Source organism: Hypanus sabinus, unplaced genomic scaffold (assembly GCF_030144855.1).
Source record: "Hypanus sabinus isolate sHypSab1 unplaced genomic scaffold, sHypSab1.hap1 scaffold_276, whole genome shotgun sequence".
Classification (NCBI taxonomy): Eukaryota; Metazoa; Chordata; class Chondrichthyes; order Myliobatiformes; family Dasyatidae; genus Hypanus; species Hypanus sabinus.
Window position 1 is genome coordinate 589 of NW_026780896.1, and position 72,089 is coordinate 72,677.

The window sequence follows — 72,089 nt, forward strand, 5'->3', positions numbered from 1 at the left end:
CACGCATCCCACTCCCGCTATCTTCAGGAAGACGTGCCGAAGGTTCTTCAGTCCGATCGTATCCACCGTCTCCGCCAGGAGATGAGCATCATCAGTGTAACAAAGTCGTCAACATCCACACCACCCTTGACTGTCCGTGTAACTGATAAACCATCGGCGTTCTCGACAAATTCCATAAAAGCCGCTCCGAGTTCTGTCACGTACAGAATTCAAGCGTCCCGCTAACTAACAGGATCACATTCCCGTTGGAAATAATCTGAAAGGAGTCCTATTGGGAGGCCGATGGTGGGAGTGAATGGGAAGGGCCAGATCCCACTGGGAGACTCCGGACGACAGGAGTGAATGGGAAGCGGTGCAGACGGTGCCAGTAAATGGGAAGGGACGGGGCTCAGTGGGAGTGAAGAGGAAGGGGTTGGGCCCAATGGAAGTTTGGCAATACAAGCGAATGGGTAGGGGTGCGTCTCGTTAGGAATGCGGATGGGTGGAGTGAGTGGGAAAGGGTGGTGTCATTGGGAGTACGGATGGTGAGAATGAATGGGAAAGATTGGCATTTGATTGGGATCGCTGTCCGTGTGAGTGGACGGGAAGGGACGAGGTCCTGTGAAGAGTGCGGACCGTGGGAGAGGACCCGAAGTGGTGGAGTCCCGCTTTGAAAAATTATCCACAACTTAGATTTCATCCTGGGCTACTTTTCAACCCTACAAGTCAAATGTGATTGTTAAGTGCTATGGTTATGATTCCCGTCTGTACTCCCCTGCCTGTTTGTGCCACCTCCCACCCTCTCCTGGTCTGTGCAAACTGCATCCCTCCCCGTCTCTGTGACCACTTCTACATATATTCATCGTGTGTGTGTGTGTGTGTGTGTGTGTATGTGTGTGTGTGTGTGCGTGTGGTTCCTGGTTCCAAGGTGAACACAATGTGAGTCTCCACTCAGTTGATACACTACAGAGGCGTTTTTATTTTCCCCGTGTCTGACCCCGGGTGTGTGTGATGGGACAGTGTGGAGGGAGCATCACTCTGTGTCTGACCCCGGGTGTGTGTGATGGGACAGTGTGGAGGGAGCATCACTCTGTGTCTGACCCCAGGAGTGTGTGATGGGACGGTGTGGAGGGAGATTCACTCTGTGTCTGACCCCGGGAGTGTGTGATGGGACGTTGTGCAGGGAGCTTCACTCTGTGTCTGACCCCGGGAGTGTGTGATGGGTCGGTGTGGAGGGAGCTTCACTCTGTGTCTGACCCCGGGAATGTGTGATGGGTCGGTGTGGAGGGAGCTTCACTCTGTGTCTGACCCCGGGAGTGTGTGATGGGTCGGTGTGGAGGGAGCTTCACTCTGTGTCTGACCCCGGGAGTGTGTGATGGGATGCTGTGGAGGGAGATTCACCCCGTGCTAACGCCGGTCTTCCATCCACCATCCCTCTCATACTAGGAACCTCAGTAGACTTACGTCTGATATATCAGTCGATGTAACTGTCTGCGGGGGGCGGGAGGGGGACAGTTAGCCAGGAAGGGGGTTGGGTGGAGATGAGATCCTGGGCACCCAGACTCCGGCAGTCCGACCTCCCTCAGCCTGGAGCAGAGACGCTACTGTGTCAGTGTGAGGAGCTCCGACCCACTGTTGCAGTCCACAGGGTGCGGGGGGCAGCAGAAACCTCAAATAAAACTCGAGTCCGGCACCAGGACAGGAAGTTACAGCGGTTTATTGATTTCATCATGACAAATGTAAATTAAGCAATGTTGGCCATTTGAATTCTGTCCATCACTCTCTCCCTGCAGGCCATTATAGCAAAGGAATCTAGGACTATTTCAGGTCGGGCAGCCACTCTCTCTGACCTGTCACCTTCTGGCGTCCATTTTCTCACAGTGCAGCCCTCCCTTCCTCCCTGGTGACGATTTTCAACGTGCGCGTCAATCTCCCCGGGTGATAGTTTTATATTCTGGCTTTAATCCAGAAACCTATTTTTAATCAGCACATAACTCCCGATGTCTCCTCCCGGTATCACCCCTGGTGATAATTTTCAGTCCCCACCCTGTCGGTCATTTGAACTCTGCCTGTCACTCCCATTCTCTTGTCAGTGTATAACTCCCTCCCTGACAGCCCTGAGAAACGTGGTGACCACGGCCATCTTAATTCCGCCCATCGCCCCATCCCTGGCGCCCATTGTCACTCAGCCCATCACTTTCTCCCCGGAGACCATTTTCAGTCAACCTTTCACTCCCTGTCTAGTGAACATTCTAAATCCTTCTGTCGTTCCCTCCCTATTCACCATTTTCAATCAGGAGCCCCTCGCAAGACAAACACTCTCGACCACCCTCCACTCGATTGCGCAGACTGTTTATCACAAATAATAAATATATCGCAAACAATAGAGGCCGATCCGACTTCCTCATCTCCGGATCCTGTGCGTCATCACTTCGAGTGTCGTGGAGAGAGGAGGATACAGACACCAGGAAACGTGTGCGATAATATTCCCGGTGTCGATACAGAGACACGACACCGTGTGCGGTAAAACTCTCAGTGTGGAGACAGAGATCGGGAACTGTGCCTGGCAAAATTCCCAGCCACGTTATGAAGAGCGGGGACCGTGCCAAGTATAACTTCCTGTGTGCTATGTGGACACCGGGAACCGGGCGCGATGAATCACCCGGCCTTGGGACACGGAAACCATAAACCTCTCTCACATGCTCCACCAACCCCGGCCATCTTCAGGAAGACGTGCCAAAGGTCCTTCAGTCCGATCCTATCCGCCGTCTCCGCCAGGAGATGAGCATTGTCAATGTAACAAAGCCGTCAACATCCACAGCACCCTCGACGTTCCGTGTAACTAATAAATGTCAAATTTTGTAAACTCCGCACCCAGTTCGGTCAAATACTGAATTCTGGCGTTCTCGCCAATTTCCATAATCCCATTCCCGTTGGAAATAATCTGAATGGAGTCCCACTGGGAGGCAGATAGTGGGGGTGAATGGGAAGGGCCAGATCCCACTGGGAGATCGGATGACAGGACTGAATGGGAGTGATCAGACAGTGGGAGTAAATTGGAAGGGGCGAAGCCCACAGGCAGGCAAACAGTGGGACTGAATGAGAAGGGACGGGGCCCATTGGAAGTATGGACGATGAAAGCGAATGAGTAGGGATGCGTCCCATTAGGAATGCGGATGAGTGGAGTGAATGGGAAGGGGTGGTCTCATTGGGAGTGTCGATAGTGACAATGAATGAGAAAGAGTGAAATTTATTTGGGATCACGGTCCGTGTGAGTGGACGGGAACGGACGGCGTCCTGTGAGGACTGCGGACCGTGGGAGATGACGGAAAGGGGTGGAGTCCCGTTCTCCAAAATTATCCTCAACTTTGATTTCATCCTGGGCTACTTCTCGAGCCTAGAACTCAAATTTGATTGTTAACTGCTATGGTTGTGATTCCCATTTGTATCCCCCTGCCCGTTTTTGCCCACTCCCATCCTCTTCCGTGTCTATCCCCAGGAGTATGTGATGGGACGGTGTGGAGGGAGTTTCACTCTGAGTCTGTCCCCGGGAGTATGTGACAGGATGGTGTGAGGTTGCTTCACACTGTGCTTGACCCCGGGAATGTGTGATGGGACGGTGTGGAAGGAGCTTCACCCTGTGTCTGACCCTGTGATGTTAACACATTCTGATGTTCACAGATGCACGGTCAATCCAGGTCTGGGTTCCTGCAGAGCTCTCAGTTCGTTCCTCCCTTTCTCTCCAAACTGATTCCCCAGCAACCTGAAACAGATGGAGGAATAAAGATGAAATAAACAGTTTTCACAACAGTGTCATTAACAGGGGACCGGGGTTATTGTTTCAATAGCACTCACAGACAAATATCACCAGGAAATCCACGGATCCGCTGACATTTTATCAGATTGAATGTTAACACAAACACTCACTCTATCCGCTGCAGACTCGGGAGGGTAAGTATGAAGCGGCGGAGGGCAGGGACCCATCGGTCTGTGAGCGAGTTCCATCCCAGGCTCAACTCCCTCAGTGATGGTTTTGTACTGAGAGCAGAGATGAGATCCTCGGCACCAGAATCTGTGAGACCGACACGACTCAGCCTGGAGAAGAGAGAGAGTGAGGGTGAAGGACACAGAGAGACAGGAGACGGTACAAATCCACAGTGTTTATCAGTAACACAATTACTGATCACATTAATGTTCAGTGTCAGATAGCCAGTGACTGTAAACACAATCTCCCACAGTCTGGTACTTACCTCAGTTTCTGTATTTTACACTCCGGGTTCCTCAGAGCCGCAGACACCAGTTTCACTCCTGAATCTCCGAGTTTATTATCACTCAGGTTCAGCTCCGTCAGTGATGGGTTTGTACTGAGAGCGGAGGCGAGATCCTCGGCTCCAGAATCTGTGAGACTGACTCCCCCCAACCTGGAGATGAGAGAGAGAGAGAGTGAGGGTGAAGGACACAGAGAGACAGCAGACGGTACAAATCCCCAGTGTTTATCAGTAACACAATTACTGATCACATTAATGTTCAGTGTCAGACACCCAGTGACTGTAAACACAATCTCCCACAGTCTGTACTTACCTCAGTTTCTGTATTTTACACTCTGTGTTCCTCAGAGCTGCAGACACCAGTTTCACTTCTGAATCTCCCAGTTTATTCCAACCAAGGCTAAACAAAAATAAACAAGTTGATGAACAAAGTGATTCAAACCGTGGGTTTGGGGGAATTTCTCTCACTCGGATATTTCAGGAAACATTAAACCCTTCAGTAAATCACTGATCGGAGTTCACATCACTGTCAATGTCCCTCACTGTCCAGCTCCAGGGTATTCACCGAATGTCAATAATTTAGTGTGCCGGTGTGACCCTGTAAACTCAACATATTCTGTCCAATTTCCCGATGGTTAGAAAACTGTTCCTGATATGTTAGGGTTGAAGTGTGGGAGGAAGTGCCATAGTGAGGAAGATTCGTGAATGAGGATATGTCGATGGGAGTCGATAGAAGAGACTCCATCTCTGAATTCCCAGCTCCATAGAAGAGCTGGGAAGACAGAATCAGCAGGACGAAGGGGGATGAGGAGGAGGATGCTGATGGGAAAAGATAATCCCACAAGATGGGACGATGCAGAAATTGATTGCACAGGAGGGTTGAGTCTGAACGGAGGCCCACAATCGGGAGAGGGGATGCACGCATTGGGGACTGGGTATCTGGCAGTGAGCACAGTCGCACAGGTGGACTGATGGTGATAGTCGCACACGGGGATTGGCAGGGGAGTGCAATCTCACAATGGCATTTCTTTCCTTCTCCCTGGGACGGTCTGCTGACGGTCTCTTGTCCCTCACCGGGAAGGTTGTGTGAATCTCTGACCCACCTGTTGCAGTCAGTGTTGCTCTGGGTGTCAGTAACAGTGAGAAGGAACATTGTCAATGGACGTGTCACAGGCAGCGGGAAACACAGGCAGCCAGTCCTTTGATTTAATACAGTTAAACCAATGGCCACTGTTCACTAGGCATTTGTCAGAATTCTTCACAATCTGATTTATTACAGTTTTATCCCAGTTTCTTTACATTGAAACAACACAATGGAACAGTTTCACAGTTCAGAGTGAGAGATAAATCAAGTTACCTCAACTCCTGGCACTTGTGCAGCCCGGGTCCCAGCCGGTGGATTCCTTCGCAATGAATGAGGCAGTTCTCAAGGTCGAGGTGTTTTATTGTATCACAGAGTCTGATGACATGAGACAGGACTGCACAGTCAATCGGGGTCAGTGTCATTCCACTGAATGAAAGTGTTTCCACAGATCCCAGTGCGGCCTGAGCCAGTCCACTATTCTGAGACTCAAACAGGTAGTGCAATGTGTTCAGAAAGCTCCTTTTACCAGCATCACTCCATGTGTTTCCAATCTGACGTTTAACCTCCTCCTTCACCCAGTCAATCACCCGGCAGGTGGTTTCATTGGGAAATGGACCCAGAAACTCCTCCAGGCCCCGAGCTGTCATTGGGGAGGTGAGACCAGCAAGAAAACGGAGGAATACCTCAAATCGCCCATCTGTTGTGTTGTGGGCTTCAGTGAGGAATTTCAGGATATCCCCGGGATGTGGATTCAGGAATTGTGCGACTGAAGCTACAAACTCTTGGATGGTGAGGTGTGGGAATGTGTACACCACGCTCCGGGCAGAATCCTGTCTCTCCAAAAGCTCCATCAGGAACCCGGACAGGAACTGGGAAGGCTGCAGATTGTACTTGATCAAATCTACATCTGTAAACACAATTTTCCTTCCGGACACTCCTCTGAAGGCCAACTGACCAACCCTAAGTAACACATCACGGGGGTTCTCCATCTCACGGCCGTGGTTTTTCAGGATGTTGTAAATATAGTAGGAGTACAGTTGGGTGATAGTCTTGGGAACTTGCTGGGGGTCCCTGACTCTTTGTGTGAAGAAGGGGCCCAGTGCCAGAGCGAGGATCCAGCAGTAGGAGGGGTTGTAGCTCATGGTGTACAGGATCTCGTTCTCCTTCACATGTTTGACAACAGCTGCCGCCACCATTTTATCTTCAAAATGCCTGATGAAATATTTTTTCCGTTCCTCACCAGAAAATCCCAGGATTTCAGCCCAGACACTGATCTCAGCCTTTTCCAATAAATGTAACGCAGTGGGGCGGGTGGTCACCAGCACTGAACACCCTGGGAGCAGCTTGCCCTGGATTAAACTGTACACAATGTCAGACACCTTGCACTTGAATTCAGGATCTGTGCATGTGGGCTGAGGTTCTGTGTTTCTCCGGCTGTCAGCAAAATCAATTCTGTCATTGAATTCATCCAAACCATCAAATATAAACAGCAATCCCTCTGGGTTCTTCCAGACCTCTCTCAGAATATTCCCAAAGTAAGGATACTGATCCAGAATCAGTTCCTTCATGTTTATTCTGCAGTTAATGGTGTTTAAATCGCGGAATTTGAAACTGAAGACAAACTGGAATTGTTGATATATTTTCCCTGTGGCCCAGTCATAAACAATCTTTTGTACCATTGTTGTTTTTCCGATCCCTGGAACGCCGGCCACCGCTGTGGACATCCCAGATTTTTTTTCCATGTTAGGTCTTTTAAATTGTTTAAGAAAACTCCTCTTGAATAACTGATGTATCCGGATTTTTTCCAGCTCTCTGTGGAGATGTTTCTCTCTCAATTCTTCGTGGGCTCTGCCTCTTGCTAACAGCTCATGTTCCACCAGTCTCCGATCTCGAACAGTAGAAATGACCGTGAGCTCAACGTATCGATCAACCAGCTGGAAAACCTTCACCTTCTCCCTCATCAGGATCGTGTTCACTCTCAGTGTTTCAGTTTGTGCCCGCAGAGTCTCCTTGTGTTTCCTTCGAACATCTTAGGACGGAGAGAAATAGGTTGTCTGATGAACATAGACATTCAACGTATTTTCCCGAATAAAAAAAAAAGTTGGTACTTTGGTGCCAGGGTCCGAAATGCCTCTGGACAGACAATATGTTGAGCAGCCAGATGTCTTTTCACAAATTGGTACATATGACATTGGGAGAAAAAAAAAAGGGAGGAAGTCTGGAAGACAGAAAATAGGGAGATACGAATTAAGCTGAGAAGCTAGAACTCAAATGTGCTTGTCTCAGAATTCTTGCCTGTTTCACACGATAGTAAAGATAGGAATAGAATGAAGTGGCAGTAAATGCGTGGCTGAAGAATTGGGTCATGGGGCAGTGACTCAGATTTCTAGGATAACTGAGACCAATTCTGGGGCAGGTGGGACCTGTACAAAAGAGACATGTTGTACTTGAATCCGAGGGGGGCCAATATTCCTGCGGTAAGATTTACTGGAGCTGTTGGGAGTGTTTTAAACTAATATGGTAGGGGGTTATTTAAATGCTCGTAGCATTCAGAATAAAGTGGAAGAACTCTTGGTGTTGTGGGCATCACTGAGTCGTGGTTGAAAGAAAGCCATAGTTGGGAGCTTAACGTCAAAGAATATACTTTGTGTCAAAAGGGCAGGCAGGACGACATAGGTGGTAGTGTGGCTCTGCTGGTGGAAGATGTAATTGCATCTTTAAAAAGAGGTAACATGGCGTCAGCGAATGTTGAATCTTTGTGGGTGGAGATAAGAAATTGCAAGGGTAAAAAAACTGTGGGAATCATATATAAGCTTCCACATAGTAGCCAAAATGTTGAGATGAGATTGCAAAGGTAGCTTCAAAAGGCATGTAATAAGGATCATGCCACAGGTGTAATTGGGCACTTCAATATGCAAGGGAAGTAGGAAAATCAAGCATACTTAAGGTGTCGGATCGCATGAGAGGCAATTTATTGAATTCCCACGAGATAGCTTTGTAGAGCAGCTTGTGCTTGAGACTACTCGGGGAAAGTCTATATTAGACTGGGTGTTGTGTAATAACCCAGATCTTAACTGGGAGCTTGATGCAAAGGAACCTTAGGAGGCAATGATCATAAAATGATTGGATTCAAATTGCAATTTGAGAGGGAGAAATATAACATACATGTACCAGTATCGCAATGTAATAAAACGCATTACAGAAATGGCACATAAGGTAGCAAACGTGAGTGGAAAGTTGGAAGAATGGAAAACTTTTAAAATCCAACACCAGGCCACTAAGAAAGCTGTAAGAAGGGAAAACATGAAATATGAGGGCAATCAAGACCATAATATAAAACAGAATAACAAACTTTGTTTTCAGTTATATAAAGAGTAAAATGGAGGAAAGAGTTCATATTGGAAAATGACGTTGGCAAGATAGAAAAGTTACTGGCACGGATATCGGAATGACTGACAAGAGATATGGAATGATAGAGACAGCAAGTGAGAATAAAAGTGGCCTTTTCTGGTTGGCTGCCAGTGACTAGCGGTGTTCTGCAGGAGTCATTATTGCGACCACTGCTTTTCACATTGTACGTCAATGCATTAGATGATGAAATTTATAGCTTTGTGGCAAAGTTTGCGAATGATAGAAAGATAGGTGCAGGAGTAGGTAGTGCTGAGGAAGCTAGGCGATTGCAGCAGGGCGTAGACAAATTGGAAGAATGGGCATAAAGATTGCAGATGGAATACTGTTTTTGGAAATGTCCGATAATACATTTTGGTAAAAAGAACAATAGTGCGGACCATTATCTAAATGGGAAGAAGGTCGAAACATCAAAGTTACAGAGGGATTAGCAAGCTTCCAGAGGTTAATTTACGGTCCGAGTCTGCAGCAAAAAAGGCAAATGTAACGTTGTCATATATTTCAAGGGTAAACGAAGGTAATAGCAAGGAGATAATGCTGAGACTTTATAAGACTGTAGTCAGACTTTCAGCGTGAATTAAAAACATTGACATGTCCGTTCCATCACTTACCTTTCAGATGCTTGGGCACTTCAGATAAACCCCGCTCAGTGTCCATGTAGGCGACCTGGCCTTCACCTGTTCAAACAGATTAACCTGCATGAAGTCTGTTCTGTGTAATACTATAAATTCATCAGCATCTATATTGTAATACACAATGTATTGTTCACCGTACCACGTTCCCGTATTTCATTCAATATTCTGCTCAGCTTCGGTAAATGATGATGTAATTTCACAAAGGATTCCCACATCACCTTCCGGGCCCCGGAGCCCTTCTCCATCACCAAATCCAGGAGGAGTTTGGAAGCGTCTGCTCGGTTCCCCTTCTCGGCGAGCTCAGTCACGCTCTGTAATGAACAACGGGAAATATATTGAGGAGCGGAGGGATGGTTTCAAATCTACCCTGATCATAGACTGACCCAGCATATTCTGCTCTCCACAGATCACTAACAGACATTGAAGTGTTCAAAGCGGGGTAAAGATTTAAAAAGAAAAGCGAGGGGGTCGTTCGGGACATTCCGCGCCACAGATTGCGGGGTACTTATCCACTTGGCAAAGCTTAGGCGGAGCAGACGTAATGTGAGTGATTGAGAGATAGAGCGTGGAGTTGAGACTTTGTGTCAGAGAGGTTTCAGTGAGGAGAGGCAGAGGCTTTAGGTAGATTTTCTATAGTATTTTCGATTCCTTTTCACAGTTAGAACAGTGAGAATACCAGGCAGGATAGTGGAATGTTCTTCATACAGGGTGTGGCAAGGCAGGGAAACCTCCAATGTCCCCGATAACTACACCTTCAGGAATTAACCATATAACCATATAGTTGCATCCACCTGCAGCTTCTTACAGACTGTGTTCGGGAATTGGAGCTGGATGAACCCAGGTTATTTCAAAAAGCTGCGAGGTCGGCTGGCAGTCGATAAAGGGAGGGAGCTGTTACCAAGGCCAGGACACAGGAGGGGAAAAGAGGACAGGCAGCCACTTCAGGAAACCCCACTATAACGGGCATACGGCTTACAGTTGCGGGGTATGACCTAACAGAGGAATGCCACGGCGATTATGTCTCTGGCACTGAGTTTCGTTTTGTGACACAGTAAGGGTGAGAAGAGTGAACTGCACTGACAGGGGAACTCAAGGGTTAGAAGAACAGACAGGAGATTCTATTAACGAGTACAAGATTTCTGTATGGTGTGTTGCGAAGGTCAGGGAGTCCTCGCTTTGACTCTGAAACTTTCTTAAGGGCACGGTGAGCAGCCAGAGGTCGTAGGCCACGTTGGTACCACTGATGTACTAGTGAAGTGTGATGAGGTCCTGCAAAGTTAGCTCATGGAGTTAGATGCTAGGCTGACGGGCAGGAACTCCATGGCCGCGTTCTCAGGGTTGCTACCCATAAAACGTGCGAATGAGGCCTGAAATAGGACGGTGTACAGTCTAACGTGTAGCTGATGAAATGGTGCATGACGGCGTGCTTCAGATGCTTGGATGTATGGGCTCTCTTCCAAGGAAGTTGGGGCTTAGAGACACCTGATCGTTTTGCACCTGAACTGGAGGAGAACTGATACCCTTGCGGGAAGGGTTGTTAGAGTTACATGGGGAGGGGGGAGGTGTTAAACTTGAGTTGCAGGGGGATGAAGAACCAACGTGGATAGTGGAGTGGTTGAGTGGGAAAGATGTTGTTAAGCCGACATGCAAAGTCAGGAAACTAAAGGATAAGCATCGTGAAACTTCTTTTCTCCAAAATGCGTATTATTTCAATGCAAGGAGTATTGTAGGAAAGTCAGATCAACCTAGCGCATGGATCAGCTCATTGAATTACAGCATTGTAACCTTTAGCGTGATTTCGTTGGAGGAGGTTCAGGAGTGGCAGCTCAGCATTCCAGGGTTCCTTTGGGTTAGACATGATTCGATAGAGCGAGAGGGATTACAGATGGAGGGCTGGCATAACCAGTCAGAGAAAATGTCCCTGCATTGCTCAGACAGGACAAACTGGATAGCCGGTCCAATGAGACTGCATTGGTGAAACTACGGACTAAGAAAGGTATGACCACATAGTGGGATTATATTATAAAGCACCCAATAGTCAACGGGATTTACAAGAACAAATGTGCAGGGAGATCACAGAAACAAAAAAAAACAGAAGATACTGTGTTTTCATTTATTGACTGGCACTCCGTGTTAAAGCGCTGGATGGGATAGTGTAGGTCAAATGTGTCCAGGGAGTTTCCGTAATCAATATATTCATGTGACAACTGGACAGAGCACATTCTGGAATTCCGATCAGGGTACAAGACAGGGCAAGCGACAGAGGTGTGTTCAGGGGAACGCTTTGGATCTGGTTATCATAATGTCATTAGGTTAAAGATCATTGTGGAAAGGATTGGGTCTTGTCCTCAGGTTAAGATCCTAAATTGGAGAAAGGCAAATTTTAATGGTACCGGAAAAGATCTGACGAAAGCAGATTAGGACAGGTTCTTTAGTGGTACAGATGTGCTTGATAAGTGAGAGGCCTTCAAAACTGATATTTTGAGAGTACAGATTTTTAATCCATAAATGACCACAAGTGGAGAGTTTGTACGTTCCGATGTTTTTTTTTTTTGTTTTTTTTTGTGATATCACGGCCCTGAGCGCATCGCAAGTATAGGCTTGAAGAATCAAATGAGGTACTTGATGAGTACAAGAAATGCAAGAGCTACTAAAGGAGGAAATCAGGAGGGCCTGATTTATACCCAGGTATAAATTCAAAAATCAAATATGTTTTGAACAAAAATATACCAACGGACTAAATTTGTCCTCTTGAAGTTCAGAGTAGGCCTTTATGCATGAAGCTGGAAAAGGTGGGGGAGATTTTAAATAGATGTTTTTGCATTTACATTTACTTGAGAGACATACAGAGTCTTTAGATTGAGGTGAAACAGCGGTGAGTTCGTGGACTCTGTACAGATTACAGAGGAGGAGGTGTTTGCTGACTAATGCAGAATAGTGTGGATAAATCCCCAGGGTTTTCCTTCGTACCTTGTCTGAGGCTAGTGCAGAGATTGCAGGAGCTCTAGTAAAGATATTTAAAATGCTAGGTGCAGCAGTATTGGAGGGTAACAATGTTGTTCCGCTGTTTGAAAAGGATGCAAGAATAAGCCAGGGAATTATAGGCTGGTGAGCCTAACACAAGTGGTGGTATATTTATTGGCAGGTATTCTAAGGAACTGAATATGAGTACTTGGATGGAGAAGGATTCACTAGGATTCAACACTAATTTTCGCATGGTCAATCCTGTATAACCAATCTTATGGTTTCTCGAGGAAGTTAGCAAGCGAGTAATGAAGGCAAGTGAGTGGATGTTGTCAACATGGACTTCAGCAAGGCGATTGACAAGTCCCTCATGGGAACCTAGTCAATAAGATTAAGTCGCATGGCATTCATGACACGGTAGTAAGTTGGTTTAGATATTGTATTCATGAGAGAAGCTAAGAGAGGTAGTAGAGGTTTGCTTCTCTGACTGGAGGTCTATGACAGGTGGTGTCCTTCAGGGATCGGTACTGGGTCTGGTGTTTTATGTCACATATCTAAACGGTCTGGATGACATGTGATAAACTGGGTCAGTAAATCTGTGAATGACATCAATGTAGTAACAGCGAGGAAGTTTAACAGAGCTTGCAGCTGGACTTGGAAAAGCTGGAAAAACATAGAATGGAGATCAACAGATAGAATTTAATCAAGACAAGTGTGTGGTTTTGCACTATTTGAGGACAAACCACGATAGCACTAAGGCATTGAGTGGTAGAGCATTGAGCAGTGCGGTAAAACCAAGATATCAGGGAATACAGATCAAAAATTGCTTAAAAGTGTCAGGCGTAGATGTCCTGGTAAAACCTTTAGGATATGGGCATTCATAAATCAAAATATTATATACAGAAGTTGAGATAGTCTGTCGGAATTGATGTTACAGGGGCTAATTGGGAGCAATGTGTGCACCAACCGCTCGGAAGGATATCAATAAGATTGAACAAGTGCAGAAAAAGTTATATAAAGGTTTGTCAGGACTTGAGGGCCTGAGATATAGGGGAAGTGTGAATAGGTTAGGTCTGTCTTAGAGTTCAGGAGAACGAGGAGAGATGTGATAGAGGAATAAAAGTGCAGAAATGGTATAATGACTGTAGATGCGAACAGGCATGTATTAGTGAAGTTGGGTGAGACCGGAATTGGAGGTCTTGGATTAAGGGTGAAAGATGAAAGAAAATTTGAGGGAGAAAATCTTCACTCAGAGGCTGGTGAAAGTATGGAACGAGCTGTCACCAGAACTGGTATACGTGCATTCAATTTGAACATTTAAAATTATTTGGTTAAGTACATGAATGAGACGGGTATGGATGTCTCTAGTCGGTGTGCAGATCAATGTGACTAGGCGTATAATGTGGAGCTGATGGGCCGAAGAGCCTGTTGCTGTACTGTAGAGTTCAATGACTATGGCTATGTCAAGCTATGACAGGGCCACTGTTGATATTCCCTGTGGTAATCCCCGGCGAACCGCAGCAGAGAACTGGCAGTGAGGAGCAGACAACAATTGCAGTCCTTTTCTGCGTGTCAGAGAGACCAAAGTCAAATGGTGGTAATGCAGAGAAGGAAGTTTGGATTAAAATTGTCAGCTGTCTCGTGTGGAATGTTAGTGCTAGGGATCATGTTTGGCTCTTCACTAAAATTCAATCTGGTGAGCAATAGGTGAATGTGTCCCAGTAACACGAGGACCATTTGAAAGGAGTTTCTTGGTAATTCCGAGTTAACTGCAGATGCTTGGACTACTTTCAATTGTAAGATTTTGCAGTTCCCAGTGTTAACAGTATATGCTGTGATAATTACAAACTCCAAATGGAACAGTCACAAGGAACAGAATGTAACTGAACCGTGAGGCATGTTGGGAGATTTGATCAAATGAATTAGGGTTAGTAGTTGAAAAGTGAGACGATATTCAGTATTGCCTGTGCAATTGACGATGCGGTTGAAGGTAGACTGGAGAAATGAGCTGAAAAATAGTCACTATATATTTGATTAGTGGGAAAACCCGGGGATAATTAAAATAGTCGGGTGAATGGCCATTAAGTTCGAGTGTTGGGAACATGATGTAATGTCAGACTGAGTGGTGTAAAGTGGTTCTCTGCCCACTTGCAATGTCCGGCAACTGAACGTCACTAAATTCACCTCTCAATCATTGTCTGTATCCTAACCTGTCTAAAAGTGAATGTGTTGAGAAAAATGGACAGAGGCCTATATTGGTTAATAAAGTTTCAGAGTTTCTGCAAAGGAAAACTCTTTTCTTCATTTTGACCACAAGCATTACAGGATTTTCACAGCCCAGAGGCGCCGTTACACCGGTTCTGTCGGTCTGTGATAGATTCTGTAGAAGCTACACTCAGCCTATGTTCCAACCACTTACATGATACTCTAGCCCGGTGAGGTGATCCTCGCCCATTAACATGAAGCTGACTCCCTCCACACCCTCCTCAATCGCCTGCTCCAATCGCTCCATGTAGAATCGCGTCAACCGTAGCAGGTGGTGATCCTCACAATTTGACAGGAAGGCGGAGATTGCGGAGTTCAGATCTGTAATCATTCATAGAAGATAAAATTGTAGATGTACTATGCGGATGCAGACACGATGCCAATTTAAACCAATCCCATCTTCAGGAACATGATCAATATCCCTCCGTTCCCGGCCTACTCATGAGTTCAAAAGCCTCTCAGATGCTGCTGAGTATCTGTTTCCAGTCCCTCCCTCGGCAGCTCATTCCAGACATCGATCACTCTCTGTGGAAAATATGCATCCTAAATCCCCTTTAAACTTTACCCTCTAATCTTAAACCTATTCCCTCTGGGATTTGTGGTGAAACTCATCTGCACCCTCTCCAGACTCTTCACAACATTGTCGTGATGTGGTTACCAGATTTTTGCACAGCATCGAAATCGTCTCTTAACTAACGTTCATCAAGTTACAGCCCAACTTTAACAAACACCTCAGCTCATCGTTAGAACCCTACCAATTGTGTTTCCACTTTCAGATAGCTATGCATATCCATCACAAGGCTCGATCATACATCAATCTTACTAATGGTCCCAGCACTCACTGTGAACATCGCTCGCGACCTTGACCTCTCACAAGTGCAACCTCTCACATTTGCCTGAATTAACTGTACTTGTTGACTCTGTTCATATTTATAATTGGATGCTGAACACTCTGACAACAGTCCCAAATTTACGCAACTCCGCCAAGTCTGTAAGTCAACGAATCAGTCCACCCAGTATATCATTTTCAGTAACACATAGTGTATTATTAATTTATTTACATCACACACGACACATGGTGAAGCAGTGATCCTGGTGGACACCTCTGGTCACAGACCTTCAGCCAGAACACCGCTCCTCCAATCCAGACTCCATTTTATGTGCCCAAGACAACTTTGAAATCAATTTACAAATTCTGTAAGATTCCTCAACCCGAAATGTCGATAGTTAATTTCTCTCTACAGATGCTCCCTGACCTGCTGAGTAACTGCAGCATTTTGTGCGGTGCCCGCTCCACTTATCATTTTGTTTTACTTTAATCCTATTCGCCAAGGACATTTCATTGTTTCGGCAGCCCACCCCACCAACCCCCAGATACCCTGTGTAAAATTTCTCTTGTTTACTGTCTTCTGCACACAGCCCGTTCTCCCACAATATAATGATCTTTAAATTGGCCACAGAAAACAAGACACTGGGAAACTCCTCTCACCTCCATTGTTCAACAACCCAAAAATCGGGAGAGAATTCACCATTGCCGTTCCCAAATTGAAAACAACATCTGTTCCTCTCACTGGCTGTCAGAGGCATTTCCCACATCAGAGCGTACCAAATGCTGACAGAAATTCTATTTGTCCCCTCGACTGTTACATTGCCCGCTGTTGTATTCCTGTCTGAGTGTTACCCACTCCCACCTTATTCAGGAGCTCCTTCTCCTTTTACTCAGGTGAAGATCTGTGTGGTGAGGGGAGCGATTCGACTCGTTAGGTCCCTGTGCTGGAGCTGGTGAATTATTCAATGCTCATGGACGTTTTACCATTTGGAATAATGCTTTCTCTCTGCTCCTTTATCGCCCAAGTTTATCCCTCTGAACTATTGATAATTTGACTACACGTGTACCATAAGGACCGAATTTTAATGAGAAAGAGCCCAGTGAACATACCTGTGTCCATTCTGACTCTGACTGACGTTGGTTGATTGTCTTCTTCTTGTCTTCCGTCCGAGTGGAAGAAAGCCCCACCTGCTGGCAATGACCTGAATTACACAAATAAAGGGGTGAGTCAGTTCCTCTGTCCCTCATAATTTTAAACAAGTTCGTACCGTCACTGCTCAACCTCCTACATTACAGGGAGCAAAAGGAGATTGGAACAAAGACCTCCAACTGAACACAAAGTTCAAGAAGATAGCAAGGAAGAATAAGGAAACTTACTTAAAGGAGCGATGCACTGAAGCTGAAGAAGCCAGCAGAATTGGAAATAAAACAAAACAAGAGATCTGTTACACAAGATTAGAGAAATCAAAGGAACATTTCATGTAAAATGAGCATAGGAAAAGACAAAGAAGGGAAGGACCTCACAGAAGCAAAGGACATCAAAAGGAGTTGGCAGAAACACACAGAAGAATTGCAGAAAGACCCAACAGCGAAGACACCTGCAAAGACCCCCTCCGATGTAGAGCTGGACGTTCTGGAAAGTGAAGTCGACTGGGCGATAGAAAACATTGCCAATAATTAGGCTGCAGGATGTGCCAGGAGTCCAGTTGAATTGTTTAAAATTCTAAAAGATGGTGCTGTAAACGTGTTGCAATCAATTTTCCATCAGCTCTGGGAATCCAAAAAATAACAATGACCTGTAGGCTGGATTAAGATCCATTTTTATTTCAATATGCAAGAAGTGAAATGTAAAGGATTGTTCAAATTACCAAAACTTACTGACAATTTTCACATCCGAGAAAGGTAATGCTAAAGATCACGCAGGCACGACTCCAACAATATATGGAACACGAACAGCCAGATGTACAAGCTGCTTTTAGAAGAGGCAGAGGCACCAGAGTCCATATTGCTAACCTAGGCTGGATAATGGAGAAATCGCAAGAATTCCAGAAAAGTACTTATCAATGTTTTATTGACTACTCTAAAGCCTTCAGCCGTGTGGACCATAATAAACTATGGCAAATCTTTAAAGAAATGGGAATACTGGGACATCTGTTCTGCCTTATGAGAAACTTGTACAATGATCAAGAAGCAACACTTAGCACGACACAGAACAACAAACTGGTTCAAGTTTGAGAAAGCAGTATGACCAGGTTGCACACTGTCACCCTGCTTATTTAATCTATATGCTGAACACATCATGATGAATGCCGGTCTAGAGGACACGAGATGTTGGAATCAAATTTACCAGACAAAACTTTAACAATTTCAGATAGGCAGGTGATAATATTCTAATGGCTGAAAGTGAGGAGGATCTGAGGAAGCTTCTAATGAACGTGAAAGAAGAAAGTTGAAAGCTGGCTTCTTGCTCAATATTAACAAAACCAACCAGTCCTGTTAACTCCGTGGTGATAAATGGAAAGCAAGTGGAAGCAGTGACGAATTTTGTCTTCCTCAATACAAAAAATTATATAGATGGTACATGCAGCCACAGAAGTAAACGGCATTTATTTCTGGGGAGGACAGAAATGGGGATTTAGAGAAACTACTGAACAGCACAGACATAACATTGTCTACGATAGACCGTAGAGACGTCTATGGTATTTCCAGTTGAGATGTATGTCTGTGAGAGCTGGATTATTAGTCAGGCTGAATACAAAAAATCGACGCCTTTGACTTTGGATGCTGGAGGAAAGTGTTAAGAGTTCGTTGGACAGCAAGAAGATCCGAAAAATCAATACTTGGAGAAATACAGCCAGACTGCTCACTAGGAAGCTTGAAAAGCTGAAATATTTTGGCCACATCATGAGAAGACAGGATTCCTTGGAGAACACTCTGTTCGGTAAAACAGAAGGTAAAGGAGAAATTGACAGACTATGACGGATAGATAATATTATTCAGGAAATGCCTATGCCCTTGGGGTATCTTAGAGAGGCAGTTTCCAACAAGGAGGCTTAGTGTGCAGTAACGCTGTTGTATTTGGCTGTGTTCATGGGTTTTCATGTATGTTTTGAACGACAATTAAACAAACATAAGTTGGACAATAATTGCATCATAAATAAGATACTGAATCAATATAAATGTTGTCAGCCAATAACATACTTGTAAATGTTGCATTTTGTCCCTAATGTAGACAAGGAGCAACCATACTCCAAGCATCTGTCCCCACAACACCCACTGGGACAGACTGTTGGCCTAAGGTGCATCTGCTTACTCCGTTGTTTAAACCCAGACTCCTCAAACAAAATGAAGCCACCGGGTCCCTCCAGATAGTAAGATCGTGACTTGCTGTCAAAATCAATCCGACTCCGCACTTGCAGGCAACACTTTATCGGTGTGCACTAAAAATATGCTGAAGGCTTCTCCATCCTTTCTCATTCAGAGGAGATAAAACCCCTGAACTCCCACTTCAATCTGTCGCCCTTAACGCTCCGCCAACTCCTTGCTAAGGAAACCCCTTAATGACGAAGCCCATATCCCCATTGCTGTTATGCTAAATTGGTATTTGGTGTCACCAAGGAGAGCCAAGTAAATGTTACGTCACTTCACGAGAGATACCGGGCACGCGCAGCATGCTGAAATCGTCTCAACGTCAGCCCGGGACTGACGAAGCTCCGTGAGAGGGCGCGCTTGGGTGGTGAGCTGGTGCGCGCGGTAGATGGGGAGACTGTGGACCACAACCCAAATGCATAAGTGGACCACTCGGCCTACCGAACCTGCTGCTGATCTGATTTAAACTTTTTTTACGCATTCTCCCAAGTTCATTCCGATCGCACTTCAACCCCATTCTTTATAAACAAACAGAGCTTTGAATGGAATAAAAGGGTATAATTTCACTGGTCAGTGAGTAGAAAGAGTTCCTAACTCCCGCAATGAACACCGGCAAAAAATAGGAGGGTGAGAGGGTGAGTGGGAGTGGGGTGGGAAGAGGAGGGTAACCTGTTGCTTCTTATCACTACATGATGCTCTGTCCACAGGCAATCCTTCCAAAGTCTCTCTGAACATCGCATCTACCTTAATATCAACTGCTTCATAACCAGACCCAACACGCTGCTTCCCATCCGAAAAGAACTGAGTTTAAACCGACTCCGTCAGCGACAGCAGTCCTGGCTTCAAGGACATTCGTTCATCTCAAGAACAGGTATAACCCGTGCCTTTGGTACAGGGTCAAATGGGAACATTGCAAAACCTACTTCTTGTTAATCGCAGATTCATAAGTTCTGACAATTTCTTGGTAGAAAAATGCTTGTTGACTCCAGGCTATGTAAATGTAAATTATTGGTTGGCATTTGCTAGTTAGAACTGAAAGAAATGTGGTGCTGGGACATTTGGCTCCAAGAGGGTTTGCTCTTAGCAGAGGCTTGCATGACAACGAGGGCAAGTATATCATTGCAGCTTGTAATAGTCAGAGCAGTCAATGTCATGTTGCTGTAGTTCATGGTAATTCCGCATTTCTGCAATCACTATATCAGGTAGCAGTTGCGGCGTCTTATATTGGGAGGGAATTCTCAACGCTTTTTGAAATTATTATGACGTAATACAGACAAACAAGGAAACATGAGAAGTGAGAAGTTTGAAATGAGCAAACAGCATGAGGGAATATGCATGGCTTCAGAGAGATGGGATGCTGACAGCACAGTAGTACATCTGGAATGGCGCTTCTAGGTTTTTTCAGCCTCCCTCCAGCTATTTCCTATTTTCTTTGGTACAGAAATGTAATGTCTAAAGGACCAGTGTTTGAGTAAATGAGACTCACCAAACTTTCTCCTGACTGAGCCAGTGTTAACTCCGAGTCAGAAGGGTTCCCTCGAGTTGGTGCTTTCAGTCCTCCGGTTGGTTCCTTGTTACTGTTCCCTCGTCTTCAGTTGTGGTTTGCTTTCGGTCACGGGCTTTTCTTCCAATAAACCTCTCACCGCAGGTCCAACTTTAACCAGACAGATAATGATGTATGTAACTATTACAAACGAGATCAAAGCATTAACCTGAAATTTAAATCTTGAACGCATATATCAGGATCCGAGTGAAGAAATCTGGAATTGGAGGAACTCATCAGGCCAGGCAGCATCTGTACGTCGACTCTACTCTCTGCTATTGATGTTTTGTGGCCTGCTGAGTTCCTCCAGCTTTTTGTGAGTGTTGCTTGGAATTCCAGCATCTAAATGTTTTCTCTTGTTTGTTATGGGCTACAAAGAAGTCATTGTTCAGTCACGGTATAAAGTTTGTCATAATATATAGGAGTAGAATTGGGTGATTCGGTCATTCTAGTCTATTCCATAATCAATATTGGAGGATTTTCTCTCACCACCGTATTCTTGCTTTCCTGATATAATACTCAACCTATTTAGCAATCCAGAACATGAATATATCCCAATGATTGCCTCCAACACTGCATCTGGAGATTTTCACTTGATTGAGATGGGATAAAAAAAAAGTCATTGTTCAGTCATGGTATCAGATACAAGTCATAATATATAGGAGTAGAAATAGGTGACCATACTCAATCATGGAGCATGTTTTTTTTCCAGCACTGTATTCCTGCTTCCCTGCTATAATACTCAATCTATTTAGCAATCCAGAAGATGATATATACCCAACGATAGCCTCCACCACGCTTTGTAGTAACAAATTCCACTGATTAACCAATCTTTGGCTCTCATCTCAGTTTCAAAGTGAAGCTTCTTTATTCTGAGGCTATACACTCAGATCCTAGACCGTCTAATCAAGACACCTTCTCTATTCCCACTGCATCCAGACTTCTTGTCATTCAGTCGGTGTAAATCATCAAGCCCGCCCTAACTTCTCCTACTCCTCCAACCAACCCCCTAAACTCCACTGAACACAGGCCCAGGGCCATCAAATGCTCCTCATGCAAAATGCTTATCATTCCTCGGATTATTCTTTGAACCTTGTTAGCAAAAACTGTACTGAATACATTTCCGGGGAAAGAAAAAACAGGACATTTGGTATCAAGATAATGGGAAAAACTGTGGTTTCTTTACTCTTCCATCAATTCTTACTAAACGAGCGCAGGGGCACTGATCCATTCGCAGGAGATTTAAAGTGTTCCAGGGTGAATGTAGTAAAGAGAAACTGGAATTACTAGAAACGCTTAGCAGGTAAGGAACAGCCGTGGGGAGAGGAAAAAAGTTAACAATTCGGTTTCCTGACCTTTCGTCAGAATGAATTCAAACATCATCCAGTTTTTAGCGGAAAATCTTGGATTCTTCTGCACAGAGATGTGGGGACTGAGAGAAAATCTGATAGTGGTTTATAAGAGTATGAAAGACATAGATAGTATGGGAGTATGGGAGTAGACAGGGAGTATGGTTTCGCTGTTTTGAAATGTCCAATACCAGAAGACATGCAATGAACGTGTGAAAGAGTAGATGCAAAGGAAATGTGAGGGTAATTTGTTTTACTCAGAGAGGTGTGGATGCCCGGAATGCTCTGTCTGTTATGGTGGTGGAAGCATATACATTGGAGGCGTTTGAGAGTCGTTTAGACAGGCACATGGGTGTGAGGAACATTGAGAGGATATGGACATTGTGTAGGTAGGAATCATTAGTTTTGGGAATGGGGGGGTTGATTTGCTTCTCAGCTGGTTTGGCACACCATTGTGCCCGAAGGGCCTGTTCCTGTGATGTACTGTTCCGTGTTCTGTTCCATCTTCAGCATCTCGAGTTTCTGTTTGATTCTCACTGGCAGATAGACAGGTGGCAGTGAGGGGGGATTTCCAAATGTGAATTGAATTCTGAAACCCTGTGCTATTTCTACTGGTGTAAACACAAAACAGAGTATTTAATCACAGCCTCTCCCTGTGAGGGATAGAATGAGGACTCATTCTCTGCTTTACTTCAAATGGAAATTCAGAACCAAACATCTGAGCACAGAACAGGAATACTCGCTCAACAGCTCATAAACCCAGACAACTTAATCCCTGATGCATTTATCTGGGTCAAAACAAGTGCGGTATCCCGGGATCCAACCTCAGAGGGTCACAGCCCACACCGAGAGCCTCGCACATCTTTTCCAGATCTCACACTGAGAGATTCACGCTACCAATATCCAGCCCCCGGAGACGTCTGCTTCATTGCGGAAGGAGGAACACCCAGCTGCATCTATAAAAGCACCAACGTGGACCAAAGCCCAAACACCACAATTTCCATATTCCTGGAGACCCCATCCCTAGATTGTATCTCAGGCACCAACTCTCTCAGGGCTGTTTGCTGCCGGTTATATGCGGCAGTGTCTCAGCTAATCCCAGTTCAAAAACTTACACTCCAACACCAACCCATGACAGAACTGGAGCCTGATGATCCTTTGTCTGGACGGAGAAACATGGATATTGGGTCCTAAAGAGGGCGGTGATACATTTCAACTTGTCTCGACAGTTAGATTGAGCATATTTGTTCATTATTTTATTGTTGAGGGCGGTGTAGCCCAGGTCAATTAGCAGCCACTTTTCCCGGCGTATAACAGGAACTAATTGTTTTAAATATCAAATTGAAAATATAGCACTGGAAGCACAGTACAGGAGATTTATTTTTGTTCTTTTGATGCACAAAACACTGACTGACTGCAAGATGTTTGACACACAGAATAGAATTGCATAAATGCAATCCCTACAATCATTAGTTGTTTCTTCATTCCAGCACATACATCATCCATCCCGCACAGTGAATGCTCAAAGCCACTCTCTCTCCGCTGAGATTCAGAAACCAGACAGCGATAAACATGTTCAGCTCTTCTTGCAGCTCTGGTGAGCTGTTGCCCTGGCAAAGGAGGAAGTAGCTCGCAAAGATAACCGAAAAAGGAAATAACACATTCAATGCGACATGTTCTGAGTTTCATTATGGCAAAGATGAACAGAACATTCTGCCATTTTGTAACGGTGAAACTAAAATTTCAGCTGTTGTATTTACCTTGTCGAGGTGCATTCAGTAAATTTCCTGATAGTTCCAGCTCTATAGAGCTCTGAGCAGTGCAGACTCTCGTCCAAAATAAAAACACAATGTTGGATACCACCTGTCTGCAACAAATGTGGTTCATGTGTAGAAGTTTCAATTGAGATTCACAGAGCCCTTAGAGCACAGACACAGGACTGTTAGCCCATTCACCCCGTGCCATGTTCGGTGTGGTCCCATCCCCCTGCACCCAGACCACAGCCCTCTATACCTCCCTCTACCCAACCATCTCTCAAAAACCACAATTGAACCTTCATCTCTCCCTTCTGCTGGGAACTGCTTCCGCATTCGCACCGCCCTCTGAGTGAAGTAGTTTCCTCTCAGATTCCCCTTAAATGTGTCATTGTTTCCCCTAAATCCATGATCTTACCCAACCTGAGGGGAAAATGCCTACCTGCATTCACCCTATTTGTACCATCATAGATTTCTATATCGCTAGCAGGGGTTCCCAACCTAGGGTCCATGGTTCCTTCCTTTACTTGTAGCTGTATATACCCCATCATTCCCCTGCTCTAACCTGTTCAACCTACCACTATAATTATTTCCTTAAATACCAGCAATGTCCGTGTAATTTTCCTTGCACTCTTTCACGTTTATCGATATCTTTCCTCCAAGTAGCTGACCATAACTGCACACAATTCTGCATACTTTGGAATCACGGTGTCGTTTACAACTTTAGCATTAATATCCTAACCCTTCTTCTTAATAGGCTGCGTGAGATAGAAATGTCAATATATGCCCAAAACTCGCTTGAAGACTCTGGTGTTGCCTTAAAGGAATTGTGAATCTGTAACATCCATGCCAGGACAATCAGGCTTAAACCAGTTATTTTCCCCAAATAGAAAGCCTGATCAACACCTCTACTCACTAACCCACCCTCCACATCCCACCCACTAGTAGTTTAACATTTCCTGACAGTTCTAGACATTCCTGTGCCTAACGTCACTTTATGGACGTATAATCAATGCCAGTCTCAAATGTCTAGAAACTCCTGTGTCTATCGTCACTTCAGGGACATACGAACAATGTTTTTAAACTATTATACATTATATATTGTGTTTTGTTTATTGTTGTGATTGTCATTTTGTTTTTTGTTTTTTTTTTCTGTCTTGCTTTGGATCCAGAGAAACAATTATTTTGTTCTCTTTTACACTTGTGGACTGCAATGTCATTAAACAATTTTGAAGCCACGACCAACAGCCTCCGGAACAACTTCTTCCACCAGGCCATCAGACTGATTAATTCACGCTGCATTGAGTGTACTCTATATTATATGGACTGCTCAATACATTATAAATTATTATAAATTACTTTCATTGCGCATTGCACATTTAGACCGAGACATAACATAAAGATGTTTGCTTCTCATGTATGTGAAGGATTTAAGAAATCAATTCAATTTAATTCAATTCAATTCACACTTACTGATCGTACCTTGTATATTCAGATACAAATCAATGGCATGAATAATGAATTACAGAGGTGTCGACACTGACACACACATCCCACTCGTCACAGGCCTAAAACCATTTTCGATATTCTCCCTCTACTTCTTGTTCTCGATCCCTGTGTGAATCCACCTCCCCAGCTCCCCGTGAATCCCACGTGACCGAACCTTCCCGATCAGCTGCCATGCGGGATCTTATTACAGACTTTACCAAAGTTCAGATGCAACATCACTGCCCAATTTCACCCAACTCCCCAGTTAACTCTTAAATAATCTCCAAAATACTTGACAGGTATGATGTCCTATTGGGCAGTGTGGACGGTGATTTCCCCATAACCAATGTCCAACATCCCGGGATTTCAGCTTCACTGCGGACTGAGGAAATTCCGATCCCTGTTGTCGAGTTACCAACCTGGACCGAAGCCCGTATACTGTCAGTTCCATTTCCTCAGAGTCACCGGCCCGATATTATCACTCATACAAAGACGCTTTGGTGCCGGTAATTTGCCGTGACTAAGGTGGAATTGGAATTGGAAACTAATGACCCTCTGCCGGGGCCGGTGCTCAGGCTGGTTCCCCGGTCTGTATAGAGGATGCCGATACACTTCAGACTGTCCCCAGCAGCTAAACCGAGCACATTTGATCGCAATCTTTCTGCTGTGCGGGATCCTGCCCAGCACAGCAGGCTGCCATGTTCCCTGCAGTGCAGCAGGAACAAAACGTAAAATTATGAAGTAGAAAATGCTGGGAACTCAGTACATCAGACTACATCTCTGAAAGGAGAAATGGTGGAAGACCCAGTTCCAGACCTGAGACTGTCCAAGATGCTGCCGGTCTGCTGAGCGTTTCCAGTATTTTCACCTCCTTACTTTAAATTTCCTGCAACTGTAGCATTTTGTCCCTCTTCATTTTAATGCACAGATAGTAACCGATTGCCACCCTAAACTGTAAACGCCACCCCACACCAACTAATTTCTTAGTTCTGAATACATTCTGTTGTAGTACATCCCATACAGTCACTGCTCACAGCATCCTTTCCTCCCACTATGACTCTGTTACATTTGCTCCCGAGGCTACTGTCTCTACGCTGAGAGGTGGTGACCACAGAGCGATAAAAAACTGCAACACTTGCTGCAGCTCTGACGGGCTGTTACCATGGAAACAGAGGAAGTGGCTCACCTAAAATAAACAAAACATGAAACAACAATCTGAACTTCAGATGCTTTGAGTTCCATTATGGCAAAGATGAACACTTCAGCCATTTTGTAACGGTGAAACTAAAATTGAAATAGTTGCTTTTACCCTGCCACGTGCTGTTTTCAATTACACCTCTGGTAGTCCTAACTGTCATAAAAACTAATTCTGGAAAAGATGCAAACCAAAATTTCACAATGAAGACAAAGTTTGAAAGATATATATATATATATATATATATATATCACTGCGGCAATGGGATGCAGTCTGGACAGAGATTGAACAAGATGGTTGATATATATCTTTCAGATGGTGTGATACAGTCTGGACAGAGGTTGAACAAGATGGCTGATATATATCATTGAGGTGGTGGGATACAGACTGGACAGAGGCTGAACAAGATGGTTGATATATATCATTGAGTTGGTGGGATACAGACTGAACAGAGGTTGAACACGATGGTTGATATATCTCATTCAGGTGATGGGATACAGACTGGACAGAGGTTGAACAAGATGGTTGATATATATCATTGAGTTGGTGGGATACAGACTGGACAGAGGTTGAACAAGATGGTTGATATATATCATTGAGATGGTGGGATACAGACTGGACAGAGGTTGAACACGATGGTTGATATATCTCATTGAGGTGAAGGGATACAGACTGAACAGAGGTTGAACAAGATGGTTGATATATATATATATCACTGGGAGATGGGAGAATGGGATCCAGGGCAATATCTCATGGTCTTCCAGCAATACACAAACCATGAAATAATAGTACGCACTAGTTGACAACGGATACCAATATAACAAAGCCAGAACAAACAATAAGTATTTTGGTTTGTGTTATTTTCTATACTGTACACTTTATCAATGCACCACAGGAAGTATCCCATCCGGATACTTCACATCTTCATACGGCTACTGCTCTTCCTTTAACTGAACGAGAACTGTGGACACAGCGGAGTACATCATAGGAACTGATCTCCCCTCCATGGACTCTGTCTATAATTCCTCAGTAAAGCAGACAACATAATGAAAGATCCCCACAATCCTGGACATTTTCACTTCTCACCCTCCCATCGGTTTGAGGATTAAATGGAACAGAAACATGTCACCGGGCTCAAGGACGGTGTCCATTCTGCTGTTAGAAGCGAACAGCGTGATGAGTGGACTCCTGACCTCACAGTCTAAATCGATGTGACCTTGCACCACATATCTACCTGCACTGCACCACTGCACTTTCTCTGTAACCAGAATGATTTGTTTTACCTCAATGTACTGCTGCACTGTATTGATCTCTGTGGAGAATACCGGAGACTCGATTTTCACTCAAACTCTGTACATGGAAAAAAAATAAAGATTCCCCATTTCAATCGTGTGGGAATATTAGAGAGCCTGTGTTGCTTCTTTCGAAATTCCGGAGGGAGTGGACACATTTCCGAGAAACCTAGATAAATGAACAAGACTTATTTCTCGCATTAATAGGGCCAGATATCGGGAAACACTGTCAGCATGCCGGCAAGTCGCAGCAATGGAAAGAAGATGGAAATAAACTTCCCAGTCCCCCGAGAAAACGTGAGAGATCTGGATCTCACTGTCTTGTCTGAACAGGGAAAGATGAAACTACTCAAACACGTGGAGCAGTGTCCCGAGAATGCGATAACTCTGTTTAACCCTCTGATTGCAAGAACACAACAGGCCGAACGACCGCTTCCAGTATGCTGGAGATATGTACAAAAATTATCGACGCCAGGCGTCAATACAGGTGAAGTTTGGATCTGGAACCGGGCCTTGAGATGGAGCTAAAGTTCACCATGTACATCTTAATGGATGGGTTCAGTCTCGGCATCACCACCTCATCCCGCTCCTGGGACCAGAATACCAGGGGCTGAGCGGCGGCTTATCTCAGGCGGTTCGGTGAGAAGGTCCCATAACCCGGAGCGACCAAGACAGGTTGAGTCCAGGAAGCGGGACGACGCCATCAGAACGAGAATGTTAACGGGACTCTCTGCCCAACATCAGATTCCCCTCCCCCGGGATCGGCTTCAATACTCACCGATGAAAAATATTCTGTCGCGTTCACCCCTAGTGACCGGTAGCAAATCCTGACCCATGAGAACTTGATCAATTTGTCCCGCAGACAGCGATCAGTCCTCCGGCTCCCAGCAGACAATCCGCTTCAACAGAGAACGGAACGAAAGCCACCGCCCATCCGGAGACTGTGAGAGCGGGGGGCGGGGCCTCGGAAGCGAAAGCCCGTTGTTGCAGCAGATCTGCGTTTGGAATGGGAGTGAGAACCTGGATCAGGTGACGGGTGGAGGGTTTTCCACCTGAACCGGTGATTCAGCTCCTCGCTCTTCACACACTGCCCGACCTATCTGCCGCATTTTACACATTATTTCATATTTAGCCCAACTACATTTTTAATCTTTCCCTCTGCATCTTCCCCGTCCCCATCGCTCCACCACCCGGTTCTCAGAGTTACTGGATCAATTCCCATCCCGGTCCGACACTGAATTCCCACCCGAAGAAGAATTGTGCAGGTTTCATTGAAATCACTTCTCCGTTTATAAACACTAATTTCTAATCACATTCCTCTGGAGCCTCACTGGACAGGAACACTGAAACATCAAGTGAGAAACAGGAGGAGGTGGCCACTCAGCTCCACAAACCATCAACAAGTTGACGGCTGTTCTCCCATCTCATCCACGTGTTCCTGCCCGGTCCTCATTTCCTCGCTCCCTGCAGTCTCCACACATCTGCCAGCCTCTGTTTTATGTGAAGACTGAGTCTTCTTTGTCCTCCAGGAATCGGATTGGTGAATCTCTAACTTTTTGTAGTCCTCCATGGGATTAAATTCCATTTCTGCAGCCCCGTGTTGCCCCAACCACTCACCACACACCCCTGTCACTCTTTCCACCTTCCCATCTCCCCCTCACCTGGATCCACCTCTCACTCTCCATCTCTTGCCCCATACCCACCCTTCACCTCTTTTCTCTGACTATTTCCCGTCCACTCTCAGTCCAGAGAGAGGGTCTCGGCCCGAAATGTTGACAGTCCATTTCCCTCCACAGATGCTGCCCAACCCACTGAGTTCCTCCGGCAGTTTGTTCTTTGGTCTGTATAATCCGTGTTAGTATGGGGAGCGGGATTTTACACCATTTCCCAGGAGCAATCTCAACAAAGCCCCAATAATTTTTACGGTAATTGCCACACTTAAACACGAGAAAGCTTGCAAATGCTGGAAATCCAGAGCAACACACACAAAATGCTGGAGGAAGTCGGCACAGCAGGCAGTGACTATGGAAAAAAGTAAACTGTCCACATTTTGGACCACGAGCCTTTTTCATTCCTGAGGAGGAGGGGGAAGTGATCTGAATACAAAGGTCGGGGTGGGGATAAAGTGGGGAGCTGGAAGGTGATCGGTGAGGTCAAGTGATGGTCTGTTCAAGGGCTGGAGAGGAAAGAATCAGAGCGTTGTCAACAGGAGAAAGGGAACGAGGGGACCCAGGGAGAAATGAAAGTTCAGAATGGGGCGGAGCGGTGGGATTTGTTTACTGGAAGGAGAATTCATTATTCATACAATCAGGTTGGAGGGTACCCAGATGGAATATAAAATGTTGATCCGCCACCCTGTGGGCGGTTTCATCTTGGCACAAGAGGAGGCCATTGATACAAACGACGAAATAAAATGTTTGGCCACTGCAAAGTCTCCCTTGTGCCAGATGATACAGAGATGCTCGACAAAATGGTCTACTAATTTATGGCTGGTCTCACCCATGTAAACGCGGCCGCATTGGGAGCACACGACAAAATAGATGACACCAGCAGATTCGCAGGTGAAGTGTTGCCTCAGCTGGAAGGAATGTTTTGTGTCTGAATGGAGATGAGTGTAGAGTAGGTGTAGAACTTAGGCCACTTGCAGGGATAAGTGGCTGGAGGGAGATTAGTGAAAAGGGATAAATGAACAAGGGAATTATGAAGAGAGTGATCCCTGTTGAAAGAAGAGGGTGGGGTGGGCGAGGAAGATAAAAATATGTATAGTTGTAACATCTCTTTGGAGATGGTGGAAGTTGCAGAGGCTGAAGGGGTGGTAGGTAAGGACATGTGGAACTCTATCACTATTACGGTGATAGGAAGATGGAGTGATCACTGAGTACGGTAAATGTGAGTGAGGAGAATATCAATACCCGAGGGAGGACAGCCACATCCTGGAAACAGATGCAGCAGAAGCAATGAAACTGAGAAAAGGGTAGAGCATTTTACAGGTGATAGGCTGGGAAGAGGTATGGTCGAGATTACCATGGAAATCAGTAAGTTTATAAAAGATGTTGGTTGACAACCTGGCTCTAGAGATGAAGAGATCAGGAAAGGGTACGGATGAGTCAGAGATGGACCAGATTACACTAAATAGCTCTTGGCAGGCTAATGTAGAGACTGCAGGAGCCCTGGAAGACACGGATGTTGCTGGCGTTTAAGGAACCGAGTAACAGGGCTACATTGAACAAGTTAGAAATTGATTCCGTGCAGCAGAAGAGATTGTGATGCTTGCGGAGGTTCCCAAACTTTTTTTATGTCACAGACCCCTACCATTAACCGTGGTGTCCGTGGACCCCAGACTGCGAACCCCTGCCAAATGTATACAAAGGATACCCGGGCTAGAGGTCTGCAAACTATGAGGGTATAAATAGGGTGAATTCATGTAAGCTTTTGCCACACAGGTTGGGTGAGGTTATCTGTTTAGGGCAAAAAGTGAAATATTTAATGGGAATCTAAGGAGGCACACGGATAAAGGAGGTATTGAGGGCTATGGTCTGGGTGCACGTGGATGGGTCTAAGCAGAGAATGGCACAGACTAGATTGGCTAAAATCCCTGTTTCTGTAAGAGAATGAATTACATTGTGTGTCCTACACAATTCCATTTTCCAGGAGACATAATTCATTCCAACGTAATGTTCTAAAGAAACGCTGCAAGTACAAGAAACACTCAACAGGTAAAGAATATCTGTGGAGAGAGAAACAAAGTTAATGCTTCAGCTCCAACTCGCTGCGTCGGAATGGCTTCAAACATTTTCTGATTTGAATTCAGGTGTCCAACAACTTGAGTATTTCTTTCATTTCCAGTTGTCACCGACAGCTGAAAGTAAGTGGGAATTTCCAAACACGATGAGAATGCGGATCCCGAGGTAGATGAACAACGATGCAAATACTGAACAGGTACCTCTGCGGTGTCTCTGGTCTCTCTGCTCCATTGTATCTGCGACCTTTGACTTTAGACTCCCCAACCCTGGGGAACAATCTTTGGTATTTTTGACTGGACATCAATGGCTTTGCAGACTACGTTTGGAAAAATAGCGCTGACTACATCAGTCACGTCCCCATCCCTGGCGGATGTTTCCAGGCTCGCAGCTCGAGCAAGTCACGAAAGCTATCCTCTCCGAGGAGAGCAGTCACACATTGTAACAGCAGCAGATGGGAGGACTCTGCCGAGACTCAACCACTGTGAGGCTGACGGGCCAGAAATCATCCCAGGCCAAATATTCGGGCAGTGTGGACACCAGCTCACTGATGACTTCACGGCCATCGTCAACAATTCACTCATGTGTCTTCAAATCTACACCTTCAGAAGCAAATTACTACGGACTGGCCGCTTCTTCAACGTCAACGAGACAAAGGAGATGGTTATCCATTTCAGGAGAACTTGCACCACTCACATAACTTTACATCAGCAGCAGAGCTCTGGAAACTGCAAGCAGTTTTATACTCCTGGGCATACTCCTATACACACACACACACACACACACACACACACACACACACACACACACACACACACACACACACACACACACACACACACACACACACACACATATTATATACACTCTGGTGCCAGAAAATTGGCCAGTAACAACATAACACCATGAAGGCTCCCGCCGACCCTGTCCATGAACTATTTGTTCCACTCCTATCAGTGAAGAGGCTACATGGCATTCACACCAGGAACAGCAAACTCAAAAAATATTTAATTTCCGCAAGCAATCAGACTGATCAACGCCTCCACCCTCTAACCCACCCTACAGAACTCCCATCAGCACTAGATTAACATTTCCTTTCAGTCACGGCATGTCCAGACACTCCTCTGCTTAGCTTTATTTCTTGGACATACAATCAATGTATGTGTGTACAATCAGTGTGTGTGTGTGTGTGTGTGTGTGTGTGTGTGTGTGTGTGTGTGTGTGTGTGTGTGTGTGTGTGTGTGTGTTATTCTTTATGTTAAAGAATCCTGAATCTTGAAACCTGGTGAAAGTACCACGACCAACCACATAATCTATACTCACTCTTCATTTTATAAACTCCTACAACGTCACGCTCAATCCCCTGTGCTCCATGGAATAAAGATCCAGCTCCACTAACATGTTAGGAGGCCTGTTTCCGTGCTGTGATTGTTATATGGTTATATGGTTAACTTCTCCCCGAAACTCGGCCCTCTAGACCAGGCAGCATCGTCATCAAACTCTTCTGTGCTCTGTGAGTTTGATAATGTCAGTACTACGATAGCGTGAACAAAATTGTACATAATACTGAGTGTAGCGTCACCAGTAATTTACTTAACTAGAATATTATGTCCATAATCCAGAACACAATGCCCTAAATGAATAAGGCCAGAATAAGTAAAGACTACTATTCGACCCTTTATTCTTGCCCGTTAACCTGCAGTGAACTGTACACTTGGACTCGCTGGTCGCATTGTTAAACAACATTCTGTCCCCGCCCATTCACTATATCAGTCCCAGCCTTGTTTGACTCTCCAAAATGTACCATCTCTCATTTGTCCAATATGAAACCATTTGCCATTCCACAACCCATCTTCATAACTGGACAGGATCCCTTTGAAATTCATTGTAACATGTTGCAATATCAACCAGAGTCTCGACTTTGGCATCAAACTTGCTAACCGTGCATTGTATATTCATATAAGTAACAATAGTATGAACAATGAGTTACCGAGGTCTCGACAAAGTCAGGCACATACCTCTCGTCATTGGCCTCCATTCGCAAAATCACCCTCTGCTGCCTGTCCTCGATCCCGGTGTGAATCCACCTCATGTGACCTCACCTTCCAGATGAGCTGCCATGGAGGATCTTGTTTGACGCTTTATTGAAGTCCGTTTAGACAAAATCACTGTCCTACTTCATCTATCTCCACAGTGAACTCGTCAAAAATCTCCAGAATACTCGACAGGTGTGATGTCCCACTGGGTGGAGCGAATTGCGATGTCTCCATAACCCATGTATAACCACCCGAGACTTCAGCCTCACTGCAGACAAAAGAAATTCCAGTCCCAGCTGTAAAATTGACAACCTGGATTGAAGCCCGTATACTGCCAGTTCTGCATTCTGAGAGACTCCATTTATATTATAAGCGACACACAGACAATTTGTTGCCGGAGATTTGCCATTTTCGATTCACAAACTAAGGTGGGACGGGAAATTAAGAATCTTCTGCCTGCGCTGTTGCTCAGGCTGTTTTACCAGGCTGTAGATTGTGAGAGCATACGGATACACTTCAACTTGGCTCCAGTATCTGTCTTTGATCACTGACTTCTTGTTGTGTGGGGTCATGCCCTGCACAGTTTGCTGCGATGGTTCCCTCAGGGTATCAGAAACACAGTGTAAAATTATAAAATAGAAAATGCTGGGAACTCAGTACACCAGACTACATCTGGGAAAGGAGAAATGCTGGGAGACCCAGTTCCAGAACTGAGACTGTCCGAGGTGCTGCAGATCTGCTGAATGTTTCCAACATTCTCTCTTATCTACTTTAAATTTCCTGCAAGAGCAGTTTTTGATTATTTTTAATGCGCAGATATTAACTGACTTGAGGGTTACGGATATTTTTCCCTTATTCATGAAAGTGAGTAGGGATAGCCCAGGAAATCATACACCATTGAGACTTACTTCAGTGGTTGGGAAGCTGATCGGGAAGATCCTGAGAAGCAGGATTTATGAACATCTGGAGAGGCAAGATATGAATAGGAATAGTCGCCATGCCTCTGTCAAAGGCAGGTCGTGCCTTATGAACATGAATGATTTGTTTGAGTATGTGACTGAGCACATTGATGAAAGTAGAGCAGAAGATGTAGTGTGTATGGATTTCAGCAAGAGATTTGATAAGGTACCCCTATGCAAAGCTTATTGAGAAAGTAAGGAGGCATTGGACCCAATGAGACCTTGCTTTCTGGATCCAGAATTGACTTGTCCACAGAAGGCAAAGAGGATGTCTGTCACCAGTGGAATGCCTCAGGGATCTGTTATGGCAACACCTCTTTTCGTAATTTTCAGAAATGACCTGGATGACGAAGTGGAGGGATAGGTTAGTAAATTTGCTGACGGCCCCTAGGATGGGGGTACTGTGGATAGTGTGGAGGGCTGTCGAGTTTACAGTGGAACATCGACTGGGTGAAAAACTGGGCTGAGAATTGGCAGATGGAGTTCAACCCAGATGAGTCTGAGGTGGTTCATTTTGCTAGATGATCTATGATAGTAGAATATAGTATTAATTGTCAGACTCTTGGCAGTGTGGAGGATATGTGTGATCATGGGGCCCGAGTCTATAGGACACTCAAAGCTGCTGCGTATGCTAAGAGTGGTTCAGAATGCATGCGGTGCATTGGCCTTCATTAACCGTGAGACTGAGTTCAAGAGCCGAGAGTTAATGTTCCAGCTATATAGGACCCTGGTCAAACCCCACTTGAAGTACTGTGCTCTGGTTACCTCACTATTCGAAGGATGTGAAAGCTATAGAAAGTGTGTAGAAGAGATTTACAAGGATGTTTCCTGGATTGGGGAGCATGCCTTCTGAAAACAGGTTGAGTTAACCTGGCCGTTTCTCCTTGGAGCGATTGAGGATAAGAGGTGACCTGATAGAGGTATATAAGATGTTGGGAGGCAATGACCCTGTGGATAGGCAGAGGCTGTTCTCAGGGCTGAAATGGCTAATACGAGAGGGTACAGTTTTAAGGAGCTTGGAAGTAGGTACAGAGGCGATGTCAAGGTTAAGGTTATCTTTTATGCAGGCAGTGGAGTGTACGTTCCACGGGCTGCCGGCAACGGTGGTGGAGACGGATAGAGTAGGGTCTATTAAGAGAAACTTGGATACGTATGAGGGGTAATTGATATGTTCGCGGCCTAAAGTAGAAGTCATTTTTAGAAAACCGTGCAAATTTACTTTTCAACATCGTCCCATCCTACATGTAAACACTTAGTCCAGCGGTCGTGGAGCATACGGATCCTTTCATTGTAGAAGTCAGCATCTTGGACTTCCAGAGTGGTCGCCAGTACGAGTGATTGATAAGTTTGTGGCCGAAGGCAGAAGGAACATATCAATCACCTACATGTAGCTTAGAAAACAGAGGGCTACGAGTAACCCCAGGAAATTAATAAAGTAAGTAAATGTTTCGGACAGCACTTTTGGCCGAATTGCCTGTGTATTATGCTGCAGGTTTTCTATATTTCTATATTCCCAGCTCATTCCATACAGCCAGTGCTGTCAGCACCCTTTCCTCCCAATATCAACCTGTTGCATTTGCTCCCGAGGTTACTGTTCTACGCTGAGAGGAAGTGAACACAGAGCGATGAAATTGTGCAACACCTCTTACAGTTCTAGTGGTTTGTTACCATGGAAACAGGGGAAGTGGCTCAACAACGGTAACTGAAAAAAGAAATAATAAACACAACATCACATGCTATGAGTTACATTGTAACAAAGGTTAACACGACAGCTGTTTTGAAATTATTTATCTAAAATTGTAAATGCTGCTTTTAACCATGTCTCGTGCTGTATTGAATTAATCATACAGTAGTTCTGGCTAATAAAACATGATTCCTACGCTCGTGATCAATAATATATTGCCATAAATATACCAAATGACAGCCTCAACCACCATCGTTGCAACAAACTCCACAGTTCCACCACTCTTTGGCTGAGGAAGTTTCTCTCATCTCAGGTTTAAAGGGAAACTTCTTGATTCCGAGGCTGCCCTTTAGACTTTTACTTCCTTCAAGAAATTACTTAGAGTAACCAGTAGCTCTCTATTTTTCTAAGCTCTATGTCCCTATTCAAGAATCTTTTCAAAAGGCCTATCGTTTCCTGCTCCAACACTGTCGGCGACAGCCCATTCCATGCACTCACCACCCCTTAATTAAACGTATTACCCCTGACATCTCCTCTGTATCTACTTCCCTGCAACTTAAAACTATGCCCTCTCATGTTAGTGTCACACGGGGGCGATGTAAGCGGACCCAAATGCAAGACACAAGCACTGAAACACTAGGAACTAAACTATGTTTGGTGAGAATGCTGGGAATGCCAATCAGCGAGGTCAAAATGATAACAGGAAGGTAGACGAAGAGTGACAAACCGGAAGCCTGGACTTGGAGTTGGGACTAGAACTTGACAGGGAACTTAAGTCATGAATCGCTTCTCATGTCCTGGCAGGAACTTGACTCGGACATGGCCTGGACTTGACTCGGAGTTGACTCGGACTAGACTTTGACTTAGCTATCGCATTGGCTTGGAACTGAGCTCAGGACTTGGATTTGGAACTTGACTCTTCACTTGGACCAGACTTAGACCTGACTTCGACACAGGACATAGAACATTGATCCAGGGCTCCTCCTTGGACACAGGACATAGGGCCGTGACTCTTCGTAGACACAGGGCACAAAACACTGTGACCGTTTCCCATTCAGGGTAGCGGCAAACGGCCGGACCTACCCAGCGGAGGAGAGAACATGGGGAAGAAAACGACGCAACAATAGACTGTCCTTTTAACTTGACACGAAAAGGCTCCAAGTAACGGCAATCCTCCGACGTGGCCCAGGAAACACAGACAGCGGCTCCAGTCTCAATCTGGTGGGTTAACTTGACGGGAATTCAGAAGAGGTTACTGACGAGGACGGCCCAGCAAGGAATCACTGGAACACACAGCAATTTAAGTTGCCAGCCCGAAAAGAGAATCGGGTGCCTCAATTAAGGTGCCGAACGGAACAAGGGAGAAAAGGAATAGCCGGAATACGGAATCCACGGACCGGACTGTGAAGCGAAATGCGGTCTTCACGGACCGGACCGTCAGATTTAGCTAGCTATTTCAGCCTTGGGAAAAAGACTCTGACTATCCACATGATTAATGCCTCTCATCATCATTTACACCTCTATCAGGTCACCTCTCATCCTCCGGTGCTCAAAGGAGAAAAGAACGAATTCACTTAACAAATTCCCATAAGGCACGCTGCCGAACCCAAACAACTCTCTTTTTGGGCTGGCAACTTAAATTGCTGTGTGTTCCAGTGATTCCTTTCTGGGCCGTCCTCGTCAGTAACCTCTTCAGAATTCCCGTCAAGTTAACCCACCGGAGTGAGACTGGAGCCGCTGTCTGTGTTTAATAAGTACTTCAGATCTGTCTTCACTAAGGAAGACACAAGCAATATCCCAGATGTATGGATGGGCCAAGGACAGAGGGTAACAGAGGAAATGGAAGGGATTGACATTAGGAAGGAAACGCTGATGAGTAGACTGATGGGACTGAAGGCTGACAAATCCCCAGGTCCAGATGATCTGCATCCTAGGGTACTAAAGATGGTGGCCCTGGAAATTAACGGACGCATTGGCAATCATTTTCCAATGTTCCTTAGATTCAGGGTCAGTTCCTGAGGATTGGAGAATGGCTAATGTTTTCCCACTGTTTAAGAAAGGAGGGAGGGAGAAAACAGAGAACTATCGACCTGACAGCCTGACATTGGTGGTGGGAAAACGCTAGAGTCCATTATTAAAGATGGAATAGTAGCATATCTAGATAGCAGTGATAGGATTGGGCCGAGCCAGCATGGATTTACCAAGGGTAAATCATGCTTGACTAATCTGTTGGAGTTTTTCGAGGATGTAACCACGAAGTTAGACGGGGGAGATCTAGTGGATGTAGTGTACCTCGATTTTCAGAAGGCATTTGATAAGGTCCCACATAGGAGTTTGGTGGGTAAAATCAAAGCTCATGGCATTGGGGGGAAGACATTGACATGGATAGAAAACTGGTTGGCAGATAGAAAGCAAAGGGTAGCGGTGAATGGGTGTTTCTCGGAATGGCAGGAGGTGAATAGTGGGGTGACACAGGGCTCGGTTTTGGGACCCAAGCTGTTTACAATTTACGTCAACAATTTAGATGAAGGCATTGAGAATAACATAAGCAGATTTGCTGATGATACTAAGTTGGATGGCAGTGTGACATGTAATGAGGACGTTAGGAGAATTCAGGGTGACTTGGATAGGCTGGGTGAGTGGGCAGATACTTGGCAGATGAAGTTTAATGTGAATAAGTCTGAGGTTATCCACTTTGGGAGTAAGAACAGGAAGGCAGATTATTATCTGAACGGTGTAGAGTTAGATAAGGGAGAAATACAAAGAGATCTAGGAGTCCTTGTTCATCAGTCACTGAAGGTGAATGAGCAAGTGCAGCAGGCAGTGTAGAAGGCTAATTGAATGTTGGCCTGTATTACAAAGGGAATTGAGTACAAGAGCAAGGAAATCTTCATGCATTTGTACAGATCCCTGGTTAGACCACACCTGGAGTATTGTGTACAGTTTTGGTCTCCAGGGTTAAGGAAGGGCATCCTGGCTGTAGAGGAAGTGCAGCGTAGATTCACGAGGTTAATTCCTGGGACGTCTGGACTGTCTTACGAAGAGAGGTTAGAGAGACTGGTCTTGTACACGCTGGAATTAAGGAGATTGAGAGGAGATCTGATTGAAATATATAAGATTATTAAGGGATTGGACAAGATAGAGGCAGGAAATATGTTCCAGATGCTGGGAGAGTCCAGTACCAGAGGGCATGGTTTGAGAATGAGGGGTAGGTCATTTAGGACAGAGTTAAGGAAAAACTTCTTCTCCCAGAGAGTTGTGGGGGTGTAGAATGCACTGCCACGGAAGGCAGTGGAGGCCAATTCTCTGGATGCTTTCAAGAAGGAGCTAGATAGGTATCTTATGGATAAGGGAATCAAGGGATATGAGGACAAGGCAGGAACCGGGTATTGATAGTAGATGATAAGCCATGATCTCAAAATGGCGGTGCAGGCTCGAAGGGCCGAATGCTCTACTTCTGCAGCTATTGTCTATTAACATCTTTGCAAGTCTCCCATGCAGCCTTTCTATGGTTTCCACATCCTTCCTGCAGTGAGGTGATCGGATAGGGTAGGGTCTTTTAAGTGTTTTTTGATACGGACATGGATCTTTGGCAAATAGAGGGCTATGTGTATCCCCAGGAAATTTCTGAAGTGAGTACATGTTTCGGACAGCACTTTTGGCCGAAGGGCCTGTGTATTATGCTGCAGATTTTCAATATCTCTATATTCTCAGTTCATTCCATACAGCCCATGCTCACAGCATCATTTCCTCCCACTATCATACTGTTGCATTTGCTCCCGAGGTTACTGTCTCTACGCTGGGAGGAAGTGAACACAGAGTGATGAAATTGGGCAACAGATTTTGCAGTTATACTGGTTTGTTCCAAAGGAAACGGAGGAAGTGGCTCAACAAAGGTAACTGAAAAAGGAAATAACAAACTCAACATCACATGCTATGAGTTACATTGTGACAAAGGTTAACACGGAAGCCATTTTGAAATGATGAATCTAACATCGAAAAGACTGCTTTTAACCATGCCTCGTGCTGTATTGAATTAATCGTCTAGTAGTTTTGGCTAACAAAACATGATTCCTACTCTAGTGATCAATAATATATTGCCATAAATATACCAAATGACAGCCTCAAACACCATCTGTTGCAACAAACTCCACACGTCGACCACTCTTTGGCTGACGACGTTACTCTCATCTCAGGTTTAAAGGGAAACTTCTTGATTCTGAGGCTGTCCTCTCAGATCATATACTCTCCTTCTGATGCAAACATCCTTCCCTTGTCCAATGTCACCATGCTGTTCAGTATTCTCTGGGTTTAAATAAGATCCCGTCCACCTCCATACTTCTGAAATCCATAGAGTACAGGCCCAGAGTCATCAAACGTTTGTCAGACATAAACCCTCTCATTCCTGAGATTATTCTTGTGAACCATGAGAGCAACAGTTGTACTGAACACATTTCCATGAACAACAGGGAAAGTGGTACCAGGAAAATTCACAGGGGAAAACTGTGGTTTCTTCACTGTTCCACTGAGTATCACAAAACAAGCGCTTGTGCACAGGAGCTTTTCCAGAGGAACAAAGTTAGCGATTTCGGTTCACAACCGTACTTCAGAATAGCTTCAACTATTTCATGTTTTTAGTGAAGATTTCCGGCATCTTAAGTTTCTGCCTGTTTTCCACCGACGAGAGACAGATGACAGTGAGGGGGTATTTCCACACACAGTTTGAAGACCAAACTCACCGGTTTATTTCTACTGTTGTGAACACAGAACAGCCCATTTACTCACAGACTCTTTCTGTGATAGATGAAATGGAAACTCATCCTCTCCTCAATATAGCAGTCATTGCTCCCAAAGAAACCCCAGATATAAACATCTGAGCTTAGAAAATAGATACTCACTCAATACCACATATACCTGCGCAGCTTGATCCCCGGGTCCATTGTACTTGGATCTAAAACTGTGATATCCCAGGACTCTGTGATATCTCAGGCCAACAGTTCTGTGCAGAATCTCTACTTCCTTTAGAAATTAATGACGGTTACCCATAGACCTCTATTTATCTAAGCTCATCGTCTATCCACAAAGGCCCTATATTATCCGCCTCCACCACCGTCGCCGGCAGCCCATTCCATATACTCACCACTCTCTGCGTAAAAATATTACCCCTGACTACTCCTCTCAATCTACTTCCCAGCATTTAAAACTCTCTTGTTCGTGTCATACGGGGCCAATGGAAGCCGACCCAAATAGAAGACACAGACACTGAAATACTGGGAACTAAACTATATTTATTAAGAATGCTAGTGAAGCCAAGAAGCGTGGACAAAATGATAGCACGAAGGTAGACGAAGAGTGAGAAACTGGAAACATGGACTTCGACTTGGGACTAGAAGTTGACAGGGAACTCAGGTCGTAACTCGGGACTCAGGGCGGCAGACTCATAGTTTCAGCCTGCCACATCTTGACTGGGTCTTGGCTTGGACTTGACTCGGAATTGACTCGGATTAGACTCGGACTTGGCTGTCGAATTGGACTTGGAACTCAGCTCTCGTCTTCGATTTGGAACTTGATTCTCGACTTGGACCTAGACTTTTGACTTGGACTAGGCTGAGACGTGACTTAGACACAGGGCGCAGATCACTGAGCCGATGCTCCGCCTTGTACATAGAGCCGGGACTCCTCTTAGACACAGGGCACGAAACACTGATCCAGGGCTCCTCCTTGGACACAGGACATAGAGCCGGGACTCTTATTAGACACAGGACACGCAACACTCAGGGTAGCGGAAAATGGCCGGACCTACCCAGCGGAGGAGAGAACACGGAAAGACAAAACCACACAAAGATAGACTTTTCTTTAACTTAAAACAAAAAAGATGTTCAAAATAACTACAAGTCGCTGACGCCGCCCAGTTACCACAGACAGCGGCTCCAGTCTCACTTCGGCGGGTTATCTTGACTGGAATTCTGACGCGGTTACTGACGAGGACGGTGCAGCAAGGAATCACTGGACCACACAGCAATTTATGCTGCCAGCCCGAAACGAGAATCGGGTGCCTCAATTAAGGCGCCCTACGGAACAAGGGAGAAAAGGAATAGCCGGAATACGGAATCCACGGACCGGACTGTGAAGCGGAATGCGGTCTTCACTGATCGGACAGTGACAGTCAGCCATTTCAGCCCTGACAAAAAGCTTCTGAATATCCACGCGATCAATGACTCTCATTATTATATACACCTCTATCAGGTCACCTCTCATCCTCCGGTGCTCCAAGGAGAAAAGGCCGAGTTCACTCAATAAATTCCCATCAGGCATGCTCCCCAATCCAAACAACATCCTTGTAAGTCTCCCCTGCACCCTTTCTATGGTTTCCACGTCCTTCCTGCAGTGAGGTGACCAGAACTGAGCATAGTACTCCAAGTGGGGTCTGACCAGTGACCTATATAGCTGCAACGTTACCTCCTGGTTCCGAAACTCAGTCCCACGGTTGTTGAAGGCCAATGCACCATATGTCTGCTCAACCACAGAGTCAAGCTTTGAACAGCTGTGTAGCAGCTTTAAGTGTCCTATGGACTCGGACACCGAGATCCCTCTGATCATCCACACTGCCAAGGGTCTTAACATTAATTCCATATTCTCCCATCATATTTGTCCTACCAAAATGAACCACCTTACACTTATTTGGGTTGAACTCTATTTGGCACCTCTCAGCCCAGATTTGCATCCTATCGATGTCCCGCTGTAACGTTCGACATCCCTCCACAATATCCACAAAACACCAACAGATGTGTCATCAGCCAATTTAGTGACCCATCCCTCCACTTCTGCATCCAGGTCATTTATAAAAATCACGAAGAGTAAGGGTCCCAGAACAGATCCTTGAGACACACCACTGGTCACCGACCTCCATGCAGAATATGACCCGCCCATAACCACATTTTGCCTTCTGTAGGCAAACCAATTTTTGGATCTACAATGCAATATCCCCTTGGATCCCATGCCATCTTACTTTCTCATTAAGCCGTCCATGGGTTACCTTATCAAATGCCTTGTTGAAATCCATACACACTAAACCTATTGCTCTACCTTCATCAATGCATTTAGTCATATCGTCAAACAATGCAATTATGCAGGTCGCCTTTGACAAAGCAATGTTGACTATTCGTAATCATGTTCTGCCCCTCCAGTTGTTCATAGATTCTGCCTGTCAGGATGTCTTCCATCAACTTACCAACCACTGAGGTAAATCTCACTGGTTTATACTTTCCTGAGCTATCTCTACTCCCTTTCTTGAACAAGTGAACGACATCCGCAACCCTCCCATTCCCGGGAACTTCTCCCGTCCGCAGTGATAATGCAAAGATACTCGCCTAAGGCCCAGCAATCTCCTTCCTCGCCTCCCACAATAGCCTGCGGTACATCTCGTCTGGTCCCGGTTACTTATCCAACTTGATGCGTTCCAAAAGCTCCAGCACATCCTCTTTCTTAATAGCTACATGCTCAAGCTTTTCAGTCAGCTGTAAGTCATCCTTACAATCGCCCAGATCCTTTGCTGCAGTGAACACTGAAGGAAAGTATTCATTAAATACCTCTGCTATCTCCTCCGGATCCAGACACATTTTTTCCACTGTCACACTTGATTGTGCCTATTCTCTCATTTCTTATGCTTTTGCTGTTCACATACTTTATTAATGCCTTAATCCTGCCCTGCAGTCCTTCACGTGGCCCCTTTTGACTCTCCTAATTTCATTCATCAGGTCTTGCCTGCTAGCCTTATAATCTTCTGGATCTCCATCTTTACCAAGTTTCTGAACAATTCGTACGCTTTTCTTTTCTTCTTGACGAGTTTCTCAACAGAATTTGTACACCACGGTCCCTGTACCCTAACATTCTTTCCCTGTCTCATTGGAACGTACTTACGCAGAATCCCATGCAGATATCCCCTCAACGTTTGCCACATTTCGTCCGTTCATTTCCCTGAGAGCACCTGTTCCCTATTTATGCTTACATGTTTCCACCTGGTAGGCTTATTTTTCCCCTTACTCAAAATAAATGCTGTCCTAACCTGTCTCTTCCTATCCCTCTCCAATACTATGGTGAAGGAGATAGAATTGTGATCATTATCTCCAAAATGCACTACCACTGAGAGTTCTGACACCTGACCAGGTTCATTTCTCAATAACAGATCAAGCACAACCACTCCTCTTGTAGGTTTATCTACAAATTATGTCAAAAAACCTTCCTGAACACATCTAACAAACTCCACCCCATCTAATCCCCTTGCTCCAGGGCGCTGCCAATCAATACTTGGGAAATTAAAACCTCCCACCTCGACGACCCTACTATTAATACACATTTATAGAATCTGCCTCCATGTCTGCTCCTCGATATCCCTGTTACTATTAAGTGGCCGGTAAAAACACACAGAGTAGAGTTATTGACCCCTTCCTGTTCCTAACGTCCAAGCACAGAGACTCAGTAGGCAATACCTCCAAGGATATATGGTGTGTCGGAAAGATAGGTTAGTCAGTAGAGGGGATGGTGTGGCCTGTGTACAAGGATATACGGTGTGTCGGAAAGATAGGATAGTCAGTAGAGGGGATGGTGTGGCCTGTGTAGAAGGATATGCGGTGTGTCGGAAAGATAGGTTAGTCAGTAGAGGGGATGGTGTGGCCTGTGTATAAGGATATACGGTGTGTCGGAAAGATAGGTTAGTCAGTAGAGGGGATGGTGTGGCCTGTGTATAAGGATATACGGTGTGTCGGAAAGATAGGTTAGTCGGTAGAGGGGATGGTGTGGCCTGTGTACAAGGATATACGGTGTGTCGGAAAGATAGGTTAGTCAGTAGAGGGGATGGTGTGGCCTGTGTATAAGGATATACGGTGTGTCGGAAAGATAGGATAGTCAGTAGAGGGGATGGTGTGGCCTGTCTATAAGGATATACGGTGTGCCGGAAAGATAGGTTAGTCAGTAGCGGGGATGGTGTGTCCTGTGTATAAGGATATACGGTGTGTCGGAAAGATAGGTTAGTCAGTAGAGGGGATGGTGTGGCCTGTGTACAAGGATATACGGTGTGTCGGAAAGATAGGTTAGTCAGTAGAGGGGATGGTGTGGCCTGTGTATAAGGATATACGGTGTGTCGGAAAGATAGGTTAGACAGTAGAGGGGATGGTGTGGCCTGTGTACAAGGATATACGGTGTGTCGGAAAGATAGGTTAGTCAGTAGAGGGGATGGAGTGGCCTGTGTATAAGGATATACGGTGTGTCGGAAAGATAGGTTAGTCAGTAGCGGGGATGGTGTGGCCTGTGTATAAGGATATACGGTGTGTCGGAAAGATAGGTTAGTCAGTAGAGGGGATGGTGTGGCCTGTGTATAAGGATATACGGTGTGTCGGAAAGATAGGTTAGTCAGTAGAGGGGATGGTGTGGCCTGAGTATAAGGATATACGGTGTGTCGGAAAGATAGGTTAGTCAGTAGAGGGGATGGTGTGGCCTGTGTATAAGGATATACGGTGTGTCGGAAAGATAGGTTAGTCAGTAGAGGGGATGGTGTGGCCTGTGTATCAGGATATACGGTGTGTCGGAAAGATAGGTTTGTCAGTAGAGGGGATGGTGTGGCCTGTGTATAAGGATATACGGTGTGTCGGAAAGATAGGTTAGTCAGTAGAGAGGATGGTGTGGCCTGTCTAAAAAGATATACGGTGTGTCAGAAAGATAGGTTAGTCAGTAGAGGGGATGGTGTGGCCTGTGTATAAGGATATACGGTGTGTCGGAAAGATAGGATAGTCAGTAGAGGGGATGGTGTGGCCTGTCTATAAGGATATACGGTGTGTCGGAAAGATAGGTTAGTCAGTAGCGGGGATGGTGTGGCCTGTGTATAAGGATATACGGTGTGTCGGAAAGATAGGTTAGTCAGTAGAGGGGATGGTGTGGCCTGTGTACAAGGATATACGGTGTGTCGGAAAGATAGGTTAGTCAGTAGAGGGGATGGTGTGGCCTGTGTATAAGGATATACGGTGTGTTGGAAAGAAAGGTTAGACAGTAGAGGGGATGGTGTGGCCTGTGTACAAGGATATACGGTGTGTCGGAAAGATAGGTTAGTCAGTAGAGGGGATGGAGTGGCCTGTGTATAAGGATATACGGTGTGTCGGAAAGATAGGTTAGACAGTAGAGGGGATGGTGTGGCCTGTGTACAAGGATATACGGTGTGTCGGAAAGATAGGTTAGTCAGTAGAGGGGATGGAGTGGCCTGTGTATAAGGATATACGGTGTGTCGGAAAGATAGGTTAGTCAGTAGCGGGGATGGTGTGGCCTGTGTATAAGGATATACGGTGTGTCGGAAAGATAGGTTAGTCAGTAGAGGGGATGGTGTGGCCTGTGTAGAAGGATATGCGGTGTGTCGGAAAGATAGGTTAGTCAGTAGAGGGGATGGTGTGGCCTGTGTATAAGGATATACGGTGTGTCAGAAAGATAGGCTAGTCAGTAGAGGGGTTGGTGTGGCCTGTGTATAAGGATATACGGTGTGTCGGAAAGATAGGCTAGTCAGTAGAAGGGATGGTGTGGCCTGTGTAGAAGGATATGCGGTGTGTCGGAAAGATAGGTTAGTCAGTAGAGGGGATGGTGTGGCCTGTGTATAAGGATATACGGTGTGTCGGAAAGATAGGTTAGTCAGTAGAGGGGATGGTGTGGCCTGTGTATAAGGATATACGGTGTGTCGGAAAGATAGGTTAGTCGGTAGAGGGGATGGTGTGGCCTGTGTACAAGGATATACGGTGTGTCGGAAAGATAGGTTAGTCAGTAGAGGGGATGGTGTGGCCTGTGTATAAGGATATACGGTGTGTCGGAAAGATAGGATAGTCAGTAGAGGGGATGGTGTGGCCTGTCTATAAGGATATACGGTGTGCCGGAAAGATAGGTTAGTCAGTAGCGGGGATGGTGTGTCCTGTGTATAAGGATATACGGTGTGTCGGAAAGATAGGTTAGTCAGTAGAGGGGATGGTGTGGCCTGTGTACAAGGATATACGGTGTGTCGGAAAGATAGGTTAGTCAGTAGAGGGGATGGTGTGGCCTGTGTATAAGGATATACGGTGTGTCGGAAAGATAGGTTAGACAGTAGAGGGGATGGTGTGGCCTGTGTACAAGGATATACGGTGTGTCGGAAAGATAGGTTAGTCAGTAGAGGGGATGGAGTGGCCTGTGTATAAGGATATACGGTGTGTCGGAAAGATAGGTTAGTCAGTAGCGGGGATGGTGTGGCCTGTGTATAAGGATATACGGTGTGTCGGAAAGATAGGTTAGTCAGTAGAGGGGATGGTGTGGCCTGTGTATAAGGATATACGGTGTGTCGGAAAGATAGGTTAGTCAGTAGAGGGGATGGTGTGGCCTGAGTATAAGGATATACGGTGTGTCGGAAAGATAGGTTAGTCAGTAGAGGGGATGGTGTGGCCTGTGTATAAGGATATACGGTGTGTCGGAAAGATAGGTTAGTCAGTAGAGGGGATGGTGTGGCCTGTGTATCAGGATATACGGTGTGTCGGAAAGATAGGTTTGTCAGTAGAGGGGATGGTGTGGCCTGTGTATAAGGATATACGGTGTGTCGGAAAGATAGGTTAGTCAGTAGAGAGGATGGTGTGGCCTGTCTAAAAAGATATACGGTGTGTCAGAAAGATAGGTTAGTCAGTAGAGGGGATGGTGTGGCCTGTGTATAAGGATATACGGTGTGTCGGAAAGATAGGATAGTCAGTAGAGGGGATGGTGTGGCCTGTCTATAAGGATATACGGTGTGTCGGAAAGATAGGTTAGTCAGTAGCGGGGATGGTGTGGCCTGTGTATAAGGATATACGGTGTGTCGGAAAGATAGGTTAGTCAGTAGAGGGGATGGTGTGGCCTGTGTACAAGGATATACGGTGTGTCGGAAAGATAGGTTAGTCAGTAGAGGGGATGGTGTGGCCTGTGTATAAGGATATACGGTGTGTCGGAAAGAAAGGTTAGACAGTAGAGGGGATGGTGTGGCCTGTGTACAAGGATATACGGTGTGTCGGAAAGATAGGTTAGTCAGTAGAGGGGATGGAGTGGCCTGTGTATAAGGATATACGGTGTGTCGGAAAGATAGGTTAGACAGTAGAGGGGATGGTGTGGCCTGTGTACAAGGATATACGGTGTGTCGGAAAGATAGGTTAGTCAGTAGAGGGGATGGAGTGGCCTGTGTATAAGGATATACGGTGTGTCGGAAAGATAGGTTAGTCAGTAGCGGGGATGGTGTGGCCTGTGTATAAGGATATACGGTGTGTCGGAAAGATAGGTTAGTCAGTAGAGGGGATGGTGTGGCCTGAGTATAAGGATATACGGTGTGTCGGAAAGATAGGTTAGTCAGTAGAGGGGATGGTGTGGCCTGTGTATAAGGATATACGGTGTGTCGGAAAGATAGGTTAGTCAGTAGAGGGGATGGTGTGGCCTGTGTATCAGGATATACGGTGTGTCGGAAAGATAGGTTTGTCAGTAGAGGGGATGGTGTGGCCTGTGTATAAGGATATACGGTGTGTCGGAAAGATAGGTTAGTCAGTAGAGAGGATGGTGTGGCCTGTCTAAAAAGATATACGGTGTGTCAGAAAGATAGGTTAGTCAGTAGAGGGGATGGTGTGGCCTGTGTATAAGGATATACGGTGTGTCGGAAAGATAGGATAGTCAATAGAGGGGATGGTGTGGCCTGTCTATAAGGATATACGGTGTGTCGGAAAGATAGGTTAGTCAGTAGCGGGGATGGTGTGGCCTGTGTATAAGGATATACGGTGTGTCGGAAAGATAGGTTAGTCAGTAGAGGGGATGGTGTGGCCTGTGTACAAGGATATACGGTGTGTCGGAAAGATAGGTTAGTCAGTAGAGGGGATGGTGTGGCCTGTGTATAAGGATATACGGTGTGTCGGAAAGATAGGTTAGACAGTAGAGGGGATGGTGTGGCCTGTGTACAAGGATATACGGTGTGTCGGAAAGATAGGTTAGTCAGTAGAGGGGATGGAGTGGCCTGTGTATAAGGATATACGGTGTGTCGGAAAGATAGGTTAGACAGTAGAGGGGATGGTGTGGCCTGTGTACAAGGATATACGGTGTGTCGGAAAGATAGGTTAGTCAGTAGAGGGGATGGAGTGGCCTGTGTATAAGGATATACGGTGTGTCGGAAAGATAGGTTAGTCAGTAGCGGGGATGGTGTGGCCTGTGTATAAGGATATACGGTGTGTCGGAAAGATAGGTTAGTCAGTAGAGGGGATGGTGTGGCCTGTGTATAAGGATATACGGTGTGTCGGAAAGATAGGTTAGTCAGTAGAGGGGATGGTGTGGCCTGAGTATAAGGATATACGGTGTGTCGGAAAGATAGGTTAGTCAGTAGATCGGATGGTGTGGCCTGTGTATAAGGATATACGGTGTGTCGGAAAGATAGGTTAGTCAGTAGAGGGGATGGTGTGGCCTGTGTATCAGGATATACGGTCTGTCGGAAAGATAGGTTAGTCAGTAGAGGGGATGGTGTGGCCTGTGTATAAGGATATACGGTGTGTCGGAAAGATAGGTTAGACAGTAGAGAGGATGGTGTGGCCTGTCTATAAAGATATACGGTGTGTAAGAAAGATAGGTTAGTCAGTAGAGGGGATGGTGTGGCCTGTGTATAAGGATATACGGTGTGTCAGAAAGATAGGCTAGTCAGTAGAGGGGTTGGTGTGGCCTGTGTATAAGGATATACGGTGTGTCGGAAAGATAGGCTAGTCAGTAGAAGGGATGGTGTGGCCTGTGTATAAGGATATACGGTGTGTCGGAAAGATAGGTTAGTCAGTAGAGGGGATGGTGTGGCCTGTGTAGAGGGATATACGGTGTGTCGGAAAGATAGGTTAGTCAGTAGAGGGGATGGTGTGACCTGTGTACAAGGATATACGGTGTGTCGGAAAGATAGGATAGTCAGTAGAGGGGATGGTGTGGCCTATGTACAAGGATATACGGTGTGTCGGAAAGATAGGTTAGTCAGTAGAGGGGATGGTGTGGCCTGTGTACAAGGATATACGGTGTGTCGGAAAGATAGGTTAGTCAGTAGAGGGGATGGTGTGGCCTGAGTATAAGGATATACGGTGTGTCGGAAAGATAGGTTAGTCAGTAGAGAGGATGGTGTGGCCTGTCTATAAAGATATACGGTGTGTCAGAAAGATAGGTTAGTCAGTAGAGGGGATGGTGTGGCCTGTGTATAAGGATATACGGTGTGTCGGAAAGATAGGATAGTCAGTAGAGGGGATGGTGTGGCCTGTCTATAAGGATATACGGTGTGTCGGAAAGATAGGTTAGACAGTAGAGGGGATGGAGTGGCCTCTGTATAAGGATATACGGTGTGTCGGAAAGATAGGTTAGTCAGTAGAGGGGATGGTGTGGCCTGAGTATAAGGATATACGGTGTGTCGGAAAGATAGGTTAGTCAGTAGAGGGGATGGTGTGGCCTGTGTATAAGGATATACGGTGTGTCGGAAAGATAGGTTAGTCAGTAGAGGGGATGGTGTGGCCTGTGTATAAGGATATACGGTGTGTCGGAAAGATAGGATAGTCAGTAGAGGGGATGGTGTGGCCTGTCTATAAGGATATACGGTGTGTCGGAAAGATAGGTTAGTCAGTAGCGGGGATGGTGTGGCCTGTGTATAAGGATATACGGTGTGTCGGAAAGATAGCTTCGTCAGTAGAGGGGATGGTGTGGCCTCTGTATAAGCATATACGGTGTGTCGGAAAGATAGGTTAGTCGGTAGAGGGGATGGTGTGTCCTGTGTATCAGGATATACGGTGTGTCGGAAAGATAGGTTAGTCAGTAGAGGGGATGGTGTGGCCTGTGTATAAGGATATACGGTGTGTCGGAAAGATAGGTTAGTCAGTAGAGGGGATGGTGTGGCCTGTCTATAAAGATATACGGTGTGTCAGAAAGATAGGTTAGTCAGTAGAGGGGATGGTGTGGCCTGTGTATAAGGATATACGGTGTGTCAGAAAGATAGGCTAGTCAGTAGAGGGGATGGTGTGGCCTGTGTATCAGGATATACGGTGTGTCGGAAAGATAGGTTAGTCAGTAGAGGGGATGGTGTGGCCTGTGTACAAGGATATACGGTGTGTCGGAAAGATAGGTTAGTCAGTAGAGGGGATGGTGTGGCCTGTCCATAAGGATATACGGTGTGTCGGAAAGATAGGTTAGTCAGTAGAGGGGATGGTGTGGCCTGTGTATAAGGATATACGGTGTGTCGGAAAGATAGGTTAGTCAGTAGAGGGGATGGTGTGGCCTGTGTATAAGGATATACGGTGTGTCGGAAAGATAGGTTAGACAGTAGAGGGGATGGTGGGGCCTGTGTATAAGCATATACGGTGTGTCGGAAGGATAGGTTAGTCGGTAGAGGGGATTGTGTGGCCTGTGTATCAGGTATACGGTGTGTCGGAAAGATAGGTTAGTCAGTAGAGGGGATGGTGTGGCCTGTGTATAAGGATATACGGTGTGTCGGAAAGATAGGTTAGTCAGTAGAGGGGATGGTGTGGCCTGTGTAGAGGGATATACGGTGTGTCGGAAAGATAGGTTAGTCAGTAGAGGGGATGGTGTGACCTGTGTACAAGGATATACGGTGTGTCGGAATGATAGGTTAGTCAGTAGAGGGGATGGTGTGGCCTGTGTATAAGGGTATACAGTGTGTCGGAAAGATAGGTTAGTCAGTAGAGGGGATGGTGTGGCCTGTGTATAAGGATATACGGTGTGTCGGAAAGATAGGTTAGTCAGTAGAGGGGATGGTGTGGCTTGTGTAGAAGGATATACGGTGTGTCGGAAAGATAGGTTAGTCAGTAGAGGGGATGGTGTGGCCTGTGTATAAGGATATACGGTGTGTCGGAAAGATAGGTTAGTCAGTAGAGGGGATGGTGTGGCCTGTGTAGAAGGATAAGCGGTGTGTCGGAAAGATAGGTTAGTCAGTAGAGGGGATGGTGTGGCCTGTGTACAAGGATATACGGTGTGTCGGAAAGATAGGTTAGTCAGTAGAGGGGATGGTGTGGCCTGTGTATAAGGCTATACGGTGTGTCGGAAAGATAGGTTAGACAGTAGAGGGGATGGAGTGGCCTCTGTATAAGGATATACGGTGTGTCGGAATGATAGGTTAGTCAGTAGAGGGGATGGTGTGGCCTGAGTATAAGGATATACGGTGTGTCGGAAAGATAGGTTAGTCAGTAGAGGGGATGGTGTGGCCTGTGTATAAGGATATACGGTGTGTCGGAAAGATAGGTGAGTCAGTAGAGGGGATGGTGTGGCCTGTGTATAAGGATATACGGTGTGTCGGAAAGATAGGTTATTCAGTAGAGGGGATGGTGTGCTGAGTATAAGGATATACGGTGTGTCAGAAAGATAGGTTAGTCAGTAGAGGGGATGGTGTGGCCTGTGTACAAGGATATACGGTGTGTCGGAAAGATAGGTTAGTCGGTAGAGGGGATGGTGTGTCCTGTGTATCAGGATATACGGTGTGTCGGAAAGATAGGTTAGTCAGTAGAGGGGATGGTGTGGCCTGTGTATAAGGATATACGGTGTGTCGGAAAGATAGGTTAGTCAGTAGAGGGGATGGTGTGGCCTGTCTATAAAGATATACGGTGTGTCAGAAAGATAGGTTAGTCAGTAGAGGGGATGGTGTGGCCTGTGTATAAGGATATACGGTGTGTCAGAAAGATAGGCTAGTCAGTAGAGGGGATGGTGTGGCCTGTGTATCAGGATATACGGTGTGTCGGAAAGATAGGTTAGTCAGTAGAGGGGATGGTGTGGCCTGTGTACAAGGATATACGGTGTGTCGGAAAGATAGGTTAGTCAGTAGAGGGGATGGTGTGGCCTGTCCATAAGGATATACGGTGTGTCGGAAAGATAGGTTAGTCAGTAGAGGGGATGGTGTGGCCTGTGTATAAGGATATACGGTGTGTCGGAAAGATAGGTTAGTCAGTAGAGGGGATGGTGTGGCCTGTGTATAAGGATATACGGTGTGTCGGAAAGATAGGTTAGACAGTAGAGGGGATGGTGGGGCCTGTGTATAAGCATATACGGTGTGTCGGAAGGATAGGTTAGTCGGTAGAGGGGATTGTGTGGCCTGTGTATCAGGTATACGGTGTGTCGGAAAGATAGGTTAGTCAGTAGAGGGGATGGTGTGGCCTGTGTATAAGGATATACGGTGTGTCGGAAAGATAGGTTAGTCAGTAGAGGGGATGGTGTGGCCTGTGTAGAGGGATATACGGTGTGTCGGAAAGATAGGTTAGTCAGTAGAGGGGATGGTGTGACCTGTGTACAAGGATATACGGTGTGTCGGAATGATAGGTTAGTCAGTAGAGGGGATGGTGTGGCCTGTGTATAAGGGTATACAGTGTGTCGGAAAGATAGGTTAGTCAGTAGAGGGGATGGTGTGGCCTGTGTATAAGGATATACGGTGTGTCGGAAAGATAGGTTAGTCAGTAGAGGGGATGGTGTGGCTTGTGTAGAAGGATATACGGTGTGTCGGAAAGATAGGTTAGTCAGTAGAGGGGATTGTGTGGCCTGTGTATAAGGATATACGGTGTGTCGGAAAGATAGGTTAGTCAGTAGAGGGGATGGTGTGGCCTGTGTAGAAGGATATGCGGTGTGTCGGAAAGATAGGTTAGTCAGTAGAGGGGATGGTGTGGCCTGTGTACAAGGATATACGGTGTGTCGGAAAGATAGGTTAGTCAGTAGAGGGGATGGTGTGGCCTGTGTATAAGGCTATACGGTGTGTCGGAAAGATAGGTTAGACAGTAGAGGGGATGGAGTGGCCTCTGTATAAGGATATACGGTGTGTCGGAATGATAGGTTAGTCAGTAGAGGGGATGGTGTGGCCTGAGTATAAGGATATACGGTGTGTCGGAAAGATAGGTTAGTCAGTAGAGGGGATGGTGTGGCCTGTGTATAAGGATATACGGTGTGTCGGAAAGATAGGTGAGTCAGTAGTGGGGATGGTGTGGCCTGTGTATAAGGATATACGGTGTGTCGGAAAGATAGGTTATTCAGTAGAGGGGATGGTGTGCTGAGTATAAGGATATACGGTGTGTCAGAAAGATAGGTTAGTCAGTAGAGGGGATGGTGTGGCCTGTGTACAAGGATATACGGTGTGTCGGAAAGATAGGTTAGTCAGTAGAGGGGATGGTGTGGCCTGTGTACAAGGATATACGGTGTGTCGCAAAGATAGGTTAGACAGTAGAGGGGATGGTGTGGCCTGTGTACAAGGATATACGGTGTGTCGGAAAGATAGGTTAGACAGTAGAGGGGATGGAGTGGCCTCTGTATAAGGATATACGGTGTGTCGGAAAGATAGGTTAGTCAGTAGAGTGGATGGTGTGGCCTGAGTATAAGGATATACGGTGTGTCGGAAAGATAGGTTAGTCAGTAGAGGGGATGGTGTGGCCTGTGTATAAGGATATACGGTGTGTCGGAAAGATAGGTTAGTCAGTAGAGGGGATGGTGTGGCCTGTGTAGAAGGATATACAGTGTGTCGGAAAGATAGGTTAGTCAGTAGAGGGGATGGTGTGGCCTGTGTAGAAGGATATACGGTGTGTCGGAAAGATAGGTTAGTCAGTAGAGGGGATGGTGTGGCCTGTGTACAAGGATATACGGTGTGTCGGAAAGATAGGTTAGTCAGTAGAGGGGATGGTGTGGCCTGTGTAGAGGGATATACGGTGTGTCGGAAAGATAGGTTAGTCGGTAGAGGGGATGGTGTGTCCTGTGTATCAGGATATACGGTGTGTCGGAAAGATAGGTTAGTCAGTAGAGGGGATGGTGTGGCCTGTGTATCAGGATATACGGTGTGTCGGAAAGTTAGGTTAGTCAGTAGAGGGGATGGTGTGGCCTGTGTATAAGGATATACGGTGTGTCGGAAAGATAGGTTAGTCAGTAGAGGGGATGGTGTGGCCTGTCTATAAAGATATACGGTGTGTCAGAAAGATAGGTTAGTCAGTAGAGGGGATTGTGTGGCCTGTGTATAAGGATATACGGTGTGTCAGAAAGATAGGCTAGTCAGTAGAGGGGATGGTGTGGCCTGTGTATCAGGATATACGGTGTGTCGGAAAGATAGGTTAGTCAGTAGAGGGGATGGTGTGGCCTGTGTACAAGGATATACGGTGTGTCGGAAAGATAGGTTAGTCAGTAGAGGGGATGGTGTGGCCTGTCGATAAGGATATACGGTGTGTCGGAAAGATAGGTTAGTCAGTAGAGGGGATGGTGTGGCCTGTGTATAAGGATATACGGTGTGTCGGAAAGATAGGTTAGTCAGTAGAGGGGATGGTGTGGCCTGTGTATAAGGATATACGGTGTGTCGGAAAGATAGGTTAGTCAGTAGAGAGGATGGTGTGGCCTGTCTATAAAGATATACGGTGTGTAAGAAAGATAGGTTAGTCAGTAGAGGGGATGGTGTGGCCTGTGTATAAGGATATACGGTGTGTCAGAAAGATAGGCTAGTCAGTAGAGGGGTTGGTGTGGCCTGTGTATAAGGATATACGGTGTGTCGGAAAGATAGGCTAGTCAGTAGAAGGGATGGTGTGGCCTGTGTATAAGGATATACGGTGTGTCGGAAAGATAGGTTAGTCAGTAGAGGGGATGGTGTGGCCTGTGTAGAGGGATATACGGTGTGTCGGAAAGATAGGTTAGTCAGTAGAGGGGATGGTGTGACCTGTGTACAAGGATATACGGTGTGTCGGAAAGATAGGATAGTCAGTAGAGGGGATGGTGTGGCCTATGTACAAGGATATACGGTGTGTCGGAAAGATAGGTTAGTCAGTAGAGGGGATGGTGTGGCCTGTGTACAAGGATATACGGTGTGTCGGAAAGATAGGTTAGTCAGTAGAGGGGATGGTGTGGCCTGAGTATAAGGATATACGGTGTGTCGGAAAGATAGGTTAGTCAGTAGAGAGGATGGTGTGGCCTGTCTATAAAGATATACGGTGTGTCAGAAAGATAGGTTAGTCAGTAGAGGGGATGGTGTGGCCTGTGTATAAGGATATACGGTGTGTCGGAAAGATAGGATAGTCAGTAGAGGGGATGGTGTGGCCTGTCTATAAGGATATACGGTGTGTCGGAAAGATAGGTTAGACAGTAGAGGGGATGGAGTGGCCTCTGTATAAGGATATACGGTGTGTCGGAAAGATAGATTAGTCAGTAGAGGGGATGGTGTGGCCTGAGTATAAGGATATACGGTGTGTCGGAAAGATAGGTTAGTCAGTAGAGGGGATGGTGTGGCCTGTGTATAAGGATATACGGTGTGTCGGAAAGATAGGTTAGTCAGTAGAGGGGATGGTGTGGCCTGTGTATAAGGATATACGGTGTGTCGGAAAGATAGGATAGTCAGTAGAGGGGATGGTGTGGCCTGTCTATAAGGATATACGGTGTGTCGGAAAGATAGGTTAGTCAGTAGCGGGGATGGTGTGGCCTGTGTATAAGGATATACGGTGTGTCGGAAACATAGCTTCGTCAGTAGAGGGGATGGTGTGGCCTCTGTATAAGCATATACGGTGTGTCGGAAAGATAGGTTAGTCGGTAGAGGGGATGGTGTGTCCTGTGTATCAGGATATATGGTGTGTCGGAAAGATAGGTTAGTCAGTAGAGGGGATGGTGTGGCCTGTGTATAAGGATATACGGTGTGTCGGAAAGATAGGTTAGTCAGTAGAGGGGATGGTGTGGCCTGTCTATAAAGATATACGGTGTGTCAGAAAGATAGGTTAGTCAGTAGAGGGGATGGTGTGGCCTGTGTATAAGGATATACGGTGTGTCAGAAAGATAGGCTAGTCAGTAGAGGGGATGGTGTGGCCTGTGTATCAGGATATACGGTGTGTCGGAAAGATAGGTTAGTCAGTAGAGGGGATGGTGTGGCCTGTGTACAAGGATATACGGTGTGTCGGAAAGATAGGTTAGTCAGTAGAGGGGATGGTGTGGCCTGTCCATAAGGATATACGGTGTGTCGGAAAGATAGGTTAGTCAGTAGAGGGGATGGTGTGGCCTGTGTATAAGGATATACGGTGTGTCGGAAAGATAGGTTAGTCAGTAGAGGGGATGGTGTGGCCTGTGTATAAGGATATACGGTGTGTCGGAAAGATAGGTTAGACAGTAGAGGGGATGGTGGGGCCTGTGTATAAGCATATACGGTGTGTCGGAAGGATAGGTTAGTCGGTAGAGGGGATTGTGTGGCCTGTGTATCAGGTATACGGTGTGTCGGAAAGATAGGTTAGTCAGTAGAGGGGATGGTGTGGCCTGTGTAGAGGGATATACGGTGTGTCGGAAAGATAGGTTAGTCAGTAGAGGGGATGGTGTGACCTGTGTACAAGGATATACGGTGTGTCGGAATGATAGGTTAGTCAGTAGAGGGGATGGTGTGGCCTGTGTATAAGGGTATACAGTGTGTCGGAAAGATAGGTTAGTCAGTAGAGGGGATGGTGTGGCCTGTGTATAAGGATATACGGTGTGTCGGAAAGATAGGTTAGTCAGTAGAGGGGATGGTGTGGCTTGTGTAGAAGGATATACGGTGTGTCGGAAAGATAGGTTAGTCAGTAGAGGGGATGGTGTGGCCTGTGTATAAGGATATACGGTGTGTCGGAAAGATAGGTTAGTCAGTAGAGGGGATGGTGTGGCCTGTGTAGAAGGATATGCGGTGTGTCGGAAAGATAGGTTAGTCAGTAGAGGGGATGGTGTGGCCTGTGTACAAGGATATACGGTGTGTCGGAAAGATAGGTTAGTCAGTAGAGGGGATGGTGTGGCCTGTGTATAAGGCTATACGGTGTGTCGGAAAGATAGGTTAGACAGTAGAGGGGATGGAGTGGCCTCTGTATAAGGATATACGGTGTGTCGGAATGATAGGTTAGTCAGTAGAGGGGATGGTGTGGCCTGAGTATAAGGATATACGGTGTGTCGGAAAGATAGGTTAGTCAGTAGAGGGGATGGTGTGGCCTGTGTATAAGGATATACGGTGTGTCGGAAAGATAGGTGAGTCAGTAGAGGGGATGGTGTGGCCTGTGTATAAGGATATACGGTGTGTCGGAAAGATAGGTTAGTCAGTAGAGGGGATGGTGTGCTGAGTATAAGGATATACGGTGTGTCAGAAAGATAGGTTAGTCAGTAGAGGGGATGGTGTGGCCTGTGTACAAGGATATACGGTGTGTCGGAAAGATAGGTTAGTCAGTAGAGGGGATGGTGTGGCCTGTGTACAAGGATATTCGGTGTGTCGCAAAGATAGGTTAGACGGTAGAGGGGATGGTGTGGCCTGTGTATAAGGATATACGGTGTGTCGGAAAGATAGGTTAGTCAGTAGAGGGGATGGTGTGGCCTGTGTAGAAGGATATACAGTGTGTCGGAAAGATAGGTTAGTCAGTAGGGGGGATGGTGTGGCCTGTGTAGAAGGATATACGGTGTGTCGGAAAGATAGGTTAGTCAGTAGAGGGGATGGTGTGGCCTGTGTACAAGGATATACGGTGTGTCGGAAAGATAGGTTAGTCAGTAGAGGGGATGGTGTGGCCTGTGTATCAGGATATACGGTGTGTCGGAAAGTTAGGTTAGTCAGTAGAGGGGATGGTGTGGCCTGTGTATAAGGATATACGGTGTGTCGGAAAGATAGGTTAGCCAGTAGAGGGGATGGTGTGGCCTGTCTATAAAGATATACGGTGTGTCAGAAAGATAGGTTAGTCAGTAGAGGGGATTGTGTGGCCTGTGTATAAGGATATACGGTGTGTCAGAAAGATAGGCTAGTCAGTAGAGGGGATGGTGTGGCCTGTGTATCAGGATATACGGTGTGTCGGAAAGATAGGTTAGTCAGTAGAGGGGATGGTGTGGCCTGTGTACAAGGATATACGGTGTGTCGGAAAGATAGGTTAGTCAGTAGAGGGGATGGTGTGGCCTGTCGATAAGGATATACGGTGTGTCGGAAAGATAGGTTAGTCAGTAGAGGGGATGGTGTGGCCTGTGTATAAGGATATACGGTGTGTCGGAAAGATAGGTTAGTCAGTAGAGGGGATGGTGTGGCCTGTGTATAAGGATATACGGTGTGTCGGAAAGATAGGTTAGACAGTAGAGTGGATGGTGGGGCCTGTGTATAAGCATATACGGTGTGTCGGAAAGATAGGTTAGTCGGTAGAGGGGATTGTGTGGCCTGTGTATCAGGATATACGGTGTGTCGGAAAGATAGGTTAGTCAGTAGAGGGGATGGTGTGGCCTGTGTATAAGGATATACGGTGTGTCGGAAAGATAGGTTAGTCAGTAGAGAGGATGGTTTGGCCTGTCAATAAAGATATACGGTGTGTCAGAAAGATAGGTTAGTCAGTAGAGGGGATGGTGTGGCCTGTGTATAAGGAAGTACGGTGTGTCGGAAAGATAGGTTAGTCAGTAGAGGGGATGGTGTGGCCTGTGTATAAGGATATACGGTGTGTCGGAAAGATAGGTTAGACAGTAGAGGGGATGGTGGGGCCTGTGTATAAGCATATACGGTGTGTCGGAAAGATAGGTTAGTCGGTAGAGGGGATTGTGTGGCCTGTGTATCAGGATATACGGTGTGTCGGAAAGATAGGTTAGTCAGTAGAGGGGATGGTGTGGCCTGTGTATAAGGATATACGGTGTGTCGGAAAGATAGGTTAGTCAGTAGAGAGGATGGTTTGGCCTGTCTATAAAGATATACGGTGTGTCAGAAAGATAGGTTAGTCAGTAGAGGGGATGGTGTGGCCTGTGTATAAGGATGTACGTTGTGTCAGAAAGATAGGCTATTCAGTAGAGGGGTTGGTGTGGCCTGTGTATAAGGATATACGGTGTGTCGGAAAGATAGGTTAGTCAGTAGAAGGGATGGTGTGGCCTGTGTATAAGGATATACGGTGTGTCGGAAAGATAGGTTAGTCAGTAGAGGGGATGGTGTGGCCTGTGTAGAGGGATATACGGTGTGTCGGAAAGATAGGTTAGTCAGTAGAGGGGATGGTGTGACCTGTGTACAAGGATATACGGTGTGTCGGAAAGATAGGTTAGTCAGTAGAGGGGATGGTGTGGCCTGTGTATAAGGGTATACAGTGTGTCGGAAAGATAGGTTAGTCAGTAGAGGGGATGGTGTGGCCTGTGTACAAGGATATACGGTGTGTCAGAAAGATAGGTTAGTCAGTAGAGGGGATGGTGTGGCCTGTGTATAAGAATATACGGTCTGTCGGAAAGATAGGTTAGTCAGTAGAGGGATGGTGTGGCCTGTGTATAAGGATATTTGGTGTGTCGGAAAGATAGGTTAGTCAGTAGAGGGGATGGTGTGGCCTGTGTATAAGGATATACCGTGTGTCGGAAAGATAGGTTAGTCAGTAGAGGGGATGGTGTGGCCTGTGTAGAGGGATATACGGTGTGTCGGAAAGATAGGTTAGTCAGTAGAGGGGATGGTGTGGCCTGTGTATAAGGATATACCGTGTGTCGGAAAGATAGGTTAGACAGTAGAGGGGATGGTGTGGCCTGTGTATCAGGATATACGGTGTGTCGGAAAGATAGGTTAGTCAGTAGAGGGGATGGTGTGGCCTGTGTATCAGGATATACGGTGTGTCGGAAAGATAGGTTAGTCAGTAGTGGGGATGGTGTGGCCTGTGTATAAGGGTATACAGTGTGTCGGAAAGATAGGTTAGTCAGTAGAGGGGATGGTGTGGCCTGTGTATAAGGATATACGGTGTGTCGGAAAGATAGGTTAGTCAGTAGAGGGGATGGTGTGGCTTGTGTAGAAGGATATACGGTGTGTCGGAAAGATAGGTTAGTCAGTAGAGGGGATGGTGTGGCCTGTGTATAAGGGTATACAGTGTGTCGGAAAGATAGGTTAGTCAGTAGAGGGGATTGTGTGGCCTGTGTATAAGGATATACGGTGTGTCGGAAAGATAGGTTAGTCAGTTGAGGGGATGTGTGGCCTGTGTATAAGGATATACGGTGTGTCGGAAAGATAGGTTAGACAGTAGAGGGGATGGTGGGGCCTGTGTATAAGGATATACGGTGTGTCGGAAAGATAGGTTAGTCAATAGAGGGATGGTGTGGCCTGTGTATAAGGATATATGGTGTGTCGGAAAGATAGGTTAGTCAGTAGAGGGGATGGTGTGGTCTGTGTATAAGGATATACGGTGTGTCGGAAAGATAGGTTAGTCAGTAGAGGGGATGGTGTGGCCTGTGTATAAGGATATACGGTGTGTCGGAAAGATAGGTTAGTCAGTAGAGGGGATGTTGTGGCCTGTCTATAAGGATATACGGTGTGTCGGAAAGATAGGTTAGTCAATAGAGGGGATGGTGTGGCCTGTCTATAAGGATATACGGTGTGTCGGAAAGATAGGTTAGTCAGTAGAGGGGATGGTGTGGCCTCTGTATAAGGATATACGGTGTGTCAGAAAGATAGGTTAGTCAGTAGAGGTGATGGTGTGGCCTGTGTATAAGAAAACAAAATATTAAATCATGTGAAAAGTATGACATAGGATCGCAAGGTGTAGGGTCTTTATGTGTTGAGTTCAGAAATGGAAAGGATAAAAGGACCCTAATGGCTGTTTTATAAAGGCCTCGAAACAACAGTCGGAATGTGGATTAGAAATTAGAGCAGGAAATAGAAAACGCCTGTAGGAAGGGCAATGTTATGATAATAGTTGGGGATTTTTAACATGTAAGCCTGGAGAACATGCAAGGTAACCTCAGGGTAGCCGAAACACATTGTAAAATTATAAAATTGAAAATACTGGGAACACAGTACATCAGGGTACATCCGTGAAGGAGAAATGGTGGAAGACCCAGTTTCAGAACTGGGACTGTCCGAGATCCTGCCGATCTGCTGAATGTTTCCAGCATTCTCCCTTTTTACTTTGAATTTACTGTAACAACTGTTTTTGTTGATTGTTAATGCACAGATATTAACTGATCGGAAGGTTGCTGATGTTGTTCCTTTATTCAAGAAAGTGAGTTGAGATAGCCCAGGAAATTATACACCAATGAAATTTACATCAGTGATGGTAAATTTGTGGAGAAGATCCTGAGAGGCAGGATTTCTGAACATTTGGAGAGGCATAATATGATTAGAAATAATCGACATGGGTTTGTCAAAGGCGGGTCGTGCCTTACGAGCCTCATTGATTTTTAATGATGTGATTGAATACATTGATTAAGCTAGAGCAGTACATGGATTGTATATGGATTTCAGCAAGGCGTTTGATAAGGTACCCCATGCAAGGCCTATTGAGAAAGTAAAGACGCAGCGGATCCAAGGAGATCTTGCTTTGTGGATCCAGAACTAGCTTGTCCACAGAAGGCAAAGAGTTGTTGTAGTCTGCATTGAGGTCGCTGACCAGTACTGTGCCTCAGGGATCTGGCACCCTTTCCTTAACAATTTTTAGAGATGACCTGGATGAGGAAGTGGAGGGATAGGTTAGTAAATTTGCTGATGTCACTTATGTTGGGGTTATTGTGGATAGTGTGGAGGGCTGTCGAGGTTACAGCGGGACATCGATTAGATGTAAAACTGGTCTGAGAAGAGGCAGATGGAATTCAATCCAGAAAAGTGTGAGGTGGTTCATTTTGCTAGTTCATCAATGATGGTAGCATATAGTATTAATTGTCAGACTCTTGGCAGTGTGGAGGATCTAAGTGACCTTGGAGTCCGAGTACATAGGACACTCAAAGCTACTGCGTAGGTTAACTGTGTGGTTCAGAAAGCATACGGTGCATTGGCCTTCATCAACAGAAGGACTGAGTTCAGGAGCTGAGTGCTAATGTTGCAGCTATATACGACCCTGGTCAGACATAACTTGGAGTATTGTGCTCGGTTCTGGTTACCTCACTACCCGAAGGATGTAGGAACTATAGAAAGTGTGCAGAAGAGGTTTACAAGGATGTTTCCTGGATTTGGGAGCATGCCTTCAGAGAAAAGTTGAGTTAACTTTGCCTTTTCTCCTTGGAGCGACGGAGCATGAGAGGTGATCTGATAGACGTGTACAAGATGATATGAACATTGATCGTGTGGATAGTCAGGCGCTTTTTACCAGGGCTGAAATGGCTAATACGAGAGGGCACAGTTTTAAGATCTCTGGAATTAGGTACCCAGGCGCTGTCAGTGGTATGTCTTCTCTTTTACCCAGACAGTGGTGTGTACGTGGACAGGACTGCCGCCGACGTTGGTGGAGGCGGATAGAGTAGGGTCTTTTAAGAGCATCTTGGATATGTACATGGATCTTAGAATAGTGGGGGGCTATGGGTCTACCTAGGAAATTTCTGAAGTAAGTACATGTTTCGCACAGCACAGTTGGCCGAAGGGCCTGTGTATTATGCTGCAGATTTTCTATATTTCTATATTCTCAGTTCATTCCATACAGCCAATGCTCACAGCACCCTTTACTCCCAATATCATTCTGTTGCATTTGCTCCCGAGGTTACTGTCTCTGCGCTGCGTGGAAGTGAACACAGAGCGAGGAAATTATGTGACATTTCTTGCACTGCCAGTGGTTTGTTACCATGGAAACGGAGGAAGTGGCTCAACAAAAGTAACTGAAAAAGGAAATAACAAACTCAACATCACACGCCATGAGTTACATTGTGACAAAGGTTAACATGGCAGCCATTTTGAAATGATGAATCTAAAATTGTAAAGGCTGCTTTTAACCATGCCTTGTGTTGTATTGATTTAATCTTATCGTAGTTCTGGCTAATAAAACATGATTCCTCCTCTAGTGATCAATAATATATTGCCATAAATATACCAAATTCCAGCCTCAACCACAATCTGTTGCAACAAACTCCACATGTCGAACACTCTTTGGCTGAGGAAGTTTCTCTTATCTCAGATTTAAAGGGAAACTTCTTTATTTTGCGGCTGTACTCTCAGATCACAGGCTGTCCTTCTGATGCAAACATCCTCTCCATGTCCACCGTCACCATGCTGATCAGCATTCTGTGGGTTTAATTAAGATCCCGTCCACCTCTATACTTCTGAAATCCATAGAGTACAGGCCCAGTCATCAAATGCTTGTCCAACATAAACCCTCTCATTCCTGAGATTACTTTTGTAAACCGTGTGAGCAGCAGTTGTACTGAACACATTTCCCGGAACAACAGAGAAAGTGGTACCAGGATAATTCACAGGGGAAAACAGAGATTCCTTCACTGTTCCACTAAGTATCACTAAACAAGCGTCTGTGCACAGGATCATTTCAAGAGGACAAAGTTCGCGATTTGGATTCAAAGCCGTTCCTCAGAGTGGTGTCAACTATGTTCCGTTTTTGTGAAGATTTCCAGCATCTTGAGATTCTGCCTGATTTCCCCCGACTGACAGGCAGGTGGCAGTGAGGGGCGATTTCCAACCACAGTTTGAACAACAAACTCACGGGTCTATTTCTGTTGCAAACACGGAACAGCCCATTTACTCACAACCTCTCTCTGTGAGGGATGGAATGGTAACTCATCCACTCCTCAGTATAGCAGTTATTGCTTCCAAAGGGACTCCAGAAACAAACATCTGAACCCAGAACAGAAATACTCGCTCACACATCATAACCCTAGGCCGTTTATCCCCGAGTCTATTGTACTTGGATCTAGCACTGCGATATCCCAAGATCCAACCACACAGAGTCACACAGCTGAATCTGCCACTCAGCGAACCTGTAATCCTTGTACGTCATCCCTACATCTCACAGTGCGTGATGTAATCAGCGATTTCCCCAAAACGAAGGCCCAGCATCCCAAGAATTTTGATTCATTGTGAAAGGAGGAACATTCATCTCCCATCTGTGGAAGTACTGTCCTGGGCCAAATCACAAATACTGACAGGTCTATATGCCCAGTGTTGCCCAGGATTACAACTCAAACTGCAACTCGCCCAGGACTCCTTGTTGCCAGTAATATGCTGCAGTGTCTCGGCCATTCAGAGTTCAAACACCAACACTCCGTCATCAACCTGTGGCAGAACGGGAACCTGATGATCTTCTGACTGAGTCAGATGTTGGGCTGGAAAACCTGGGGCGGGGCAACTGCAGGCATGTTTCACATTTCACATTGTCTCCATCAGCTAAACTGAACACATTTTGTCATTTTCCAATTGTTAAATGAGATCTTGCCCAGCACAATTGGCCTTCGCATTTCCTGTAGGCTAACAGGAATAAAACGAGTTTAATATCAAATTGAAATTAAAGTGCTGGAAACTCGGTACATCAGATTGGATCTGTGGAAAGACAAACTGTGGAAGATCCATTGCCGGAACTGGGACTGTCCAAGATGTTGCCCGATCTGCTGAACGGTTATAACATTTTCACTTTTTACTTTAAATGATGCACAACTATTAACTGATTACAAGATACTTGTGATGGCCTGAACAAAGTTGCACAGATATAATGCCAATATTCGTTAGTTTTCTCTTCAATCCAATACAGGGATAAGCAGTTAATATACATAACATCCTCCCCACCCCACTATGAATCCGTTATTTCTGCTTCCAAGCCCCCTTCTGACAAAGATTAACACGGCGGACACTTGGTAACGTTGAAGCTAAAATCGCAGTGGCTGTCTGTACATTACCTGGTGCTGTATTCAATAAATCCTCTGGTAGACCCAGGTAACAAACAATGATTTCAGAAATAACTCGGTAAGGCAAAATACGTCACAATGGTTGAAGATAAACTGTTGATGTATAAATTGATGGGATACAACTAAACAGAGTATCTACAAGGTGGTTGATATATATCATTGAGGTGTTGGGATATAGACTGGACAGAGGTGGAACAAGACGTTTGATATATATTATTCAGGTGGTGGGATACAGGCTGGACAAAGGTTGAACTAGATAGTTGATATATATCATTGAGGTGGTGGAATGCAGGCTGGACAGAGACTGAACAAGATGATTAATATATATGATTGAGGTGGTGGGATATAGACTGGACAGAGGTGAAACAAGAAGTTTGATATATATCATTCAGGTGTTGGGATACAGGCTGGACAGAGATTGAACTAGATAGTTCATATACACCTTTAAGGTGATGGGATACAGGCTGGACAGAGGTTGAACAAGATGGTTGATATATATCATTGAGTTGGTGGGATACAGGCTGGACAGAGGTTGAACAAGATGGTTGATATATATCATTGAGGTGATGGGATACAGTTTGGACAGAGGTTGAACAAAATGGTTGATATATATCATTGAGATGGTGGGATACAGACTGGACAGAGGTTGACCAAGATGGTTGATATATATGATTGAGTTGGTTGGATACAGGTTGGATAGTGATTATCCCAGATGGGCAGGGAATTGAGTTGACACTATTACTTACATCCTTTATATACCTGAGTAAAAATCTTTACGTTTCCGTCTGAATATGCAATGTGCAATATCATAATTTATCATAAATTGCATGTACAACAATATAACATAGAAATACTATTTTGTCAGCATGAATTAATCAATCCGATGGCCTGGTGGATGAAGCTGTCCCGGAGCCTGTTGGCCCTGTCTTTTATGCAGCGTTATCATTTCCCGGATGGTAGCAGCTGGAATAGTTTCTGGTTGGGGTGACTCTGGTCCCCAGTGGCCTGAGGTGAACTAAGCTCTGCTTTGCCTTTTTCCCCCACGCAGCCGGTATGTACAGACCCCGTGAGATCCTCGGTGATGTGTGAAGGAACTTAAATCTGTAAACCCTCTCAACTCCAGATCCATTGATATCAACTGGGGCTTCCCTCTGTCCGTTCCTCCTTTTGTCCACAACCAGCTCCTTTGCTTTTGCTACATTAAGGGAGAGTTTGTTTTATTGACACCAGTGTGTCAGGGTGAATGACTCCTTCCTTGTAGGTTGCCTTATTGTTATCTGAGATTAAGCCAATCAGTGTACTATCGTCAATAAATCTGATTAGCTGTTTGGAACTGTGGCTAGCAACACAATCATGGGTGCACAGAGAGTAAAGAAGGGGTCTAAGGAGAAGACCCTGTAGGGTATGTGTACTGAGAGTCAGAGGGAGAGAGGTGAAGGAGCCCACACTTAACACCTGCCGGCGATCTGACAGGAAGTCCAGATTCCAGCTACACAGAGCAGGGTGAAGGCCCAGGAACTTATCCTTGTCGATACGCCTTTGTATGCCTACTGCTCTGCCCATGACTGCAAGGAACTACAGAGAACTTTGGAGAGCAGAGAACATCAGAGAAACAAGCCTCCACTCCATGGACTCTTCCTACACTTCCCCTGCCTCGGAAAAGCAGTTCATGTATTCAAAGACCCTCACAACGTGGACATTCTTGATGCAAAACCCGCTCCCCCATCGGGAGAGATACAAAAGCCTTAAAGTGCGTAACACCCGGCTCAAGGACGGCTTCATGCCTGTGGTTATAAGCCAAATGAATGCTAAAATGGACTCGACCTTACAATGTAACTCGACGTGACCCTGCACCATATGTCTATCTGCACTGCACTTTCTCTGCAGTCATAATGCTTTGCTACAGTTATTGTTTATTCGTATATCAGCTTAATGTACTGTTGCAATGTATCGATCTGTGTGGATTTTCGCTGTATCTCGGTACATGATGAGAATAAACAAATTGCCCATTCTAATTGTGTGGAAATATTAGACAGACTGAGCATCTGCTTTGGAACATCAGAAGGAAACTGAACTGTTGTCATTTCTGAGGAATGCAAATAAATAGAAAAGGCTTCAATCTCGCATAACGATCCGCGGTAACTGGGAACAGGTAACCGGGTCTCCCATATCAATATCTGAATCAGGTTTAATAGCACTGGCATATGTCATGAAATTCTTTGTCTTTACGGTAGCAGTAGAACCTAATTCATAACAGTAGATTTTAACAATTATGAATTACAAAAACATACACTTTAAATCGTTAAATTATATAAGTAGTGCAAAAATCAAAATAAAAACTGTAATAAACACTTTTAATTGTGTGGAAATTCTGGAGCAAAGCTTAACTAAAGTGTACACATTTATGACGAGCTCAGAAAAAGAGAAAAGCCTAAATTCTCATTTGAATGGGCCATATATCCAGAAATATTGGCTGCACTTTGTCAGGTCGAAACAGTGAAATAGACTATAAGACCACAAAATATTGGAGCAGAAGTTGGCTAATCGGCCCATCGTGTCTGCTCCGCCGTTCAATGATGGGTTGATCCAATTCTTCCAGTCATCCCCACTCCCCTGCCTTCACCCCGTAGCATTTGATGCCCTGGCTAATCAAGAACCTATCTATCTCAGCTTTAAATATACCCAATGACTTGGCCTCCCCAGCCGCCATGACAACAAATTCCACGGATTTACCACCCACTGACTAATGTAATTTTTCCGCATCTCTGTTCTAAATGGACGTCCTTCAATTCTGGAATCAGGCCTTCTTTTCCTCGTATCCCCTACCATGGGAAATTAAATTTGCCATATATAATCGGTTCAGGCCTTTTAGTATTCAGAATGTTTCTATGAGATCCCCATTATTCTCCTGAACTCGAGGGAATACAGCCCAAGAGCGGCCAGACGTTCCTCATATGGTAAACCTTTCATTCCTGGAATCATTCTCGTGAATCTTCTCTGAACCCTCTCGAATGTTAGTATATCATTTCTAAAATAAGGATCACAAAACTGCACACAATAGTCTGTGTGATCTCACGAGTGCCTTATACAGCCTCACCATCGCATCCCTGCTCTTCTATTCTGTACCTCTAGAAATGAAAGCCAACATTGCATTTGCCTTCTTCACCACAGACCCATCCTGGAAGTTAACCTTTAGGGCATCCCGCACAAGGACTCCCAAGTCCATTTGCATCTCTGCATTTTGAATTCACTTTCCATCTAAACAATAGTCTGTCCGTTTACTCCTTCCAGCAATTTGCCACTTCTTTGCCTATTCCCCTAAACTACCTAAATCTCTCTGCAGGCTCTCTGTTTCCTCAACACTACCCGCTCCTCCACCTATCTTGGTATCATTGGCAAATTTAGCCACAAATCCATTTATGCCGTAGTCCAAAGCATCGACACGCATCGTAAATTTCTTTATTCAGCCTGTAGAGACTCTACACCTTCCAATCCTATGTCATCTCTTTCCAATGATTTAATATTATTTCTTGTACACATGGCCACACCACCTCCTGTGCCCACTCACCTATCTTACTGATACACCTTAAATCCTTGGACGTTCAGCTCCCAATGGCAGCCATTCTTTAGCCAAGTTTCACAGATGGTCACAGCGTCACGTTTGCCAATCAGGAGCTGAATTGCAAGATAGTCCATTTTATTCCTTATGCTGCGTGCATTCAAATACAATACTCTCAGTCCTGCATTTGTTGCTTTCTGTTTCAATTGCCCCACGACTCTATTCCCCTGTAACTCATGCCACTAGCTTTGATTACCCTTTACTCACAAGTTTGGGTCGATCATCAGCACGCAGTGCACAACGGATGTGTGACTGTCACTTCGTATAATACATTGATGCAGATGTAAAAGATGATGAGAGGCATTGGTCGTGTGGATAGCCAGAGGCTTTTTTCCAGAGCTGGCGACAAAAGAAAGATCAGAAGCATTTGGAAACTGGTTGACCGAAAAAAAAAAGTGGTTAATTTCTGCAAAATACTGCAGGAAATCAACCGATCCGGCAGTAAATGTGGAGAGGAATAGACAAAGTTTAGACCAAGCCCGCTCCGCATGCCGAGTGTGTACTCCTCTGCTTAGTTGCTGCCTGAACTGCAGAGTTCCTCCAGCATTTTGTATGTGTGTGTCCCTGTATTTCCAGCAACTACAGAATCTCCTGTGTTTTACACCTGCGTTTTACTTTGGCATTAGATACACTTTGATATTGAGTATATTGTTTATGGGAGCAGCTTTCCGCGTTAAACCAGCTGCTGATTTTTCTATATACACGAAAAAAATGAGGTATAGACGTTGAACCGGTGCTTGCAGAAATGTTTAATGGCACCGTGATTACCCATAAGGCGCTGCGTTAAAAATTTCCCAGGCGCCGAAGCACCGATGAAATGCGCAGGCGTCAGCGCTGATGACGTCTACGAGTATCACGCATGCGCGTAATACACCGAAGGCCTTGAAAATTTCTGGTGCAGGTAAGAAAGTTTCTCTGTGTTTTTATCTTAAACACCGACTTCAGGACAATTCCTGTGAAATCCGGTCACCGTGACCCGCAATCCCGGGATAGTCCTGCTCTCGTCCCTCACTCTCAGTCCCACTATCTGTACACGGACCCCGGGGAGCTTCCGGCTGATGAGGGAATGGGAACCGATGGATCTCTCAGACAGAGCTGAGCTCCAGCTATCTAAATGCAAGGATTAGGAACTCGGAGAAAGGGAACAAAATCTTTTACATCACCAGTTGAGAAAATCGTCTTTGTTCTACGTCCAACCTCTAACAAGAGAAAATCTGCAGATGCTGGAATTCCAAGCAACACGCACAAAAAACTGGAGGAACTCAGCATTAGTACTCTTTTCCACAGATGCTGCCTGGCCTGCTGCGTTCCTCCAGTATTTTGTGTGTGTTGCTTGTTCTACCTCCTCTTGCTCTGGACTTTTCTACCGGTGAGAACATGTTTTGTCCCATTCTCTCTGGGTGCGTAATGGCTTGGGCAACAAGTGGCTTTCACATCACAAATATGCCAGACTCCAGTGAGACAGACTACTGCCCTTCCCTTCATATACATTGGCATTGCATTCACTGAGTTCATCACCGTCAGTCATTGGGGACGGGTTTAGGGGAATATTTTTGTAGAATATAGAAACTGGTGATACCTGTGTGCATTGTGGTGATGCAAAAGTTGCTGGAGAATTTGCAAGTGGGAAGAAGTGGAGTGATATTTGGAAATCTGAATTTTTAAAGTGTAATTTATCAAGCAAACCACATATGGACAATATGCAAATGCTTTGGTGAGAAAATCCTTCATTACCCATTCCAGGCCTGCTACATAGGTTTTGTGAAAGTGCAGATGAACTTGATCGAACCCAGAGGAGATCAAAGTTCCTGTCAACAGTGATTTGCCAGCTATGAAAATGAATACATCTCTATATAAAATTCACTGTGCACATCTTGTCACTGGATAAAAAAATGCACAGTATCTGCAGACTGATGATTACAAGTTAGAGGGGCTACTGGTGAGAAGGCGGGGAGATCTCCAGTGTCCCTGATGCCCTCACATACAAGGTGTGCATCCAGCTGCAGCTTGTAACCCTGCACTTCAATGAGCTGGAACATGAAATGGATGAATTCCAGATCATCCAGGAGTTGGAGGTGTTGATAGATATGACATGCAGAAAGGTGAGTTACACCCAAGGTGCAGGGCACAGGAAACTGGGTGAGAGTCAGGAAGGGGAATGAGGTTAAATAGGAATCACAGAGTACTCTAGTGGCCATCCCCCACAACAACAGGAAGACTACTTTAGAAGCTGTTGTGGGAATTCCCTGGCAGAGGGCTAATAGAGGATTTGTTAGTTAGGGGAACAGATCAAGAAGTGACTAATATCCTAGTGGTAAGGCTTGCCAGAGGTAGTGGGGGGGCGGGGGGGTGGGCGGTGGTTATGTGGTTAAAGTAAGTTGTAGGGGGAATGGGAGCCAGAATGACAGAACAGATAGTGGAGATGGTGAATTGAATTGAATTGACTTTATTATATACATCCTTCATATAGATGAGGAGTATAAATATTGACATTACATTACCATCTAAATGTGCAATGTGTAATTTAAATTGTTTTATAATAATTAGTTTGTATATAGCACAGTCAAGAAAGCATAGGAATCAATTAATCAGTCTGATGGCCTGGTTGAAGATGATGTCCTGCAGCCTGTTGGTCCTTTTGCTGTGGTGCTGTGTGCTGGATGGTAGCAGCAGGAACAGTTTGTGGCTGTGGTGAATTTGGTTCCCGATAACCTTTGTGCCCTTTTTATACAAATCCATACGCCTACCATCCCGGCTCCCATCCAAACTTCATTTAAATAGGGAAACTGAACTCATATTCGCCACTTGTCTTGGCATGTCATTCCACACTCTAACTGTCATTTAAGTAAGGACCTTTTCCATATGTTTCCGTTAAATTTTCACATTCCCCTCTTACATATGACCTCTGGTTATTATCCCACCCAACCTCAGTGGAAAAAAGCTGCTTGCATTTACCGTATCTATACCCTCATAATCGTGTATACTTCTGACAATTTTCCAAAGCAATGTATAATTTCATTGTTTATGTTTAGAGCCTTTTTTACGTGTAGAGGATGATGAGGGACGTAGATCGTGT

General features: G+C 45.5%; 1 protein-coding gene and 1 pseudogene across 2 annotated transcripts; one reads left to right on the plus strand and one right to left on the minus strand.

Annotated features, from left to right (window-relative positions):
* Positions 1-1,671: 1,671 nt before the first annotated feature.
* LOC132388191 (NACHT, LRR and PYD domains-containing protein 3-like) lies at positions 1,672-20,620 on the minus strand. Of its 2 annotated transcripts, XM_059960548.1 has the most exons (10): positions 20,288-20,620; positions 16,543-16,634; positions 14,758-14,924; positions 9,514-9,685; positions 9,351-9,416; positions 5,605-7,360; positions 4,561-4,647; positions 4,230-4,400; positions 3,907-4,074; positions 1,672-3,742 (listed from the first exon to the last, which is right to left on the minus strand). In XM_059960548.1, exons 2-10 carry the CDS (start codon positions 16,550-16,552, stop codon positions 3,655-3,657), a joined length of 2,685 nt encoding a protein of 894 aa, XP_059816531.1. In that variant the 5' UTR covers positions 16,553-16,634; positions 20,288-20,620; the 3' UTR covers positions 1,672-3,654. The 2 variants fall into 2 exon arrangements, with proteins under 2 accessions (XP_059816531.1, XP_059816533.1); XM_059960550.1 differs by lacking the exons at positions 9,514-9,685; positions 14,758-14,924; positions 16,543-16,634; positions 20,288-20,620 and having other exon boundaries at positions 1,673-3,742; positions 5,605-7,549.
* A 50,613-nt stretch (positions 20,621-71,233) lies between these two features.
* LOC132388183 (zinc finger protein 850-like) overlaps positions 71,234-72,089 on the plus strand; it is a 65,930-nt pseudogene continuing 65,074 nt past the window's right edge.

Coding starts and splice junctions, on each gene's coding strand:
- LOC132388191 (XM_059960548.1), bottom strand. Junction 9,417..9,513: donor GAATGAAATACGGGAACGTG/GTACGGTGAACA, acceptor CTGTTTGAACAG/GTGAAGGCCAGGTCGCCTAC. Junction 3,743..3,906: donor CCGAGTCTGCAGCGGATAGA/GTGAGTGTTTGT, acceptor CATCTGTTTCAG/GTTGCTGGGGAATCAGTTTG.